This window comes from Homo sapiens, chromosome 17, assembly GCF_000001405.40.
Source record: "Homo sapiens chromosome 17, GRCh38.p14 Primary Assembly".
NCBI classification, from domain to species: Eukaryota; Metazoa; Chordata; class Mammalia; order Primates; family Hominidae; genus Homo; species Homo sapiens.
The window spans coordinates 62,231,211-62,303,299 of record NC_000017.11 but is presented as its reverse complement, the minus strand read 5'-3'; the positions used below and the strand labels follow the sequence as shown (position 1 = coordinate 62,303,299).

The 72,089-nt window shown below is 43.5% G+C and overlaps 1 long non-coding RNA gene and 3 pseudogenes across 3 annotated transcripts, besides 1 other annotated feature; 3 read left to right on the top strand and 1 right to left on the bottom strand.

The window, feature by feature from the left end:
• Window positions 14,511–20,603, top strand: USP32P4 (ubiquitin specific peptidase 32 pseudogene 4; annotated as a pseudogene).
• LOC105371853 (uncharacterized) lies at window positions 26,710–27,625 on the bottom strand. The gene is made up of 2 exons (XR_934896.4): window positions 27,488–27,625; window positions 26,710–27,040 (listed from the first exon to the last, which is right to left on the bottom strand). It is a non-coding gene; the product is annotated as an uncharacterized LOC105371853 (long non-coding RNA).
• Window positions 27,626–27,644: 19 nt separating this feature from the next.
• Window positions 27,645–38,598, top strand: TBC1D3P2 (TBC1 domain family member 3 pseudogene 2; annotated as a pseudogene). Of its 2 annotated transcripts, none has more exons than NR_027486.2 (14): window positions 27,645–27,755; window positions 29,184–29,256; window positions 29,419–29,504; window positions 30,790–30,829; window positions 31,312–31,392; window positions 31,836–31,943; window positions 32,274–32,330; window positions 33,635–33,683; window positions 34,227–34,347; window positions 35,061–35,155; window positions 35,540–35,605; window positions 36,069–36,167; window positions 36,538–36,690; window positions 37,672–38,598. The product of NR_027486.2 is annotated as a TBC1 domain family member 3 pseudogene 2, transcript variant 1 (transcript). The 2 variants fall into 2 exon arrangements; NR_174974.1 differs by having other exon boundaries at window positions 32,274–32,383.
• Window positions 39,275–39,774: an enhancer, noted in NCBI's record as "H3K4me1 hESC enhancer chr17:60340887-60341386 (GRCh37/hg19 assembly coordinates)". NCBI's record gives its function as "activates a minimal SCP1, AML or CMV promoter by ChIP-STARR-seq in primed H9 embryonic stem cells {active_cell/tissue: H9 hESC(primed)}" and the evidence as "EXISTENCE:reporter gene assay evidence [ECO:0000049][PMID:30033119]".
• LOC100996361 (ribosomal protein S6 kinase B1 pseudogene) lies at window positions 56,145–71,876 on the top strand (annotated as a pseudogene).

Sequence of the window (72,089 nt, the reverse complement as noted above, 5' to 3'; positions counted from 1 at the left end):
CCAGCCCCTTGATCTTGGACTTCCTATCTCCAGAACTGTGGGAAAATAAATTTCTGTTGCTTAAGCCACTCAGTCTATAGTATTTTGTTATAGAAGCCCAAGCATACTAATATAGGTCCCAATTACATAAAATTCTTAAACTGTGAAGTAAAGTGCTAAGGATTTGGCAGTTGCCTAGAATTTCTTCTAATTGTATATATATTTAGAAAAAAGTGTGTGTGTATATACATATATATAATATATAAGTATATATATACACACTTTTTATGTATAAAAAGAATATATATACATATACTTTTATACATATAAAACTACATATATACACATATATATACTCTGTGTGTGTGTGTGTATATATATATATGTATATGCATATATATATATATATATATATATATATATACACTTCCTTTTTAGAAACAAGGTCTTGCTCTCTTGTCCAGGCTGAAGTACAGTGGCATGATCATGCCTCACTGCAGCCTCAACCTTCAGGGTTCAAGTGATCTTCCCATCTCAGTCTCCTGAGTGACTTGGACTACAGGCATGTACCATCACGCCTGGCTAATGTTTTACAATTTTTTTTTTTTTTTTTTTTTTTACAGATAGGGTCTCCCTATGCTGTCCAGGCTGGTCTTGAACTCCTGGGCTCGAGTGATCCTCCTGCCTTGGCCTCCCAAAGTGCTGAGGTTACAGGTACAAGTCACCCCATTTAGCTCTAATTAGTTTATTTTTACTTTATATAAGTATAAATTGAGAAAGGAAAAATAATCTAAATATGATAAACACATTTATTCTGTTCAATTTGTCCTGTTTTTGTTACTTCCTCACTAGTGTGAAAGAGGAAAAAAAAGAAAAAATATTTTCATTGTTAAATTCATCAAATATTTGATGGTCTAGAAAAAAAAATTCTAAAATTCACATGGAACCAAAAAGAAGTCAAAGCAATCCTAAGCAAAATAAAACAAAAAATCAAGAAACAAAGAAAAACCAAAACTGGAGGCATTGTATTGCCTGACTTCAAAGTATGCTACAAGGCTACAGTAACTAAAACTGCATGGTACTGGTACAAAAACAGACACATAGACCAATGGGACAGAATAGAGAATCCAGAAATAAAGCCACACACCTGCAACCATTTGATCTTCAACAAAATTGACAAAAATAAGCAATGGGAAAAAAAACTTCCTATTCAAAAAATGGTGCTGGGATAACTGGCTATCCATATGCAGAAGAATGAAACAGGACCCCCTACCTATCACCATATATAAAAGTTAACTCAAAAGATGGATGAGAGACTTAAATGTAAGACCTCAAACTATAAAAATCTTACAAGAAAACTTAGGAACACCCTTTCCGATATCGGCATTGGCAGGGAATTTATGGTTAAGTTCTTAAAAGCAATTGCAACAAAAACAAAAATTGACAAATGGGACCTAATTAAACTAAAGAGCACACAGAAGCACCACAAGAGAAACTATCAAGAGAGTAAACAGATAACCTACAGAATGGAAGAAAATATTCACAAACTTTATATCTGACAAAGGTCTAATATCTAGAATCTATTAAGGAAGTTAAAGAGCAAAAAATTATTACTCCACTTAAAAGTGGGCAAAGGACATGAACAGACACTTGTCAAAAGAAGACCTACAAGTGGCCAACAGACATGAAAAAAATGCTCATCATCACTAATCATTAGAGAACTGCTAATCAAAACCATAATAAGATATCATCTCACACCAGTCAGAATGGCTTTTCTTTTTTTTTCTTTTTTTGAGACGGAGTCTCACTCTGTCGCCAAGGCTGGAGTGCAGTGGCGCAATCTGGGCTCACTGCAAGCTTTGCCTCTTGGGTTCACGCCATTCTCCTGCCTCAGCCTCCTGAGTAGCTGGGGACTACAGGCGCCTGCCACCACGCCCAGCTAATTTTTTGTATTTGTAGTAGAGACGGGGTTTCACTATGTTAGCCAGGATGGTCTCGATCTCCTGACCTCGTGATCTGCCCGCCTCAGCCTCCCAAAGTGCTGGGATTACAGGCATGAGCCACCACGCCCGGCCCAGAATGGCTTTTCTTAAAAAGACAAAATATAACAGATGGTGGGAGAAAAGGGAACACTTACATGCTGCTGCTACTGCTGGTGAGAATGTAAATTAGTTCAGCCACTGTGGAGAGCAGTTAAGAGATTTCTCAGAGAACTGAGAGTTGAACTACCATCTGACCCAGCAATCCCACTACTGGGCATATACCCAAAGGAAAATAAGTCATTCTACCAAAATGACACATGCAATTGTATGTTCATTGCAGCACTATTCACAACAGCAAAGACATGGAATCAACCTAGATGCCCATCAGTCGTGGACTTGATAAAGAAAATATGGTACATATACACAATGGAATACTATGCAGCCATGTAAAAGAACAAAATCACAGCCTTTGCAGCAACACAGGTGCAGCTGGAAAGCATTATCCTAAGCAAACTAATACAGAAACAGAAAACCAAATACCATATGTTCTCACTTATAAGCGGAAGCTAAACCTTGGGTACTCGTGATCATAAAAATGGTAACAATAGATACTGAGGAATACAAGAGCGGGGAGGGTGGAAGTAGGGTAAGGATTGAAAAAAACCCTACCTATTGGGTACTATGATCACCACCTGGGGGACAGATTCATTCATACTCCAAACCTCAGTATCATATAATATACCTGTGTAATAAGCCTGCACATGTACCCCCTGATTCTAAAATGAAAGTTGGGGAAAAAAAGAGAAATCCAACAGGTAATATTTTGTAAGCACTGTAAAATGACAGTAAAAATGTCAGCGAAAGTGAAATCAACAAGGAATATCTAGCCACATACAAATTTTACTTAAAATCAATTTGAATAACAGTTCAAATTAAGAATATTTTACAAAAATCAGTGAAGTACTTAAGAGAAAGCCTTGTGATTGGAGTCAAAGGATTTGAATTTATCGAACCGCTACCAATACTAACCTAAGGTTATAGAAAAACATCATATCTGGCCTTGTCCACTACTATTCACTAAAGTAAAATATTTGAACATATTCAAAAATATGTTCAAAACATAAAAATGTTTTTAAATATTAATAAAATAATTACATTCTAAAAAAATATATTTGTTGGGTGCATACTACATGCCAGGCTCTGTTTCAGTACTGGGGATACAATAGCAAACAACAGGAAGTCTCTGCTTCTGTGACAGCAATCACTAATGTCAAAGCAACCACTGCGTTATGAACTATTTCAGATCCAACAATAGAGCAGTACATTAAAACATTGACACTTACTTGCTCCTACTTATTTCAAATATTTTAAATGGCTCTCTAGCTGTTTTTTATATCTCTTTGGTTTATTGCTGTACTTTTGTTTCTTTGGTTGTATTTTTGAAACCCAGCCTTCATAGAACAGAGGCAAACTCTAGTAATATTTATTTCAAAACATCAGCTGGTCTCTCTGGAAATTTAGAGTGGGGCCATATCCCCATTTTAACAGGAGCTTTACACACTCTTGGTTGGCTCATGTGTTACACAGTTTTATGAAAAAAGGATTAGAGGTTGGGCAAGAAATAGAAGACCATGTTTTTGGCAAGCAGAAAGTCTTATGGTTTCAAGCATGATCAGATCATGTTAGATAAGCTTTGGTAAATCAGTACTTCTGGGATGCTTGTCAAACTATTACATTATCGCAAGATGCTAAAGATGTTAAGATGCTCAAGATGCTAAGAGTTAAACAGAGCGCTTTGACGAGATCGTGTTGCTAAAGATCATGCAAAAAGGTAATAATACCAAATAAATATATCAACATATATTTTCTTTTATTGTAAAGGCTATTTCAACAAAATTAACTGTAGTGGGATTGCTTATATAAAATGAAGATTCATGGGCTCCATCCTAGACCTACTTGATCACAATCTCAAGGGAGCGGGTGATTTCTATGCAATCTAAAGTTTAAGACCTATGAATTTATTAAATGTGATTGTTAGAAATGTTTTGTACATTTTACAATAGTACACATAACTTTTAACAATTTCCACCACTTTCTTTTCTCTCTCTTTTTTCTGTTTATTTCTCTCTGAATTATTTCATAATTTTCTCCACCTTCTCCTCAAATATTCTTTTTCTGTTTACTTATATACTTGATCCCAACACTGGCCATGATCTTATTTTGGTGTTTTTTGGTATAGAAACTCTGGTAGCAGCAATATAAGGAAATATATATATATATATATATATACACACACACACACACACACACACACACACACACAATTGTGTGTATATATATAAATATTTATATTTATATTTGAGAGAGGGTCTCACTCTGTCTCAAAGAGTCATCCAGGCTGGAGCGCAGTGGCACCATCATGGCTCACTGCAGCCTTGACCTCCCCAGGCTCAGGTGATCCTCCCACCTCAGCTCCCCTAGTACCTGAGACTACAGGCATTCACCACCACACCTGGCTATTATTATTATTATTTTTTTGTAGTATATTTTTTGGTAGAGATGGTGTTTCGCCATGTTGCCCAGGCTGGTCTTGAGCTCCTGGGCTTAAGAAATCCGCCCACCTCCGCCTCCCAAAGTGCTGGGATAACAGGTGTGAGGCACTGTACTGGGCCCAATTATTGATATTTTATCTCAGGTTAATAATAAGGGACACTATTTCTTCACTCTTTAGGATTGGGTCTCTATATGCTCTATATGCTTCTGACTTTTTGCATGAAATTAATAAATATACTTGAGATGTTCTCATAGAAAAACAAAATTTTTCTTACAGGGCCCTGTATTTTTGAAATGCTCACCATCAATTGGTAAGTGTTCACACAGAATCTTGCTGTGTTGCCCAGGCTGGTCTCGAACTCCTGGTCTCAAGCAGTCCTTCTGCCTTGGCCTCCCAAAGTGCTGGTATTACAGGCATGAGCCACTGCACCTGGCTTGTAGTGTTGTTTTTATTTGATTTTTATTGCTCCCTCTTGATACTAAAAAAAAAGTTCTGTTGCAGAAGATATTGGTTATGAGAGTAAAGGAAAATAAAGCCTGGTCACCTGAGACTTAAAAGACTCTGTACAGAGTTTCTGTTTTCAAGAATTTCAGTGTTGGCTGGGCGCGGTGGCTCACGCCTGTAATCCCAGCACTTTGGGAGGCTGAGGCGGGCGGATCACGAAGTCAGGAGATCGAGACCATCTTGGCTAACAACGGTGAAACCCTGTCTCTACTAAAAATACAAAAACAAAATTAGCCAGGCGTGGTGGCGGGCGCCTGTATTCCCAGCTACTTGGGAGGCTGAGGCAGGAGAATGACAAGAACCCGGGAGGCAGAGCTTGCGGTGAGCCGAGATCGGGCCACTGCACTCCAGCCTGGGTGACAGAGTGAGACTGTGTCTCAAAAAAAAAAAAAAAAGGAGTTTCAGTGTTAACCCTGCTATCCTTTTAGAATATGAAATTGATCATGTACTACTCTTACAACAATATTTTGATAATTAAATGTTTTCCTGTGTCTGTGGGCTTATAAGCAGGTTACAACTACTTAAAAATCCTGTTCCAACAATGTGAAATCTGAGGTTTTTTTACATCCAAATTTTTTGTTTAAGTCATAGACAAAACATATGTGAACAGACTGGTTACGCAAGTAGAACGTAGTAAATTTTTATATGGGAACAGTTGCATCCTCACTACTAGTACAAAAAATAAAAATTTAAGCAATTTATAATAGTCTTCATATTAACGAAATGTGGATGTTTTTAAATGATGTCCAGTGATAAGGTTTTATGAGAGTAGTATACTTACACATTACTGGCAATAGTGTAAATTGCTAAACTTTAGATGGCAGCATGACTATATAGCTAATGAATACTTCCATAGTTTTTGACTTGTAACTCAATTTTTATGAATTTGTCCTTAAAATGTCAGTCATTTATATACATGAAATATGTAAAAATGAAAAGACTTATGGTGTGAGGGTAGTAGAATTATAGATAATACTTAGGGTTTTTTTTTTCCTCAGTGTTGTTACTTGCTTTTAAATAAAAGGGGAGAAGATATCTACAAGGAGTTATAATCTTAGGAAATGGGTTTCGGAGCAGGAATTTTAACAGTAATCAGATCCATGTAACTTAAATGTGTGAGTTTCAGTAATTACTGAAATGTAGCTAGTGAACTTGTTGGACATTTTGGTTTAGAAATAAATCTCAGAAGTTAGATTAAAATGGCAAGTTTTGTTTCTTTTTTTAGTGATCTCTTTTTATCTTTTAAAATAATAGGTTATCAAGAACAGCAAGACAGACATCCCAGAGCTGGAATTATTTCCCCGCTATCTTCTCTTCCTGAGACAGCAGCCTGCCACTCGGACACAGCAGTCTAACATCTGGTTGAATATGGGTATGATGAGCCTGAGAATGTTTCCTCAGCATTTACCGAGAGGTAACTTAAGAATGCAGCAAGAATACCATGCATTTCCTTAAAAAAAAAAAAAAAGGTGAAAACTACGTTGCTCGAAGTCTGGTGCCACTGTATTGATACACATTCCCATCAGCTTTCCTACAGACTCAGTAATTAATTTTTACAGGGCTTAGATCTGTGGTCATGCACAAGACTAGATGAGGGGTTGAAGCAAACATTCCAACAGCAAACTGAGATGGGATGTTTCCTTTTCTACTTACAAAGAAAATAAATAGAAATAGATTTTACATGCTTTATTTCTTTGAGACAAGCCATTGTAAATTGTTACTAGACTAAGTAGTAGTATACCAGTCATTGACTGGTCTTTTCAACTCCACTCAAATTTGTAAAAAGCAATTCCTTTTATACTATCATCTTTTTTGTTTTTTAAGGTTTTTGTTGTTGTTTGGTTTTTTGGCAAAACATGATACATTTCTCATGCTTGATCTAAAGAGGCTTTATATAAGAGACAGAGAGTACAGAGCAAAAGGCATATTTTTGAAGATTAAAGTGATATATTTGCTTTGAAAAAACATCAAGCCAATCAAAATGACATATAAAGTAGTTCCCATTTTAATGTATAACATGCAAAAAGTTCCCCTTTCATTTCTCCATAAGGTTAAACTTTATTGATGGGCAAGACTTGCTCTATGCTTTTGCTTTGCAAATGTTTGAAATTATTCTTCAGCAGTAAATAAATAATAAGCTGAGCACAGTGGCTCATGCCTGTAATCCCACAATTTGGGAGGCTGAGGTGGGCAGATTACTTGAGGTCAGGAGTTCAAGACCAGCCTGGCCAACATGAACCCTGTCTCTACTGAAAATACAAAAATTAGCTGGGCGTGGTGGTACTGTAATTTCAGCTACTTGGGAGGCTGGGGCAAGAGAATCGCTTGAACCCAGGAGGTGGAGGTTGCAGTGAGCCAAGATCACACCGTTGCACTCCAGCCTGGGTGACGGAGTGAGACTCTGTCTCAAAAAATAATATTAATAATCATGAGCAACCATTTACACAAATTCTCAGACTATGTTAACAATACCAGCATGTTATTATAATTTAAATAACTTAGTATGCAAGAACTACCTCTAAACCCTGACCAAAAGAAGTACTTGCTCTCCTTTGAAATTGAACAAAGTTAGTTTTGTATCTTCATTAAAGGTTATATTCATATAATATATGAAGATTCTTTTATTTTTTATTTTTTATTTTTTTCGAGATGGAGTCTTGCTCTGTCGCCTAGGCTGGAGTGGAGTGGCACGATCTCGGCTCACTGCAAGCTCCGCCTCCCGGGTTCACACCATTCTCCTGCCTCAGCCTCCCAAGTAGCTGGGACTACAAGCGCCCACCACCACACCTGGCTCATTTTTTGCATTTTTAATAGAGATGGGGTTTCACCGTGTTAGCCAGGATGGTCTCGATCTCCTGACCTCGTGATCCATCCACCTCGGCCTGTTTGGTAAGAATTCTTTCAATAGTGTTTCGTAATAATTATAGCAAAGCATTGGCCCCTGTCTACCAAACTTTGTCTTTGGGGAAAACAGCAAAACCAAAGAACAGTGAGGCTGGGCATGGTGGCTGATGCCTGTAATCCCAACAGTTTGGGAGACTGGGGAGGAAGATCATTTGAAGCCAGGAGTTTGAGACCAGCCTGGGCAACATAGTAAGATCCTGTCTCTACAAAAAATTGTTTAAATTAGCTGGGCAAAGTGGTGTGCCCTGTAGTCTCAGCTACTCAAGAGGCTGAGGTGGGAAGATCTCTTAAGCCCAGGAGTTCAAGGCTGTGGTGAGCTATGATTGTGCCACCATACTCCAGCCTGGGTAACAGAGCAAGAGCTTGTCTCTTAAAAAAAAATAAAAAGTGAAGGAAACCATTTTTTAAAAAAGGAACAGTGAGATAGAACCTTTATGAAACATTCTTGATTTAATTTTCCATTAGAAGGATTAGCCTTGCTTCCATGGCACCCATTACAACTTTTTCAATTCTCTTTGAAAGATAACATGAGGCCAGGTGCAGTGACTCATGCCTGTAATCCCAGCACTTTGGGAGGCCGAGGCTGCTGAATCACCAGAGGTCAGGAGTTCGAGACCAACCTGGTCAACATGGCGAAACCCCATCTTTATTAAAAATACAAAAATTAGCCATGTGTGGTGGCAGGTGTCTGTAATCCCAGCTACTCGGGAGGGTGAGGCATGAGAACTGCTTGAACTCAGGAGGCAGAGGTTGCAGTGAGCCGAGATTGCGCCATGCACTCTAGCCTGGGCAACAGAGCGAGACTCTGTCTCAAAAAAATATATAAAAGAAAGATAACATGAGAGGCAAGATGTGTTGTTGCACTTTTAGTAGGTATTCTTTGTAACTCTTGTGCTGATCCTAGATTTTTGCTGCTTCTATAAATTCCACTAGATTTGTTGGTGCTATTCAAAAGCACAAGAGTATGTATAGTAAGTGGCTACCTGCTTAATGAGCTATGCTATAAAAACTTTCTGAAACTCAAATTTTCATATTGTGGCTTAGGACAATAGAGATTGACTTGAATACTATACTTATATGCTTCTGAATCCTAGAACTGCATATTTCAGATGCTCCAAATTTGGTTTTAATTTGAAATTTTATTCCTTGCTAATTAGTTGTGAAATCAATCATTAATCATTTTAAAATTTATAAAAATATGCTTTCTTGCTGTAATCTTACAACTAATCCTAAAATGTATAATTGGAGAAATTTGCTCTTTTGTTTTCTTTTAGAGATTATCCTTTGCTTGCTGATTGTAAAAGATTTGCTTGCTATGTGTTTAAAAACTGATCACGGGTTGGGTTTTGTTCTGCCATAACATGATGTTCATCTTTCTCAAATACTCAATTTATTACAGCTGTTTACTAGGCTCTTTTATTCCTTTTGAAGTGACAAGTATTCAAACCTTCTTACAGTTACAATTACTTAAATGTAGGCTTTTCTACAGACAAGGCTATAGAAGTCATTGTTTTTTAGGTGATTTTTAGCCTGCCTTAGGTGAGGGAATTCCTTTTCTGAAGTTCTAAAAAAGTAGATGATGCACATATTTTCTCAGCTTTATTTAGTGGGGAAGACTCATTAAAAGCATGTTTCAGGAAGAAAGAAGCTAACTCATGATTGAATGGGTAGAAAATTATTTGGAATGTACATTATATTGATAAGTTTATATTTTTAAGTTGGGTTGCTCAATAAAATACAGCCTCAGCAGAGAAGACTATTTTAAGCCACAGTTTTGTCTAGATTTTTGGCGGAATAGTTAACCAGGGTTTAATGATGTTTTTTTTTTTTTGCCACCTCTCTTTGATTTCCATAATCTCTTGTCATTTCATACCCCTCCTCTTTTGAAGTATGTAGTGAGACTTGATATATTCTTCCTTCACTCTTTACTCTTTTCCCCTGTATTACCACTCTTCTTGTTTCTACCTTTAGCCCTTCAGGAATTCAAGGTCATGTCTGTCGTCAACTTACTGGGTGGACAGGCTAATACGATTTTTTTTTTTTCCTTATTGGGCACTTGTTTATTTGGCCATGGGAAACTTCTTGGCTTCAATTTGAAACTCTGTTTTGACCAGATGTGGTAGCTCACACACTTGTAATCTCAGTTTGTAATCCCAGAACTTTGGGGGGCCAAGGTGGGAGGATTCCCTGAGCCCTGGAGTTCAAAACCAGCCTGGGCAACATAGAGAGACCCTGTCTCTACTTGGGAAGCTAAAGTGCGAGGATCACTTGAATGAGGGAGGTTGAGGCTGCAGTGAGCCATGATTGCCGCACCGCACTACAGCCTGAGCAACAGAATGAGACCTTATCTCAAATAATGATAATAAAAAACTCTGTTTGGCTATGTAGAGTCTATACCTATTTAGAATTTTATGTCAAATTCTCTTTTTTTTTAATTGATATGTAATAGATATACATATGTTTTCTGGTGCAGTTGTACCACTGTGTCAGATAATTGAGCTACTTAATGACTGAAAGTGATGGGATTAGTGATTCAAAGAAAGTTTAGGAAAGTGGACCAGGTGAATCCAATTATCTATCTGTGGGATTCAAATCCCATCTCATTTTATCTCCTCCACTGAGTTTTGTTTTTTTTTTTTAACTCTGTCTTAATTTTTTTTCCACTGAGTTTTATTTCATTTTGCTATTGACTGTGACTCAGCTGAGTGCAGCCAGATATCAATGCCAATTGTTTTCTGGCATGTTCCTACTCTTCTTGGTATCCAAATATTGCCAATAATTTGGACCTTGGGCCTTGGGCCTTTGCTCATCTTTTCAAAGTTGAGGCTTTGGACTCACTTTAAAACACCTGGAAGGCTGGGCTTGGTGGCTCACACCTGTAATCCCAGCACTTTGGGAAGCCGAGGCAGGTGGATCGCTTGAGCCCGGGAGTTAGAGACCAGCCAGGGCAACATGGCCAAGACCCTGTCTCTACCCAAAAATGTACAAAAATTAGCCAGATGTGGTGGCGTGCGCCTGTAGTACCAGCTACTCAGGAGGCTGAGGTGGGAGGATTGCTTGAGCCCTGGAGGTGGAGGCTGCAGTGAGCCAAAATCACAGCACCGCACTCTAGCCTGGCAACATAACAAGACTCCATGTATTAAAAACAAACAAACCAACAAAAAGAACTTGGGTCTCCTGCCTGCATTTTAAAGCTTTTTGGTACTCTTCATTTATAAAATTATTACACCTGTAATTCTCATTTCTCATTATTATTTCCTAAAATAGTATGGTCCCCATTGCTGAGAGGGGTGCTTCTTTTTCACATCTGCCTTTTTTCCTACTGTGATTACTGTAACCATAGGAAATGTACCTTCTCCGAATGCACCTTTAAAGCGGGTATTAGCCTATACAGGCTGTTTTAGTCGAATGCAGACCATCAAGGAAATTCACGAATATCTATCTCAAAGGCTGCGCATTAAAGAGGAAGATATGCGCCTGTGGCTATACAACAGTGAGGTAAGAGGCATCTCAGAGTCATGGAGAGTCTGATTGTTGGTATTTGTTTAATTTTAAATAGTAAAAGAAATTTGCTAAACTTCTTTGTATTGTTCCAATTTTAGTACATATGTTGCCAAAGAGCACAAGGCTAATTAAGTGTTAAATCATATTTCATGAGTATGGGATTTTACCTATAGTAATTATGCTAAAAGCCATGTCTAGGATATCAGTGAAAAGTTCATCTTTTAAGTTACTATATGTATACTTGTAATATTTGTCTCTGAGATCCATAATAGCAATTGATCACCATGGACAGTACTATCTTTCAAAGATTATTGTTACATATAAAGATTACAGTTACAAAGATTATATGTTACATTATAAACTAATGGTGTGGCCGAGCACAGTGGCTCACGCCTGTAATCCCATCACTTTGGGAGGCTGAGGTGGCTGGAGCACCAGAGGTCAGGAGTTTGAGACCAGCCTGGCCAACGTGGTGAAACCCTGTCTCTACTAAAAATACAAAAATTAGCTGGGTGTGGCGGTGTGAGCCTGTAGTCCCAGCTACTCAGAAGGCTGAGGCAGGAGAATTGCTTGAACCCAGAGGCGGAGGTTGCAGTGAGCCGAGATAGTGCCACTATACTCCAGCCTGGGCAACAGAGCCAGACTCCATCTTTAAAAAAAAAAAAAAAAATTTATTCATGTAACCAAACACCACCTGTTCCCCAAAAACCTATTGAAATTTTAAAAAAGAGAAAGATAACGCTTATGAAGCACACATTGTCTTTCTCTCATACTGCCACCTAAGTTATAAATATTTATGAACAACTATAGTAGGCCAGATATTTGTGATATGTTATATAACTACAAAGAAGTTTTTTTTTAATTGTTACTCATTTTTATCTCTGTATTTGTTTCAAGTTTACTAACCAAATAACAAAAACATTTCCTCCTCCTTACACAGAACTACCTTACTCTTCTGGATGATGAGGATCATAAATTGGAATATTTGAAAATCCAGGATGAACAACACCTGGTAATTGAAGGTACAAGATGGAAGCATGCATCTATATTAAATTTTCAAGGGGAAGAATTTAAAGAGTTACTAATAACCCATTTTATAATTTTCTCCAAAACAACTATTATTTGATTATTATGTTTTTATGATAAAGAAACCCTTTGGAAAAAAAAGAAAAAGAAAACCCTTTGAACTCTTATGTAATCCTACCATACAATTTAGATTGCTTTAAAGGGAAAATATTCTGTTTTTAGTCATTGACTGACAAAGGATGGGAATGGTAGATAAAAAACAAGTGAATTCAGTTTACACATTTATAGTTCCTTAAAATTTTCAAGTTGCTGCTTTGAGTTTGAGTAAAAAGAACAACTTTCTTGCATAGTTAGTAGCACAGGCTTTCATTAGTCACCAACATTGGCTACTCACTGACAGAGCTACCTGTATATTCATAGATTTACACACTGGCATGCACATTCCATTAAAAACTTTTTAAGTGTATCTTTTCCCATCAAGTTTTGTGGCAACGTTGTTAGCTGCCTTTGTATTAAAATGAATAGGCCGGGCGCAGTGGCTCACGCCTGTAATCCCAGCACTTTGGGAGGCTGAGATGGGTGGATCACTTGAGGTCAGGAGTTCCAGACCAGCCTGGCCAACATGGTGAAATCTGTCTCTGCTAAAAATACAAAAATTAGCTGGGTGTGGTGGCACGTGCCTGTAGTCCCAGCTACTCAGGAAGCTGAGGCACCAGAATCAGTCAAGCCCAGGAGGCGGAGGTTGCAGCGACTCAAGATCACATCACTGCACTCCAACCTGGGGGACAAAGCCAGACTGTCTCAAAAAAAAAAAAAAAAGGAATAAATTACTCTGACAGTTGTTACAATTTAAGAAAGAATTGTAATTTCTAATGTTTTAAGTATAAGAAATTCCATTGTTTCTGAACTTTAATTACTTCTGTAGATGGTTGAGTATAATTTTACTTCAAGTAGGTAATTGAGGGATAAGATTATTCAAACCAAGTGACTTTAAAGTCCTCAATATGAAGAGTAGGAATGGTTTTAGAGCCAATTACAGGCATGTGCTGCAAAAAGATGTTTGTCAACAAAAGACCTGTATACAGCAGTGGTCCCATAAGATTATAATACTGTATTTTTAGTTGTGCCTTTTCTATGTTCTGACATGTTTAGATACACAAATACTTACCATTGTGTTACACTTGCCTACAGTATTCAATACAGTAACATACTGTACAGGTTTGTAGCCAAGGAGAGACAGCCTATACCATACATAGCCTAGGTTTGTGTAGGTACACTCTGTGATGTTCACACAAAGACAAAATCACCTAATGATGCATTTCTCAGAATATAACCTCGTCGTTAAGCGGTGCATATACTAAAATTAACTAGATTTTAAAACTTCTGATTTAGGAATAAGATGTCTTTAAAAAAAAAAAAAGCAATCGAATGGGTGTAAATTAGATAGATAAGAAATTAACACATTCGTATCTGTCCTTCCAGTTCGCAACAAAGATATGAGTTGGCCTGAGGAGATGTCTTTTATATCAAATAGTAGTAAAATAGATAGACACAAGGGTAAGTCTGCAGTATTATTTTTTAAAGAGATTATTTTAAATGTATTCTTTTTTTTTTCTTCTCTCAACTATTAAAGTGCTAACAACTTTTGGTTTTCTAGTTCAAAAGTAATTAGGGCCTTCTTCTTTTTCTTTTTTCCTGAAGCAGCATTTGATGTTGGCAAACCCACCATCAAATTATTTTCTAAATTTCTTTCTAACTCTGCAATTAAATAATTTATATGTTTTAAAAGACATACTAGAAGAAGAATTGTTTGAATTATTTTGAAAAATCATAGCAATTAAAAAGAATAATTGCTGCTTCTGGGTTACAAATGAGCATGGATCATCACTGTTGCCAGACACTCCATGAAAAGCCTTCTCTAGCATTTCAAAGACCTGCTAGAGAATTATTAGCACCATTTAGCTGATTATGAGAGTTATAAAAAACCTTTTCATTGAATATAAGTAACTGTTTGTGCCATGGCATATTACTACAGCTAAGCTTTGGTTCTCATACCAGTTCTCACAGAAAAGGGAGCCACAGGTCTAAGCAACCTGGGAAACACATGCTTCATGAACTCAAGCATCCAGTGTGTTAGTAACACACAGCCACTGACACAGTATTTTATCTCAGGGAGACATCTTTATGAACTCAACAGGTAATCTTTCTGGAGTCAGTGGCCTCTTAACCTGTGACTTTGATATAAACCCAATATCACCTAAATTTCCTCTTTTTTTACCCTGTGGGAGAAAGATTTTATCTTATTTGCCCTATTTAATATGAAATAGGCCAAGGAATACATCTCTTGTTTCAAAAAGAAAAGATATTTTGATGTGAGATGCTAGGCATTTTTGCACCCACATGATTGTGATTTATGAGAATCTTTGGCAACAAATTTTCCTCTCAGACTTCTAGGACAAATCCCATTGGTATGAAGGGGCATATGGCTAAATGCTATGGTGATTTAGTGCAGGAACTTTGGAGTGGAACTCAGAAGAATGTTGCCCCATTAAAGCTTCGGGTAAGCAGGTTAAAATAATATAAAAGTATTTAATTCCTAATAGTTGTTTAATCATTTTTCTCTACTTGTTTTTTGTGTTTAGCCTTTTAGCTTAATAAATGTTTTTGGATCCTTCACTTGGTATAAACAAAAGGTCAAATTCTTTTGCTTGTTTAAATATATGCAAAATACTACTGTATATGTAGTGGGTAGGATAAAGACCAAAGGTACACTCTAAAAGACCAAAGGTACACTCGGGATGTCATTCATTTTACTAATTTGTCAAACATCTTATATGAAGAGTAAACCTTTTTTGGTAATACTCCACTATTAGCAGTATTCTAACTGCAAGGTGGACCTCAGAGTCTTATTAATTACATCCAATCCAATCCATTTTCAACATAACTAAGATAGTTCTATCTGTAGAATACAAAGAAGTAGGCTGGGCGCAGGGGCTCACGCCTGTAATCTCAGCACTTTGGGAGGCTGAGGTGGGTGGATCACTTGAGGCCAGGAGTTCAAGACCAGCCTGGACAACATGGCGAAACCCTGTCTCTACTAAAAAAAATTAGCCGGGCATAGTGGTGCATGCTTGTAATCCCAGCTACTTGGGAGGCTGAGGCATGAGAAATGCTTGAACCTGGGAGGTGGTGTTTGCAATGAGCCAAGATCGCACCACTGTACTCCAGCCTGGGCAACAGAGTGAGACTCTGTCTCCAAAAAGAAAAAAAAAAGTAGAAGGATGAATGAATGAAACTAATGAATATAAGTTTTATATTAATATTAGATGTAGTAGATTTTAGTGAAGTTAGGATTATTCATTATTTTTATTTAAATACAAAGCAAAAGCTTTTTATATTACAAATTATTAACTATAACAGCTACACATTTGACTACTTACCTCTTGCCAGGCACTATTCTAATTAATTTATATCCTCAAAATAATTCTATAATATAATGCAGTTAATAAAAGTTAGGATGCAACAAGACCAGAAAATGTAATTGTTGAAGACAACATTATATTATATAAAATACTATATACACATATTATTTTATACATGTTATGTATTATTATATACACATTATTTTATGCATATGTTATGTATATACTATGTACCTATAAAATATACATATTTTATATGCATATAAAAATGTAAAACGTTATAGAACAGGATGTCTTTCAATGTGAGCAAATGCTGTTTTAATATTTCTGTCTTAAATAACATCTGTGTGCCTGAAGAACAGTTTGCTTACATGATACTGAACTGAGGACACAGTATTGCACAGTATTGGCCAAAATACTTCTCTTTTTTGGAGGGGGCGGTCATTTGACATTAAGATTCAAAAGATTTCATGATTATCCAAAATATATTTGTTGAAATAGAGGCAGACTAAGTACTATACTATTTATTTTCTTACAATGGCTCTGATTGGATTATAGGACATGTTCATTCCAAATTTTATGGGTAGGAAATAATGACTGTGACTTCTCTTATATTTATAGTGGACCATAGCAAAATATGCTCCCAGGTTTAACGGGTTTCAGCAACAAGACGCCCAAGAACTTCTGGCTTTTCTCTTGGATGGTCTTCATGAAGATCTTAATCGAGTCCATGAAAAGCCATATGTGGAACTGAAGGACAGTGATGGGCGACCAGACTGGGAAGTAGCTGCAGAGGTTTGTCAGTTTTGAGTTTCTAATGTAAGCAATAGACAAAATGTTCTGGCCACAAATACATGTAGCACAACTTAAATGCAAACTCAACTATTCTGAGATCAGAACTTTACTGCAAAAATGAATGAATTTCTATTTCTGTGCTTAATTCTTATGCAGTAATGCCAAAACAAAAATACGTTTAATGAAAATAGAAAACTGTTGCCATTTCATATTGTAAACTTTATGGGACTGGATGTAGGAATAATTATCCAGTGGAATTTAAAGAGTCCCCATAATTGCTAAAGTAATGGATACAGTGACCTATAGGCATGCTTTATACTTGTTAATGGACAAATAACTTTAATATTTACCATTGTTACCTTAATAAGAACAAATGAAAAATAGGATTTTCCATCTCAATTTAATATTTTATGTTAAATGAAGAGTAAGGATTATATTCTTTACATTTAAATCCAATATATTTAACTAGTTTCTTTGAATTTATATAGAAATGCCTCTCTTTTGGATTTTGAGAGAAAATTCTCATCTTTTTTATTGCTAGGCCTGAGACAACCATCTAAGAAGAAATAGATCAATTGTTGTGGATTTGTTCCATGGGCAGCTAAGATCTCAAGTAAAATGCAAGACATGTGGGCATATAAGTGTCCGATTTGACCCTTTCAATTTTTTGTCTTTGCCACTACCAATGGACAGTTATATGCACTTAGAAATAACAGGTAGGTCAGAAAGTTCTGAAAAATTACTTGACTCCATTAAATTTACTTTATTTAAATAGCCTGAGTTTGTAAGCGTAGTTATTTGCTTACAAATAAAGACCGGTAGTCAGCATATTATAATCGAGCAACCTAATTTTAGGCATGACTTGAGGTTTGAAAGATGTAGATTGGGGCATGTTTTTTTGGTTTCAAATATGCCAGCAACTCTCTTTAAAATCCTGCAAAGCCACTGATACTTTTATGTCAGATGAACACCAAAAAAATACTGATTTCACTTAATATTATCCCTAAGTACCATCTGTTTTAGTGTTTACACATAAAATAAAAATTCTAGGCTGAAATATTTGCTATTATATTTACAGGTCAGATATATCTGTACACAGCATTTAAGACTTTCAATGAAACCTGCATTTTACCGATAAAAGATCTTTTCTCTTTACTAGTGATTAAGTTAGATGGTACTACCCCTGTACGGTATGGACTAAGACTGAATATGGATGAAAAGTACACAGGTTTAAAAAAACAGCTGAGTGATCTCTGTGGACTTAATTCAGAACAAATCCTTCTAGCAGAAGTACATGGTTCCAACATAAAGGTAATATTAACTACTCTAAGAAACTTTTGATTCTATCCTTCAAAGATGACATTTTTCTCAATTATTATGATCAATTGTTAGGTTCTGTGACCAAGAGAGATACTAAAACATAACGAAAACTGAACAACAACAACAACAAAAAACGCCAAGTTTTCCAACCCAGAAACCTAAGAGTTTTCTACCAGAATAAAGGGATAATACTGATGGTGGTATTTTTGAAGAAGGGAAATATGTAAGGCTGCCTATATGGAGTGTTCTAGCTGTGTCACTATAGTATAGGTTTCCACCAAAGACTGCTGCTGTTACCAAAGACTGCTGCTATTAACCCTTGACAACTCTTCTGTATTACCGCTGTTACTAGAATTCTTCCTAGGTTAAAGTATTTTATGTATTTATGAATGTGTGTTTTTAGTATTTATGAATATATATACTTGGTCTTTTAACACACTAAGAAATTAAGAGTAAAGACAAATTGACACCAATCATGTCTTTCTACATACCAGCTGGGGAAACAAATAATCTAATAAATATATTGCCTACTCTAAATTAAGCTCCTGCAACTGGTATTATTTATATTCATCTTTGGGATTTCTGAACACACTCTCACCTCATTGACAGTTTCTTAATATGAAATGCAAAAATGGAGTCTCTGAGGGTTGGAATTTAGATCCCTGAAACGGACAAAACTGAAGTCAGTCATATATAACACACTTCTTCCTGTGAAAAGAGATAATAGTTCGAAAATTGAGGTTAGTTTTCTGTTATTTTTATCAAGCATTCATCCTTTATGTAGTTGAAAAATTATTCAATCATCTCGTTGGTTTTAAGAATGAAAGCGCCTAAGACATTCTTTTGAAATATGTTAGAGAGAGAACTTTTCCATTTTATCTGAAACATCTCCCCCTTCTCATCTTGCTTCTGTTTCTGTAGAACTTTCCTCAGGACAACCAAAAAGTACGACTCTCAGTGAGTGGATTTTTGTGTGCATTTGAAATTCCTGTCCCTGCGTCTCCAATTTCAGCTTCTAGTCCAACACAGACAGGTAAGATAGAACTAGAACTCCTTCTCATGATTGCTCCTTTAAATATTTGTCTAAGAGTTGTCATCTTTTTTATATTTGTTCATGCTGAGGATATTATAGCGGAAGAATTTTGGAACCCAAGGGAAACCTTACTGATTATTCCATATTTTTTCGACGAGAAACCTAAAATTTAGAGAACCCAAGTGACTTCAGTTAGATAGGTAGTCGTTAGCTAATATACCCTTGGAATTCAGATCTCTTTGAACTTGTATCTAATACTAACATGGCAACAGCTAGTATGAGAGGAACATACTACCAGAAAATATAAACAATAGATATAGCTAGAAAGAAATCCAATATTATATGTAATTTAATGTGGTCACTCACTGAGTCCTTTTAGCCACTAGTATGCTTTGTCTATTCTTTATATTACTTACAATTAGGTTAATTAGGCTAATTCCCCAACTATAAAGGGCTTTATGAGGCTCCCCTCATTGATGTGTAGTAGGTAGATAGTCCTGACGGTGAGTTGGTGGATGTTCTAATTTTAGTTTTAGTTTAGAGCATCACTGTCCAATAGAATTCTGCAGTGGTGGAAACTTCTGTGATCTTTGCCATCCAATACAGTATCCACCAGTCACGTGGACTGTTAAGCGCTCGAGATGTGGTTAGTGTGAGTGAGAATAATGCATTTTTAATTTTTATTTAATTTAATTTATTTATTTTGAGAAACGGTCTCACTCTGTCACCCAGCCTGGAGTGCAGTGGCATCATCTTGGCTCACTGCAGCCTCTGCCTTATGGGCTGAAGCAATCCTCCCACCTCAGCTTCCCAAGTAGCTGGGACTACAAACGTGTACCACCATGCCCAGCTATGGTGTATCTTTTGTAGAGATGGGTTTTCACCATGTTGCCTAGGCTGGTCACTAGCTCCTGGGTTCAAGGGATCTGCTACCTCAGCCTCCCAAAGTGCTAGGATTACAAATGTGAGCTGCCTCATCCAGCCTAATTTAAATTTTAAATGCAACATCTGGGTAGAGGTTACTGTATTAAACAGTGTCTTCAAAGGCGAAGAGAAGGAAAAGAAAACAAGTGGTAGAACTGTTTGTGTGCTACAACATGGTGCCGATACAGGTTTCTGCAAAAATTCTGCTTAATAGTTTCCAGCAGTTACTCTTTCCTTTTCATTTGGTCAAAAGTGTGAGTTAGGGAAGTAAAACTGGAAAATTAAAATCTTCCAATAAATCTATAATTATTTATACTGTGATTTCTCCCTGCCCTGTGTTAAGAGACTACACTGTCTCTGGTCCTCAGGATACTTGAGAAAAGAGCAAAGATGAAAATACCACAAGCTTATGATGCTGTACTTATCTTTGAATTTGTAGATTGCTCCTCTTCACCATCTACAAATGGAATGTTCATCCTTACTACCAATGGGGACCTACCCCGACCAATATTCATCCCCAATGGAATGCCAAACACTGTTGTGCCATGTGGAACTGAGAAGAACTTCACAAATGGAATGGTTAATGGTCACATGCCATCTCTTCCTGACAGCCCCTTTACAGGTTACATCATTGCAGTCCACCGAAAAATGGTTAGTTAAATGTTAGGCAACTCACTGCCAGTCTTGCTAGTGTCATTTGTGAAATAGTCATTTGCTGTCTTTGCAACATCATTGAATGCATTTTCTTCTCTTCTTTTCTTTAATTTTTTAAAATTTAATAATTTTACAAATTTTATTTTTTTACTTTTTTACCCTGTCCTCAAAATCTGTTGCTGTGAATGCATTTTCAATGTATTATATATGCTAATATAAGTGATCAGAGCCAGGATTTAGTATTACTCATGGTGGCTAATGTATGAAATGACATTCCTTATCCGTATATTAAGAGGCAACAGGATAGACAGTGCATCTGAGTACTACTTTCTTTAAAAATTTGTGTCTCCTGGCCGGGTGCAGTGGCTCACACCTGTAATCCCAACACTTTGGGAGGCTGAAGCAGGAGGATCACCTTAGCTCAGGAGTTCAAGGCTAGCCTGGGCAACATAGTGAGACCTCGTCTATTCCAAAAAAAAAAAAAGACTTTTTTTTTTTTTTAACTAAGCAGCCATGATGGTGTGTGCCTATAGTCTCAACTACTCTGGAGGCTGAGGCAGGAGGATCACTTGAGACTAGGAGGTCAAAGCTGCAGTGAGCCATGCTTGCTTGCTCCATGCATTCCAGCCTGGGCAAGACCCTGTCTCAAAAAGAAAAGAAAAAGAAAAAAAAGAAAGAAAATGGTCAGGTGCGGTGGCTCACACCTGTACTCCCAGCACTTTGGGAGGCTGAAGCAGGGGGATCACCTGAAGTCAGGAGTTTGAGAACAGCCTGGCCAACGTGATGAAACCCCATCTCTACTAAAAATAAAAAAATTAGCTGGGCATGGTGGCATGCACCTGCAGTTTCAGCTACTTGAGATGCTGAGGCAGGAGAATTGCTTGAACCCAGGAGGCAGAGGTTGCAGTGAGTGAAGATTGCGCCACAGCACTCCAGCCTGGGTGATAAAGTGAGACTTTGTCTCAAAAAAAAAAAAAAAAAAGTATCTCCTAAGCCAGGCATGTTTAGGAAGATCCCTTGAGGACAGGATTTTGAAGCTATAATATGCTATGATGCTCACACCTGTAAATAACCACTCCACTCCAACCTGGGCAATAAGTGAGACCTTGTCTCTAAAAAAATTAGAAAAAAACAAAAACCAACACACACAAAATTTATGTTTCCTGTGTGTTTGTGTAGGTATGTATATCTTCACTGCCACATAAATGCGGATGGCTTCGGAAAAGTTTTTTGTTTTGGGGTTGGTTTTTTTGTTTTGTTTTGTTTTTTTTCTTAGAGGATACAAGAATGTTCTTGAGGAAAATCAAGTTGTGCGTAATTCCTCTCTTGATAGTCTAATATATAACTATTGCATTAAAGGTTGACTCTTTGGTAAAAAAGAAAAAGGAAGGTTTGAAAACTGTGGTCAGTGGATAATTGTTAAAGAGGTAGTCTTCGGGTATAGTGGCAACTTGGTAGAGTAGAAAGGGCACTGAACTAGGAATTTAGCAACCTATGTTTTAGTTCTAATTCTGCCACTAGATAGCTGATTGAGCTCTTTGGACTTTAGTGTCCTAATTTTATAAAGTAAAGGAAAGGCCGGGCACAGTGGCTCACGCCTGTAATCCCAGCACTTTGGGAGGCCGAGGCGGGTGGATCATGAGGTCAGAAGTTCGAGACCAGCCTGGCCAAGATGGTGAAACCCCGTCTCTATTAAAAATACAACAATCAGCCAGGCATGGTGGCACACGCCGGTAGTCCTAGCTACTCAGGAGGCTGAGGCAGGAGAATCACTTGAACCTGGGAGGCGGAGGTTGCCATGAGGCAAGATCGTGCCATTGCACTCCAGCCTGGGCGACGAGCAAAACTCCGTCTTAAATAAATAAATAAATAAAATAAAGGAAAGCAGGGCTTCTAGATCAAGTAAATTGATTGTATAGCAGCAACAAGAGAAAATGAAATTGTAAAAAAGGTACTGTATTGGTTTCCTAGGACTGTTATAACAAATTACCATAAATTTGGTGGCTTTAAACAACAGAAATATATTCTTTTTTTTTTTTTTTTTTTTTTTGACGGTCTCGGTCTGTCGCCCAGGCTGGAGTGCAGTGGCGCGATCTCCACTCACTGCAGCCTCCGCCTCCTGGGTTCAAGCAATTCTCCTGCCTCAGCCTCCCAAGTAGCTGATACTACAGGTGCACGCCGCCATGCCTGGCTAATTTTTGTATTTTTAGTAGAGATGGGGTTTCACCATGTTGGCCAGGATGGTCTTGATCTGACCTCGTGATCTGCCTGCCTCGGCCTCCCAAAGTGCTGGGTTTACAGGTATGAGCCACTGCACCCGGCCCAGAAATTTATTCTTTCACCTTCTGGAGGCCAGAAGTCTGAAACTAAGGTTTCTGTAGGGTGGGGGCTTCCTCCAAAGGTTCTAGGAGAGAATGCTTTCTTGTCTCTTCTAACCTCTGGTGGCTCCAGGCATTCTTTGGCTTGTGACTGCATAACTGCAATCCCTGCCTCTTCATATAGCCTTCTCTTTCTCTCTGTCTTTCTCTGATAAGGATACTTATTGAATTTAGGGCCCACCCAGATAATCCAGGATGATCTCATCTTGACATCCTCAACTTAATTACATCTACAAACATCCTTTTACCAAATTAGGTCACATTTACTGGTTCCAGGGGTTAGAACATGGATATATGGATATACTGTTTTAGAGGCCACCATTCAACTCAACTACAGATATTATTTATCTTAGTATCAAAAAAATTAAATGCTGAGAAAAAATTAAGTACCTAGGAATAAACTTTAAAAATGACACATAAGACATCTATATAGAAAATAAAATATTGATAGAAATTAAAGAAGACTTAAATATTGGAAGGAATAAACCATGTTCATGGATTAGAAGACTCAATATTTTAAGATATCGGTTCTCTACAAACTAATTTACAGATGACTTAATGCACAATCCCAATAAAAATGCAAAGTCTGCATGTGTGTGTGTGTGTGTGTGTGTGTGTGTGTGTGTGTGTGTGTTTGTGTGTGGTGTGTGATTTGATAAGCTGATTCTCATATGTGGAAATACAAAGCACCAGGAATAACCAAGATACTCTTGAAGAAGAATAAGATATGAGGATATCATCAAGATTGGATATCATCCAGATATCAAGATTTATTTCACAAAGATATGATATTTAAAATAATGTCATATTGGTACAAGAAAAGACAAGTAGACCATTGGGATAGAAGAGAGAGCCCAGAAACCAGTTCACAAATGTATGAACACCTGATTTATAACAAAGATAACATTGCAGAGAGGTGAGAGAAAGATAGTTTTCTCAGCAAGTGGTGCTGGGACAATTAGATATCCATATGAAACTTGGCACCTACCTTTCACCACAATTCCAGGTGTTCTATAGAGCTAAATTTGAAAGCAAAACAATGAAACAGCCCTTGGAAGATAATACTGGTAAATACATTCCTGAGGCTACTCATATAAAAGAAAAGATTAAATTGGACTTCATTAAAATTGATAACTTGGCTGGGTGCGGTGGCTCACGCCTATAATCCCAGCACTTTGAGAGGCCGAGACGGATGGATCACAAGGTCAGGAGTTCAAGACCAGCCTGGCCAATATGGTGAAACTCCGTCTCTACTAAAAATACAAAAATTAACTGGGCGTGATGGTGGGCACATGTAGTCCCAGCTACTCGGGAGGCTGAGGCAGGAGAATCACTTGAATCCCAGAGGCAGAGGTTGCAGTGGGCCGAGATTATGCCATTGCATTTCCAGCCTGGGCAACAGAGCGAGACTCCGTCTCAAAAAAAAAAAAAAGTGATTAACGACACTAGTAATCAGTGAAATGTAAATTAAAACAATATTAGGATATCAGTGCACTCACCTGAACAGGTAAAATTAAACAGACTGACAGGGTTGCTAAGTAGAGCAACAGGAACTCTCATACCATGCTGATGAGAAAATAAATTAATACAACTACTTTGGAATACAATTTTCTAGTTAAGGATAAGCAGTTCTACCTGTAGGTATCCACCCAAGAGATATGTGTACTAGGAGATATGTACAAGAATATTTGTAGCACCATTATCTATAGTAGCCCCAAAATGAAAACATTACATGTCCATTAGTTGTAGAAGGGATTGGGAAGTTGAGATATATTAAGATAATGGAACATTATACAGGAATGAAAATGAATGGATTTGTAGTTATATCGAGTATAAATGAATCTCGTAAACCTAATGTTGATGGAAAGAAGCCAGACACAAAAGAATTAGGCTAGGCACGGTGGCTCACACCTGTAATCTCAGCATTTTGGGAGGCTGAGGTGGGCCGATTGCTTGAGCCCAGCAGTTTAAGACCAGCCTGGGCAACATGGTGAAACCCCATCTCTACAGAAAATACAGAAATTAGCCAGCGTGGTGCCACACACCTGTAGTCCCAGCTACTCGGGAGGCTGAGGCAAGAGAATCTCTCAAGCCCAGAAGGTGGAGGTTGCAGTGAGCTGAGATCACACCACTACGCTCCAGCCTGGATGACAGAGCTAGACCCTGTTTCAAAAAACAAAAAACAAACAAAAATGAATTAAGTAATTCTATTTATAAATATAAAAACTTTTAAAACAGGGAAAATGAAATCTAGTGTTTATTTACTTGTGCATAGGATATAAAACTGTAAAGAAAAGCAAGAAAGTGATTACTGTAACATTTAGAATAATAGTTACCTTTGTGAAGAAGGGAGAATTTGTGATTTGGAGGAAGCAAATGGGAGGCTTTTGAGTGCTCGCTATATTCTGTTTCTTAAACTCAGTGATAATGGAAAGCTAGTTGCTTTGTGATAATTATTTGAAATGTACTTTTTTTTTTTTTGCAATGGAGTTTCACTCTTGTTGCCCAGGCTGGAGTGCAGTGGTTTACAGGTGTGAGCCACCACACCTGGTGGGCAGGCCAAGATTTCTATGTTAACTTTGTCTATCACTAAGCTCAAAAAAAAAAAGAGAATTCAGGGCAGGGAAGGTGGGAAGCCCTGGGGGAAGGGGCGGCTGGGAGGAGGCCTCAGCCCCAGGGGAGCTGCAACATAGACTGAGACCCTCACATGTTTGGCTCTGTGTCCCCACCCAAAACTCATCTGGGATTGTAATCCTCCTGTGTCAAGGGAGGAATCTGGTGGGAGGGGATTGGATTTGGGGACAGTTTCCCCCGTGCTGCTCCCCGGATAGTGAGGTAGTTCTCAGGAGAGCTGATAGTTTCAAAGTGTGGCACTTACTGGTTCTCCACTCACTCCCTCCTGCCGTCTTGTGAAGAAGGTGCCTGCTTCCCCTTCCCCTTCTGCCATGATTGTAAGTTTCCAGAACTGCAAGTCAATTAAGCCTGTTTCCTTTATAAATTACCCAATCTCAGGTATTTCTTTACATCAGTGTGAAAACAAATGAATACAGTCCCCTTCCCTGAGGTGCCTTCCCCTTAGGCAACCAGCTGCCCCCATGCTCCTCTTCTGCCCCCTGGTATTTCCTTTCCCCTCATGAGGCCCAAGTGATCCACATGGCCAGCACCAGCCCCATCCTACTGCAGGCCTGTGTGGCTGCTGGAGAGGCCAGGCTCCTTTCCGCACCCCGAGGCTGCCCGATATGCTTTCTGGATCCTGTAGAAAACTGACCCACTATTCTCATACCGGTGCAACTTCTTCTAATACCTCAAAAATGGACAATGTGAACTTATCTTGTTTCTTGTCTCTTCTTGCTAGGGCTGTCATTGGGACAGTCCGAGATGGGGGAGTGGGGGGAGACAATGGATGAATGGATGGATGAATGGACAGTAGTCCAGGGAGATGTCCCTGTGTGTCCTGAACTGGGCCCTTCCTCCAATGAGAAGCCTTCCTGAGTGAGTTTCTACAGTCATCCCTTGGTATCCATGGATTAGTTCTAGGGTCCCCGGGGATGCCAAAATCCATGGATCCTCAAGTCTCTGACATAACATGGCCTAGTATTTACATATCAGCTATGCACATCCTCCTGTAGACATTAGACCATCTCTAGATTATTCAGGATGTGTAATACAATGCAGATGCTACATAAATGGTCGTGATACTGTATTCTTTAGGGAATAATGACAAGAGCAATTCAATAGAAACATAACCGTCCAATTTATTTTCTGAATATTTTCCATCTGCTGTTGCTGAATCCACAGATGCAGAGCTCCTGGATATGAGAGCCAAGTGTGCTTTGAGAGTAGGGTGGGTGAGGTTGCTAATGAGTACAGGGGAGCAGGTGTTGATCAGGAGGACCCTGCACTGGGGCATCTGGACGTACTGCCTCAGGACTTGAGACTCCAGTTGGATGGCACAGGCAGACTCGGCACAGGCAGACTCAGCCCAGGTCAAAGCCGTCCCCTTGAAGTTTCATTTTATCCCAAGCTCTTTCTGGACCCTGGAATTTGGCATCCCCTAGGCCCTGCGTGGAAGGACAGATGAACCAGGTTTTAGATAACATGTCTAGAAGAGTGAGCCCCTACTGTGTGCCCGGCACTTTCCTCACAAGATCCTCTAGCTAGAATATCCAAGGGTCATGGAGAGAAATACCCAGTTAAAATATCAGAAATGAAAAAGCGATACCATTAGAGACACTAAAAAGACCATTAGGTAATAGTATTAGCTTTTGTATTCTGAGATCCAGCAGCAGCAGTCACTTCCCTCCACCCCTATGTGTATCCCAGGACCACCCTGGGCAGGGAGGGCTGAGGTTAGGGAGCAGCCATGGATGCTCTGATGCTGGCCCTGGGCCTCGGGGGTGACAGTGATGAGGAACTGGGTGCACACATGAGTGGGGCAGCCGGGCCTGGCCAGAGAAGCAACACACACGTGCACAGATGTGTTTACCCACATACACATGTGCACGCACATGCACAAACACATTGCAGGCAGGCATGTTGACGCCTCAGGCAGCGGAGGACCCTGACTCTGGGCACTGCTGACCCGGGCAAGGCCCCATTGTGATGCGTGCCATGACCTCAGAATGTCACTGGTGCTTAGCACCTATCCGCTCTCTGGCCTGCCTCAGTGTTCTACAGCAGTTACACACAGGCAGTGGTATCTGTGAGCAGCTCTGTGGACTCAAAGGTTTTCTCCCTGAGAGGCATGACCCAGGCCAGCTGATTCATCAGAATCAGGTGAGCGTGACCTGCTCTCTTCCCTCCAGGCGGACCTGGGGACAGTGGCCACGGTGCGGGCGGTGTTGGCCTCTGTGGGGCAGCTACTGAGGAGGGTCATCCCTGAGCACTCACCAGGCGCCCGTTCTACACTGCCCGTGTAGACGATTGGCTCTTTCGTCTCCATGGTGGCTTCGTAGAGTGGGTGCTGTTCCCAAATGTCCCCATTCGACAGATGAGACATCTGGGGTCAGAGAGGCAGTAACCGGCCTGGGAATCCGGACATGACCCTGAGTTTTGCTCTCAGCCCTGCTGTGTGCTGTGCTGGAATTCAGGCCTGAACCCTGTGACCTCCCTGCCCTAGATCCCAAATCTGCCCAGGTTTCCGATCCCGATGGGGCAGAGCCTGGTCCTGGCAGAGCCACTGGTATAGATCCACTGGTATAGATCCACTGACGGTCCTCAGAACACCTCTGTGCCCTAAGCTGGGTCCCGATGGTCGCTGTGGGCCCCACTGAACACACATGGTCCCTTGTCCGGGGGAGCCTGCTGCCCTTGGGCAGCCGTGGAAAATGAAGGAGCCCTGGAGGGCTGGCTGAGGGGAGACTATCTTCCCTTCTGTTCAAAGGGGTCCGGGCACTAGGGTTCTCCCCAGGCATTTCTTGCTCTGTGTGGTCCTCTTGAGGCCTCGCCCTCCTTTTGCCTCGAGTATTCCCAGGAGGGACAGTCCATCCAGGTGTTCTCCAGGACCAAGGACCCACTGTTCTTCCTCAGTGACCCAAGAAAATGAAGCCTCCTCCTGTTGGGACGGCTCAGAATGGTGGACTCCACAGTCCCTCCGCGAGAGACATGGTTTCCATGCGTACAATAGATCTTTCTCATCCCCCAAACCGAACACCCTCCTGCTCAACAGGCGTTATTCCTAAAGTGGCTTCACTGTTCAGACTGAAGAGCCACGGTAGCCAAAGTGATCAGCGGAGTAGAACCGAGCAGTCAGGAGAGATCTTGTTCCCTGTAGGAAACTGGGCATCTCTGAGGCCCTGAGCATCCCAGGAGGCCGATTGTACAGAGACCTCTGGTCGCTGACCCCAGTCTGCCTCCACATCCCTGGAATAGCCCATCATGGGCCCTTCACCCTTGGCAGGTGGAAACCATTCAACCTGCTGGGGCCGGTGTGTCCCCATTTCATGGCACTGGGGGACAACAGGATTCTCTGTCTAGGTCCCACTGTACTCAAGTCCTTGGGAAGATGCCCACCCCTGCTTGGGACTTGAGACTCCAGAGACTCGAGCAGCTGTGGGCCACTGGGTCTGGCCCCTTTTTCCCTGGGGGCGGCGGTGGAATGGGGGTTACGCAGCCAGCCAGCATCTGGGAGCCCGGCGAGAGCGGTTCAGGTGTTCTCCAAAGCCGCCGCGTACAGTGTAACCTTTAGACAATTTTGTCTCATAGGATGGACGTGGTAGAGGTCGCGGGTAGTTGGTGGGCACAAGAGCGAGAGGACATCATTATGAAATACGAAAAGGTACAAGTCGGTCTGCTTCTTGGAGGGAGGCCTCTTCCAGTGTGCCCTGGTCAAAGGGTCCTGGGCTCGCTAGGAGCACAGGGCAGGGACGGGTGACCAATGCCCCCAGGCCCTTGCACCCTTTACCTTGGACCCCTCACCAAGGCTCCCTCTGGGCTACAGGGACACCGAGCTGGGCTGCCAGAGGACAAGGGGCCTAAGCCTTTTGGAAGCTACAACAACAACATCGATCACTTTGGGATGCAGCAGTGAGTCCTCTGCACTCCCCTCACCCCTAAAGCACCTGTCTCAGCTCAGGGATGGGTTTGCTTTTAGAAAGGCCTTTCTGATGCAGGACATGTCTCACCAGGTCGGGTCAACCTCCTTTCCAGGGACAGAACTCCTCCCTGACTCCCCTGCAGGTCCAGCCCGAGGTTGTTGTTAGGCCAGAGGTGTGGGGCCCATCTAGGGAGCCGGTGGGAATGGAGACTGGGCTAGGTCAGGCCCCTGGGCGCTCAGCAGTTCTGTCGGCAAGTGAGCACAAGAGGAGCGGGGCAGCCTGAGGGTCTGGCCCTGTCTACTTGGAGACAACCCCGGTGAGATCCAAGGGTTATGGCCACAGGGTGAGGGGACGCCTGGCCCAGCCTCAGGGCTGTTGTCCAGCAGGTCTCTGAGGGCCCACCTGCCCCTGTTCTCCCCCATGCCCCTAGAGCTACAGCCCTCACTGTCCCGTGAGGGGAAAAGGCATGGTGACAATGGGGGCTGTAGCCCTAGGAGAACGGGGGGAAGATGGGCAGGGCCCCGCTCTGGGCATCTCACGGTGAGGCCGGGGAGGCAGCAGGGCTCGCGGCTAAAGACCTGGGTCTGGTGCTGGGAAGGGATCTGGGGCCTGGTAAGAGGAGCCCAGCCAGGAGCCCATCCCTCAGGGATCACAGGATGGAGAGACAGAGGATCCCGGGGGAGGTAGGGTGGGAGGGAGCTGATGAGCCGTGCCACTTCTGAAACGCAGGGTGTGTGGCTCGGGAGCAGGGAGAGGCAGGTGGATGCTGGGAGGTCAGAACCTGCAAGGGCCTTGGGGCTGTCAAGTGGGATGGGCCCCTGGTGCACCCAGAGTACACGGGGCAGGTCTCAGGGCAGGCTCCCTTGACCCTGGCGGGGTGATGTGGTCACTCCCTGAGGGACTCCTGTCAGGGCCCGGTCACCCACCCTGGGCGGCCCCCATCCCATCTCAGGGCTAACCTTTCTCAGCTCCAGCAGAAAGCACCACCTCGAGTCCAGGACGGGCAGCCCCACTGGGCAGCCTGACCGCCCCCCACGCCAGGGGCCCCAGTAACCCCGGCCAGGCTGTCCCTACACTCCTTCTTCGCCCAGGTCCTGCCCCTCCTGGGAGTCAGCCCCACAGGAAGGCCCTTGTCCTCCCTTCCCTGTGCCTTCTCCTGGGCTGAGCCCTGAGCTGGAAAGGGACAGAGCCAGTCCTTTCTGGGGGTCGGCACCCAGGCTGGGGCCGCTCCAGGCCCCGTGCAGTTCCTCAGCTCTGCCTGGGTTGCCTTACAGTGAGACGGAGCTGCCTCCTCTGACTGCGCGGGAGGTGAAGGTAAGAGCCTGATGCATGGAGGGGCTGGTCCAGGGACGTAGGGACTGGGCGGGTGGTCAGTGAGGCAGAGGAAGCAGCTGGCCTGAGCGGTGGCGGGAGAGGGCAACGCGCTGTCACTGGGAGGGGCAGCAGTCCCTGCTGGACCTGACCCCAGGTTGCTGTTAACTTTGGCAGTTTGATAAAATTCCAAAAGGAGAACCACAGTCCTGGCTTGGGGGTGGCTGCGCGCTTGTGTCAGGACCCCACCTAGAGGCTGGGACCTAAGACTGGTGTGGCTGTGGCCTGAGGATGGTACATCCCGGGGTCCCAAAGCCAGCCCACTGGTGCTCATTTGCTCAAAGGCTCTCAGCCCTTGAGGTCTGCCCTTCCCTGGCTCCTTCCAGCTGGCTCCCACCAGGGCTCCAGAGCCCAAGACCCAGCATCCGCGGGCGGCTCTGGGAAGCCTGGCAGCTCTGCTAACTCCAACATGCCTCATTTGACAGCAAATTCGGCGGGAGATCAGCCGAAAGAGCAAGTGGGTGAAAATGCTGGGAGAATGGGACACCTACAAAAACAGCAGAAAGGTAATGTGTGGAGGGAGGAAGCACTCTCTGCAGAGACAGGGGACAGGCACCCATGGCTGTGGCCTGGCGCCGTCAGCCTCTCAGAGGGTGGGTGGCACGCTGTCCTCGCCCAGAGGACTGCAGGCCTGGTCGCCAGATTTCCTGCCTACTCGTGCAAGCGTCACCTTGCTGGGAGGGAATCTGAATCTAGGGCTGGGACTACCCGGAGCTCAAGGCTAGGGATGCCCTGGTGACCTGAAGGAAGGAAAAGGTTCAGATCAGAGTTTCGACTCTGAGTGTCCATCCACTCTTTCAGTCCTGGGAAGGGAGACCCTGTCCCAGCTTGATCTCACCTCTACTGAGGAATCACGGGGCCAAAACCAACAATTTCCAGAATCCCCGGGCTCTGGTCCTCACTGGGGTCACCCCGTGGCCTGCGACACCAGATTGTTTTCTGCCCACAGCTCATAGATCGAGCGTACCAGGGAATTCCCATGAACATCCGGGGCCCGATGTGGTCAGTCCTCCTGAACATTGAGGAAATCAAGTTGAAAAACCCCGGAAGATACCAGGTACACTCAGCCAGAGCACAACCAACAGGACAGGCCGTGTCAGGGGCCCAGGTCTCCAGCTGGAGGGAACGTCAAGACCACCCTGGGGAGCTGGGGGTGAAGGTCAGTTGAACACCCTGGGCACAGATGGTGACACAGTCACCACAGACAAACTCAGCTCTGGTGACCCTCCCTGGCTTCAGTAACAAGCCAAAATGCAGCTTTCTGCAGAAGGAAACCTTCCTTCTGTCCTTCCTTCCCGAAGTGCTGACTGTGGGCTGACTGCCACTGGGGGCAGGGAGTCTTCCATCTGTTCTGAGACTGCTTCCTCCTCTTGGCCCTGCCCTACAGATCATGAAGGAGAAGGGCAAGAGGTCATCTGAACACATCCAGCAGATGGACCTGGACGTAAGCGGGACATTAAGGAGGCATATATTCTTCAGGGATCGATACGGAACCAAGTAAGCCTACGGGAGCCACAGGGTCCCAGCAGAGATGGGGTGAATGAGAGGGATGGGGGCTTCCCCGGAACAGAAGCCAGGGTCACCCAGGAGGGATGACACAGCTGCCAAGAGCTCTCCTGGCCCAGGGAGCAGCCGGCACCATGAACCGAGCACCTCCCTGGTTCCAAACCCTGGGCCAGACTGGAACATGTGGGGCCAGAACCCAGGAGGATCCTGAGGAGATGGAAGGCAGCAAACAAAATCATGCACAATGGTGAAAGGTGCTCTCCCTGACCCATGGGGACCCATGGTAGGAGCCACGGGAGAGTGGCAGGATAGAGGGCCCATGAGCCCCCCCAGGCAACAGTGACAGCACCAAATGCTGGGAGAATTAGGGGTCCTGGAAACTCTCATCCAGGTCTGCTGGGAACATGACATGGCACAGCCACGTTGGCAGCCAGTTGGGCAGTGGCTCACAAAGCTCGATGGACTTGAACCACGCATCCCCAAAGTGTCACAGAGATTGAACCCACTGATTTGGAAACTGACATCCACATGAAACCTGCATGCCAGGTTCACTGCTTGACTCCTCGTCACTCACACACGGAGCCTTCGGGGACGGCCTTCAACACGGGAATGGGTAGAGCAAGGCTGGTCCTCCCTTCAAACGGAAGACCCAGTGAGAAAAGGGAACGAGCCAGTGATGCCCGCACGAACGTGGGTGGATCCTAGATGCATTTTGCTGAGGGACAGAAGCCAGACCCAATAAGCTACCACAGTAGGATTCCCATTCCTAGGCCATTCTGGAAAAGGCCAAACCACAGGGACTGGGAAGCAGTCTGGGTGGCCAGGGGCTGACGGATCGGGGAGAGGCTGGGTGCATAGGGGCCACCCTGGAGACTTGGAGGATGAAGGAGTCGCCCCAGGAGGGGCTGGAGCGGTGGCCGGGAGACTCTGCACATTGGTTTGGAACCGTGGAGGAACTGTACACCCACAGACCGAATTGGTGTGTGTGCAAACTGAAAAAAAAAAAAAATCATTCAGAGTGAAAAGGATCAGGCAAGTCACTGTACAACTGGGCTATTTGCATGTCACAGATGTGGATTTTACTGAAACATTTCTTCAAGAGTCTCAGGCCCTGAAGAGCTCACTGCTTATCTGGTGAATCATCTGAACCTGAAATGGGATTTGCTGTTAGGCTTTGTAGACAAAGTGAAATTAACAACATCTGCACAAAACAAACCAAAGCCCCCTTTCTCTGTTTCCTAGGCAGCGGGAACTACTTTACATCCTCCTGGCGTATGAGGAGTATAACCCGGTGAGTATTCCCGGCAGTGAGGTTCCCGGGCCATATTTCCATATTCACAGGAGTGGGTGTCTGGTGGGGGTGTCGTTGCTTCTTTTAAAATTAGTATTTGTGACCCACCAGGATATAGGAGGTAGGATGTGAGCTCACCGCTGGCATAAACCTCCAAGGAAGGGGGTGGTCTCAAGGGGTCAAGCTGATACACAAAGGAGTCAGGGCCTGGACTCCTGGTGTCACCTGGGCCTGACCACCACTTCTCAGAACAAGAAATGACGCCCTCCTCCTGGGGCTGCCCCAAAGCCCAGGAGCTTGGCAGCATCGCACACAGGATGGTGCTATCAGCAGACATTTTGGACAAGGTGCTGAAGTGCCTGATGGACTTGGCTCTTGTCATGAAATGAATGTGCATCCTGAGGAAGCCTCTTTTTCAGAGGAAGCCTCTCCTTCAGAGGAAGCCTCTCCAGTCACCTCTGCCCTCTCCAATGACATGAGTCCTCCCAGGTGACCTCAGCCCTCCCAGCTGATGTCCTTCCATGGTGACTCTGGCTCTTGCAGGAGGTGGGCTACTGCAGGGACCTGAGCCACATCGCCGCCTTGTTCCTCCTTTATCTTCCTGAGGAGGATGCATTCTGGGCACTGGTGCAGCTGCTGGCCAGTGAGAGGCACTCCCTGCAGGGTAAGTGAACAGCTGCCCCGGGGACCTCCTGCAGCCAGACCTGGGGATGGCCACCCTGGCCAGGTGATCACAGCTTTTAGCCAAGGCACCCTCCTTGTGTCGCCAGCTTGTTGGGAGACTTTAGGATGTCTCTGCTGAGGGTCCCACAGGAGTCCACGGCTGACCCCCAAAGCCCAAATCAGACGCCTCTCATCCCCATCAGCAGAGGGCATCTCATCCTCCCCGTGGCCACCCTCTGTGTCCTGGAGCCACGCCCTCCGGCTCTGATTCTGTGCAGCTGACTCTCCCCTCCCTGAGAGTCCTCCTGCCCTCCAGCTGCCCGGGCTCCTGCCGCCATCGGTGCCCACGAATGGGCCGACCAAGCCCAGGTGGCAGCATCTCCCCATCCCCTGTTCCCTGGCCCGACCCCACTACCAGGAGATGACCAGGAAGCCCAGCACCCACCCAGTTCCGGCTGCCCTGTGGTGGCCTGAAAGTCAGGCTTGCCCTTTTTGCACCCTGGCCCAGGAGGCCTCCAGGGGAACCTCCAGCCAGGCTCCAGGGAATGTTCCCGCCCCACCTCCCCAGGGTAAAGGCCGCATGTTGGGGTCACCAGATGGGAGGGTGGGAGGCCTTGGGGTTTGGGGGCCTCTCCAGCTGCCCAGCTCTTGCAGCTGATGGCTCCACATCTTGAGGGAAGGCTCTGATTTCACGATGGGCTGGGGGCTTCTCAGGATTTCACAGCCCAAATGGCGGGACCGTCCAGGGGCTCCAAGACCAACAGGAGCATGTGGTAGCCACGTCACTACCCAAGACCATGTGGCATTAGGTGAGTTTATGGTCCCCTCAGCTCTTCCCAGAGGCCCTGCCTCCCGTGGGGCTGTAGGAGCAGGGGGGCTGGAGCCCCTCGTGGGGCTGGTGACTGGCTGAGTCCCAGCCAGGGCCTGACCTGGGACGTCGGGTTCTCCATGGGCTGGGAGTTGGTTTCCTTTCCTGCCCTGGAGGAGACAGAGGCACAGGGATGGGGGCCCAGCTCCCGCAGAGCAGCGCAAAGGGCAGCGTGTCCACCGGGAGTGTGGGAAGGTGACAGTGTTGTGGGGAGCTCTGGACACCGCCCAGTGTTCTGCATTAGGGGAAGGGTCTTCAGAGGCCCTGGAAGAGGGAGGTTTTTAGGGCAGCCCAGTGGCCTGAGCACCTCTGTTGCTTCCATCAGGACAAGAAAGATCTATGTGGGCAGTGTTCGTCCTTAGGCTGCCTCATCCGGATATTGATTGATGGGGTAAGGAGGCATAGGGAGACCCTGGCTCAGGGACCCTCCTTGCCCTGCAGTGCCCTGCTTCCCCAGCCCGGGGGTCTGGCTCACTCCCAGCCCACAGGAGGCTCAGGCGGGTCCCCAAAGGACACACAAGCAAAACCCTCTGCCCAAGAGGGGTCATCCCAGGGCAATGGCTGGGGCTCAGGCCCAGCCTCATGGGCAGACTGGGCCAGGACCCGACTTGAGAGGGCTCAGGGAAGCCTCAAGCCCTGGGCAAGCCCCTCTCTCCAGGAGCCACATCCCCACTCAAATGAGTGCCCCCCATGAGGAGCTTCAAGACCTTGTCTGACCCAGCGTCCTGGAGGGCTCAGGCGACCCTCATGGGGAAGGTCACTGACTCTGGAGACTGAAGCCCCAGTGTGCGCAGCTCGAGCCACCAGCCCCAGCCTGGAAGGACCAGGTTCTTTCACACCTGCTGTCCCCACAGATCTCTCTCGGGCTCACCCTGCGCCTCTGGGACGTGTATCTGGTAGAAGGCGAACAGGCGTTCATGCCGATAACAAAATCGCCTTTAAGGTTCAGCAGAGTAAGTCTACGTGTGCCCAGCGGGGCCTGGGGAGCCCTGGGGTCAGACCCCGACTGGCCCGAGGGCAGCTTCCTCACACTGTCCTCATGATCCTCTGTTCTGGCCCAGAGGGAGGTCTGGCCAGGTGGGCTGGGCAGGACACTGTGACACTGAGCCCATCCCCCACATGACCCAGATGAAAGTCGAGAGTGTGGTGAGCACTTCCCTGTCCAGATCGCCCCCCAGCCACAGTCTCCTGTGTATATCTGGACGCCTGGGGTGGCCACAAAAGGATCCGGCACCGCCCAGTGGGAGACTGAAGTGGCCACGGGGTATGAGCTGTGACCATTCCCAGGTAACTCCCCTGGCCTGATATCCACCCTGTCCCTAGAGCGCCTCACGAAGACGTCCAGGTGTGGCCCGTGGGCACGTTTTTGGAACCGGTTCGTTGATGCCTGGGCCAGGGATGATGACACTGTGCTCAAGCATCTTAGGGCCTCTATGAAGAAACTAACAAGAAAGCAGGGGGACCTGCCACCCCCAGGTGGGCTCCAGTGCCATGTCCCCTCCCATGTCACCCTCTGGGGTAGTCAATAGTAGGGGAGTGCCCGGGACCCGCAACCCTACTACCTGGGCCTTCCTCTTCACCTTTTCTTCCTCCTCTTCCTCCTGGACTCTAAGAAAGTACAGGAGGCCCACCGGTCCTCAGGGCAGGCGCTCAGTGCGTGTATACTGGACATGCTGTGCACGCAGGAGGGGGATGTGGGCGAGACCCTCCAACAAGCCCCCTCCCACTTTCTGCGGTGTCTCCCTCTCCCCCTCGCAGGGCCCTCCAAGTTACTAGCCGAGCCCAGACCCATTTGTGGGAGACCCCGCCCCTCCCTGCAAGCACCCACAGCCTCAGAGAGCAGCAGAGGCCCCTCACTCCTGCACGCTCCTCCAAGCTTGCCAGGACAACGAGCCTGGAGCCAGGGAGACAAGGGAATCGGTGTCCCTGACCCACGGAGCTTTCAGGGAGAGGGCGCAGGCGGGACCCCGGGCCCAGGGCCAGAGCCAAGCGTTCAGCCAGAAGTGGGAACGGTCAGTCCTGGCATGGACTGGGCAGCCCAGGAGGGCAGAGGGTGACCCACGTCCGGGCCCAATCACCCACTGCGGAGAGGGGTCCCCACCTGAGGTGGCAAGGGGCTGGGTGACATCCAAGGCCCCTCCCACCTGAGTTCTGACTGGGGGCCGTATCCCAGGCCCAACAGCCCTGGGACGAAGGTGTGTGGCAGGAAGCCGCCAGCCAGTCTGAACCCTGGGGGCAGTCCCAGGAGCCACCCGCCATGCCACGACAGCTTCCCCACGCCAGGCAGCACGCACTCCTCCCTCTGGGATCAGCAGACTACAGGCGTGTCCTCAGTGTCAGGCCACGGGGGCCACACAGAGACCCCGAGGACTCCAGAGACGCAGGCAGGTGGGGCCCAGCCCGGAAAGGCCTGCGTGGGCTCACTGGAGATGCTGACCGCGTCTGTTTTCCTTTCAGCCAAACCCGAGCAAGGGTCGTCGGCATCCAGGCCTGTGCCGGCTTCACGGGGCGGGAAGACCCTCTGCAAGGGGGACAGGCAGGCCCCTCCAGGCCCACCAGCCCGGTTCCCATGGCCCATTTGGTCAGCTTCCCCGCCACGGGCACCTCGTTCTTCCACACCCTGTCCTGGTGGGGCTGTCCGGGAAGACACCTACCCTGTGGGCACTCAGGGTGTGCCCAGCCCGGCCCTGGCTCAGGGAGGACCTCAGGGTTCCTGGAGATTCCTGCAGTGGAACTCCATGCCCCGCCTCCCAACGGACCTGGACGTAGGGGACCCTTGGTTCCGCCGTTATGATTTCAGACAGAGCTGCTGGGTCCGTGCCATATCCCAGGAGGACCAGCCGGCCACCTGCTGGCAGGCTGAACACCCTGCGGAGCGGGTGAGATCGGCTTTCACTGCACTGAGCCACAACGTGGGCATGGACTTCCCGGCCCTGCAGTGCACCCAGCACTGATTCCGACCAGGGCACCCCCTTCAGAGCTAGGGACGAACAGCAGTGTGCTCCCACCTCAGGACCTTGCCTCTGCGGCCTCCACTTGGAAAGTTCTCAGTTCCCTCCAGGCTTCTAGAAGCATCTGGGCCAGGGCTCATGGCTGGATAATTTCCCTAGGCTTAACAACCCAAGCAAGCTTCGCCTCCTCGTTTTATTTTTTGTTAAACTTATGAGAATGTATTAAGAAAGAGTGCAGCTCGAGAGACATTCAGAGATGGAGCACACCAGACCCCAGATCACAAAGCCAACCATGCCCAGCCCCTCCCAACACCCCCAGCCCCACGACCATCGTTCTGAATTCTGACGACACCGTGAGCCTGCCTTTGTACTTTAAACTCATGGAAGGATAACCACCTTCACGTTTTGAAATAAATGTTTCCTGTTGAAATGATTTTAGATTTTAGACAGAAATATTGAAAAGGCACTATAGTGTCCTATACCTTCCATCCAGCTGCCCCTAATAATGATGTTTTGCAGTCCCATGGCACATAAGAAATTTAGGCCGGGTGTGGTGGCTCACACCTGTAATCCCAGCAATTTGAGAGGTCAAGGCGGGAGGTTCAGGTTCACTTGAGTCTAGAAGTCTGAGACCAGCCTGGGAAACCTAGGTGGACCCGGTCTCTAGAGAAAAGTCAAAGAAATTAGCCAGGCATGGTGGCGCGTGCCTATAGTCCCACCTAGTCAGGAGGCTGAGGCAGGAGGATTGCTGGAGCCCACGAGTTCCAGGAAGCAGTGAGCCATGATTGCACCACTGCACTCCAGCCTGGGTGACAGAGTGAGACTTTATCTCTTAAAAAAATTTAAGAAATTTAATGTGGGTACAATTCTATTAACTAAATAATAATGTGAACTATTATCTAAGGTTATGAAGGCTAGAATTATCCCATTTTTGCCTAACTTCTCGTACCTGTCCCAAGATCCCACCTTGGACTCACCCTCTGCCTTCTGCTCATGTCTCTTCAGCTTCCTCCACATGGTCCAGCAAACACACACCTGGGCTGAATGGTAGAGCTGATTGCTCATACACAAAGGTAGACCGGTGGGCAGGGATTTTCAGACTTATACAGTCAATGAGTTTTCCTTGGTGTTCTGGAGAGCACCGTTGAGAAACACTTTGACAGTGAATCTAGGCCTCAGGATCCATCAGCTGCTCTAGCTTGAATTTTGCTCAAGCTCAGTGAACACCTGCTCTGCCGGGTGCACGTGAAAGGGGCAAGGATGAGTAAGCTGTAGATAAAGAAGACAGGACGCAGGGGGTCTGTCTAAGCTCTATCCCCTGCCTTCAGCACTGAGGGATGAAATCCAACTCTTAGGGAACGGTGGCCACGTGCTGGGCCAGCCCCAGGCTCTCAGGATCTGACAGTGAGTGACGCAGAACCAGGCCTTGCCCCTGGGGAGCTCTCCAGCATACACCTCCCTCTCCCCTCCCAGCGTCCCGCAAAGCAGACGTCAACGCCATTGTTAATGCACAGAGGAGGAACCTGACTGTTAGACCTGGGTTTTCCAGGGTTGCACGGCTTCTGGGAGACGGATGTGACCCTGAGGACAGGGCACAGGCCAGTGTAATGCCAGGATGGAATGAGCTGTGATCTGTGCTGCACAGAGGCCTAGGCCAAGGTGGGACTGACGGATGACCAGGTCAGCCGGGTCACTGAAAACACTCTTGGGTCCTCACCTGCCGGTTCCCAGGAGTCCGGAACTGCCAGGAGAGTGGTGGCAGGTCCCCCATCCTCAGCTGGGTGGGCCTGGATAGAACAGCAAGGCGAGGGCACATTTCCCTGGCCGTTCCCTCCAGGCACAGCTGTGACCTGCTCATTCCAATTTTGGGGAAATATTTCCACACACACAGAACTGCAAAGAGCAGTGGACATGGTGAGAGGCGTTTGGACATGGGATAGGCAGGATTTTGGAGGCAGAGCCCCCAGGGCTTGCCGATGGGTTAGCTGCAGGGCTTGAGCGGGGAAGGAGAATCCAGGATGATGTGTTCACATCGGTCCATTCACCCCTTCCATTCCACGCCTGTGCTGGGCACTGGGAGAGACAGATGCGCACAGGAGCCCCGGCCGAGGGGAGGTGTGGGGGGAAGCCCAGAGTGTCTGGGCAGGGTAGGAAGCCCAGAGTGTCTACTGGGAGCTGAAGGCTTAGGTCCACCTGGGTGCCGTCCAGGTTCTCTGCATGTAGAAGTATAGGCTGAGCTGCCTGGAGGAGGAGCAGCTGCTGTTGCTGGTGACCAGCACGTTCAGGAACGGAGACTACTCTGTCAACAGACAGGGGGATGACCTGAGGTCTGGATGGTCTAGGGGGTGGTAGGGCCCAGGAGCACCCAGGAAAGGGTCTCGGGGATGCAGAACATCCTATGGAGGGCATTTGGGAGTCAGTGCTCAGGTCAGTCCGGGTCACTCAGGTCATTTGCCGGCCCCTGTCATAATTATTGCCATATGAGAGTGCCACCCATCCTATGACATATTTTATATATTTCTGTGAATGGCCTACTTGTTTGTATTTATGAATTTATGTTTAAAGGATGGGCAGGGGTGCTCGAGAGTTCCCCAGGAGTTTCCCTCTGGGGAGAGAGGGGCCCACCCCTTCCCAGCAGCCCTCTGAGCCCCCTGATCGCTTGGCCACAGCCTCTGCCTGGAGAAAGCATCTCCCTCGGAGATATATGGACATCAGAAGAAACCTTTCTCTGTCACCAGGACAAATCCTGTTCTTATTTGAACCAAGGCCAGTTTTCCTAATGAATGCAGGGAGGACAGCGCAGATCAATTAAACCAGCAGATAATCCACAAGACTGTTTCCCAGAGCTGGGAAATTTCCTTCCCTGCCAACACTTTTCCTGAAAGTTCTTAAGAATGAGGCAAACAGTTTAAGTCTCTCTTGCACTGTTCTTTTAGTGAAAGAGTTCAATGAGGAAGGAGAGGAAGTGGAGCATATGCTTAGTTTCCAAGCTGGAAAAGTGGCCCATGGTTAACCAAGACTAGATGTAAAAGCACAGGTGGCCGCGGGTCCAGGTGAGCTGGTCCTACGATGGCATGGCTGCTAATGCCAGCAGATGCTCCTGTCCTCTCCTTTCAAAGACTGACTTCTTCTGGTCTTTCATTCGTTAAAATAAAATTGACAGGGCATCATCCGAGAAGCTCTACACTTTCCCTTACTTGGATTTCAGACTCTAGATTCTGCTGAGATTTGAGCTTCATGGTGAACACATTCTTGGTGTGCTTGCTGCTGAGGGGTGTGGAGGACAGAGAGATGGTGAAATGGCAAAGTGGCTCTTGAGCATGGGTGGGGGAAGCCCCCACATGTCTGAGTCAGTGCCACCTGGACACTACCCTTGGAGCATCCTGCTGAGGTGGCCATTCGGGTTTTCTTTCCTTTCCTTTTATTCCACTGTTTCTGAATCACAAATAAAGATCCAAGGCAAACAGCACATTCAGATCCCCAAGCTCTCCACCTCCAATGTGACCAGGGACGTGCACCACTTCAGGCTCATGCAGGACCCACAGCCTTTGGACCTCAGCTAAGGGACCTGCTTCTCTTCAGCACACGGGGCTTGTTTGTGTTAGGGTCTGAGCCCTGAGCGCATGGTCAAGGAGACCCCCAGGTCTTTCTGAACAGAGACAGCTGGCCTGGCGGCCTCCCTCTCACTGCATGCAAGAGTCTGTTAGGGCAGCTGTCTTGCTTCTATGTGTTGGGAAATTCAATTTAGGTACCTAAAAATGAAAAGTCCCAGGACATCTCCATGGCTTGGGATCCACAGGAGAGCATCATTGATGCTGGGGATAACTTAAACATATAGAAACCCGCAGGGCTACCTTAGACAGGGCACAGGGCACAGCACCCGGGGATGCAGAGTGGAAAGTTCACCACTACAGCCTGGAATTGCCTCTGTGATGCCTTCTTCATGACACTTGGCTGCCTTCGTGGCTGGAAGGCTGAGGCCCAGATCCCAACATGGCCACAGGCTAGCAGCTTGCTTTACCTTCCTGAACTGCAATTTCTCCATCTGAGCCTTTCTCCTAAGAGGAGTGTGCAGGGTCACTTAGCCCATATGGGCCAGAAACCCCACACGGTGCCAGGCACACAGTAGGCCCTCGGCAGATGCTGCCCCCTTCTGTCTCCACCACCCTCCTGGGGCTCCCTCCTGAAACAGCCTCCCTCAGTGCCTTGAGTCTTGCACCCTAACAGCCTCTTGCATGCAGTGAGAGGGAGGCCCCCAGGCCAGCTGTCTCTGTTCAGAAAGACCTGGGGGTCTCCTTGACCATGGCTCAGGGCTCAGACCCCAACACAAACAAGCCCCGTGTGCTGAAGAGAAGCAAGTCCTTTAGCTGAGGTCCAAAGGCTGTGAGTCCTGCATGAGCCTGAAGTGGTGCAGGTGCCTGGTCACACTGGAGGTGTAGAGCTTGGGGATCTGAATGTGCTGTTTGCCTCGGACATCAAACATCTCACAGACTGCCTGGAAGAAGGTGGAGCAGACTGGGGTTAACGGTCAGCAGCAGCAGCATCCCCATCACTGGGGCTATCACTTTTTAGGCCCTTACCATGGGCCAAACACTGAGCCGTGTGCTTCGTGTAACTTCTAAGCACGCTTACCTGATAGGGTGACAGCAAAGACTCGAAGAGGTGCCTGGGCTTGGCACATAGTAGCTATTGCTACTATTATGAATGTTGTTTTGTCTTTGTTTTTGTTTTGAGACAGGGCCTCACTCTGTTGCCCAGGTTGGAGTACAGCAGTGCCATCATAGCTCACTGAAGCCTCAACCTCCCTGGGTTTGAGCAATCCTCCCACCTCAGCCTCCCAAGTAGCTGAGACTACAGGTGTGCGCCACCAAGCCCAGACAATTTTTTGTATTTTCTGTAGAGACTGGTCTTGCCAAGTCGCCCAGGCTGGTTTCGAACTCTGGGGTTCAAGCAATCTGCCCACCTCAGCCTCCCAAAGTGCTGGGATTACAGGCGTGTGCCACTGCGCCCGGCCATTATGAATGTCAATATTGACATGATCTTGTATCCTTATGCCCACACTGGGAGAGGTCTGATTGTCCCCATGTTCCTGGTGTGGAACCACATGGAAGAGGCCTATGTTATCCCAACAGTGCAGAAGCACAGCCTGAGTCTCTTCTTTGGCTGAGCCAAGGGCGTGCTGGAGAGGCCTGAGAGAAGAAGGAGCGGCCCTTGTGACCAGTGCCCTTTTGGTTCACAAGGAACGTCTCCTCTTGTTGAAGTGACTTGGCTGAGCTTGCTACTTCTGCTTTGAGAGTCAAATATCAGGATCAAGACTTTAATTATCCCCAATTTACAGGTGATGAAACCATATTGGGCAGGAAAGAAAGTCACCCCAGGAGAGCAAGTTGGACCTGAGCACTGACTGAGGACAAAGGGGAATGATAATTTGGGATGTAGCTTGTTAAGGGGTCTCACAAGTGTTCTTGTGATCCAGGTGTCGAGAGGATACAGCAGAAAGGTTGCCAGGGAGATGAGGGTAGGGTACACCGCAAGAGTGGGAGAAATTAAAGAGAACACGCAACAAAGCCTTGGGACACTGGGAGCCTGGGATGGACCACCCTGTTTTGTGCTATGGGAGAAGACAGCAAGAAGAGGAATCTGTGAATCTGTGTTAAATCCCGAGAGCCTGCAGGAGAAGCAAATGCCCTTCATTTTCTTCATCAGCGGCGAGACTGGCATCCCTGCAGCTTTGGGAAACCATGCTAGTGTAGATGCCAGCTCACGCCAGCGGGCCTGACTGGGAGACCTTGGGCTGGCGTTCTGGTCTGGGGCTCCTAGGCCTGATGGGAGGAGAGTTCAGCCCCAGGTTTCCTGTACTTCAGCTCATATCCAGACAATGGTAATTATTGAAATGAGAGACTCAAAAGAAGATGGAACGTGAACTTTTTTGTTGTCCCATGTGGACACCTGTGTTCAGTTTCCAGTTCTACCTCTTGCTGTCTGTGTGTTCTTAAGTAACTCACTTAAACCTTTCTGAGTCTCATTTTCTTCATTTATAAAATAAAAGACATAACATTTATGTCAGATATTGTCCTGAGGATTAAATGGGAGAATGAACAAGCCTCTTCTGCATTCCCCTGGCATCCAGTGGGTGGAGGCCAGAGAAGGTGCTAAACATCCTGCCAGGTGCAGGACAGCCCCCATCACAAAGAATTGACTGGATCCTGATGTCAGTAAGGCAGAATTGAGGATCCTTGGTGTGGGGGAAAAAGAATAAACTCAGAAGCCTGGCAGATCTCAGTTCAAACCCTGGTTGTATCACCTCTAGCTGAGTGACCTTAGGCAGGTCTGTGAACTCTCTGAGACTCGGCCTCCTCATCGGTAGAATGAGGTAGATAAAAATGCCAAGCTCACCCAGAAATAACCCCGTGCATATATGGTCAACAGATCTTTGACAAGGCCATCAAGGATATACAATGTAGATTCTTTTATTCCTTTACTTTCTTAATAGACTTGCTTTCACTGTACTGTAAAAAAAAAAAAAAAAGCACAATGTAGAAAGGAAACTCTCTTCAATGAATGGTGTTGGGGAAAGTGCATGAAAAAGAATGAAATTGCACACTTGTTTTACATCATATACAGAAAATTAGCTCAAAATGGATTAAAGATTTAAATGTAATATCAGATATTAATTCAGATATTAATGTAATTCAGATATTAAATGTAATTCAGATATTAAATGTAATATCTGAAACCATGTAAATCCTGGAAGTAAACATAGGGAAAAATCTCCTCGACATTGGTCATAATTGGCAATTTTTTTTTGATATAACACCAAAGCACAGGCAACAAAAGTGAAAATAAATAAATGGGACTACATCAATCTTAAAAGGTTTTACACAGCAAAGGAAACCATGACAAAATGAAAAGGCAACCTATGGAATGGAAGAAAATATTTGCAACCCATATATTTGATAAGGGGTTATTTGAAAAAATATAAGGAATTCACACAACTCAATAGCAAAAATTAATAAATACATGAATAACCCAATTAAAAATAGGCAAAGGACCCCAATGGACTTTTTTCCCCAAGGAAGATATACAAATGGCCAGCCAGCATATGAAAAGGTGTTCAACACCACTAATCATCAGAGAAATGCAAATCAAAACCACAATGAGATATTGCCTCATAGGATAGGACGGCTCTTATAAAAAAAACGACAAGAGATAACAAGTGTTGGCGAAAGCATAGAGGAAAGAGAACCCTTGTACACTGTTGGTTGGAATGTAAAGTGGTATAACCTTTACAGAAAACAGTATGGATGTTCCTCAAAAAATTAGAAGCAGAACTACCATACGATTCAGCAATCAGGTTAGAACCTTGAAGAGAGATCTGTGCCCCATGTTTATTACAACACTATTCACAATACCCAAGATATAGAAACAGCCTAAGTGTCCAGCAACAGATGAATGGATAAACAAAATATATATAAACAATGGACTATTAGCCATTAAAAAGAAGAAACTCCTGTCCTGGATAAACCTGGAGGACATTACGCTAAGTGAAATAAGCCAGACACAGAAAGACAAGTTTTGTATGATCTCACTTATATGTGGGATCTAAGAGAGTCAAACTCATAAAAACAGATAGTAGAATGGTGGTTGCCAAGGGCTGGGGTTGGGGAAAATGGGAAGCTATTAATCAAAGGGTATAAACTTTCAGTTATAAGATGAACAAATTCTGGAGATTTCGTGTACAGCATAGGTGGTAATGGATGTAATAAATTTGATTGTGATAATTAGTACACAATATATACATATATGAAATCATCACATTGTATGCATTAAATATACACAATCCTTGTCAACTAAATATTTTTTTAAAAATTTTTAAAATGCCTAGGTCATAAGAATTCTGAGAATGAAATACAACAACATACATGAATGGACCTGCTACAGAGAAGGTGCTAAATAGGTTTGTTTTGTTTTATTTTATTTCAACTCTGGCAGATGTGGACTTATTGGGAAAGAATATAGAATGCACTTGTGCACAAGGATTATCTATACGATGGTTAAATATCCTGCATACATGCCATGTCATTTCTATTCCTCAGTCAATGGATAATAAAAGCAGAACCAGCCTTCTGGTGGTCACAAAACATTTTGACATGAGAAAGGCTGATCATGAGCAATCTGGCAATGTACATCCCAGAGCGTGCATGCCCTTTGACCCACAGCTACCATGATGTCATGTCTAGCAATTAGTCCTAAGGAGATGATCAGAGATGTGTAAAGAGATTTCATTCTAACAGCATCCTCTGTAGTGGTATATGTCAGGGGCTGGTAAGCCATGTCCAGAGGAGCAGGCTGCATCTAGTCCACCACCTGTTTTTGTAAAGTTTATCAGAACACAGTCATGCCCATTCATTTACAAATTGTGTATGGCTTCTTTCCCTGCAACAGCAGAGTTGAGTGTTGCAACAGAAACCTATGGCCTGCAGAGTTTAAAATATCTACCCTTTGGCCTTTTATAAAAAAAGTTTACAGATTCCTGGTGAGTATATTAAAAAGTTAGGAAAACCTAAATCTTCAAGAGTGGAGAATTAGAAAGTAAGACGTGTTGTATATAAGACAGACAGTTTGTGTGTGTGTTTATTTATAAATATATTATTTTGAAATAATGTTGTCGACATATGTTGCAGGTCTTAAAAATTGTTCAATATATAGTGTTAATCAAAAAATGGCAAATTGTAAAATGTAGACAGAATGTGATTGTGTATTTTGTGCATACACCAACAGAAAAGGGTGCTAGGAAACCTGTGGACCAACATACTAAGTGCGGCTCTTTTGATGGTGGTATCATGGATTTTTAAAAATCTTCTTGGTTTTCTGTAGATTCTGACTTTCCTGTAATGAGTATGAATAAGTATGTATTTCTTGAGAAATGTGAAAATAACTTTATCTTCCCAGATTTCTCATAATTGAAAATGTTGGAATAAATGGTCCTGGGACAGATCTTTCCATTGAGAAGGGCAGAAGGGAAACCCTGGGGATTCAGCTGGGTTTCTGTTGCATTTCTAGTAACACACAGTTGTGAAAGGCCAGTGTTGGCCATTCCCCAGGACAGTATGCGGTAGGGGAGGTCAGGATTTAACTACTTGAGGGTCCGGGGAACAGATGTGGCCACAGTCCTTCGTGACTCACTGTTTTCCCTTCCACAGTCCCCGTCTTCTCTTCACTGATGCACATAGATGCCTGACCAGAGGAGAGATTTAGTTTTCATCCGAGGATTATCTGTTATGTTGCAGTTCTGAAATTCCCACAACGTTTAAGCTAGAACACAAGTGATTTCATTATCTCCAATGTGTATGGCTTGATAGAAATATATTCCATTATGTAGCACCTTAAATCCAGATAAAACATAAGGAATTTCTATTCCATGTTGGTATGATCAATGTTAAGAATATAAGAAAATCTAAAAAGAAGCTATTTCCTATATTACAGTATGAAATAAATATGCTGAATGATTTGTTTTGGGGGGTGGAAAGGTGTAAGACTGAGGAGGGTGCCTGTGGGGAACAGTGATAGGAATCCTTTCTTAAGGGTTGGGTTTTACATATGTCTTTTAAAATAGATGATATCATTAATAAATTATCTGTGGGCATCATGAAAAAAGTGTATAATGTACAACTTTATGAGCTTGACAGTTGGTGAAAACTCTTCTGTTTAAAATTTTATTTGGCCCTCCCCAAAAGAAATGTTTATTTATGAGTATTAGGATAGTTCCAGCAGTAATGCCTCAAAAGAACCAGGAGGTATAGTGTTGTCTAAAATGTGGACTCAGGAGCCAGACTGCCTGGCTGTGCAACTAGCCTTGTCACTTCCTAGATATGTGGCAAGTTAATTAACTCCTCAGTGTTCTTATCTGTAGAATGGGGATAATCCTAATATACATCCCAGGGTTATATTAAAAATTGAAAAAGTTAATTTTGTAAAGCATTTAGAATGATATCTGGCAAATAAAAGTGTTTATAAAAGTAAACCCTATAAAAGTGTTTACTCATTAAATACAATAATCTGAAACCATTAGTAATTTAAACATTTGTGGCTGACTTGGTAATATTTATGAAAATAAATACTGTATTTATAATCTTTGACCTTATTTTACTCCTAGGAATTTATTGTCCAGCAAACATTTTCACAGGCAGACAAAAATATTACTATAAAATCATGTTTATTACATCAATCTGTGCAAAAGGAAAAAATAGACAATTAAAATGGCCATCAAAAGGAGTATTGATTAAATGAATGATAGTAAATCCATTCAATAGTAATCATATTATCCAAAAACAATGAGGCATATTCATGTGATGTGGGAAGATCCACGACTAATGTTAAACGGTAAATGATATAAAATGTTATGCCCAATAAAATACTTTCTGTGAGAGAATATATGTTACTTTATGTGAGTGGCGCCAATGTGGAGGGTTTATGCTAATTTCATTATACCTCACAGACAGACCTGGGCTCTCCCACTCATTATCTATGTGGCCTGGGGTAAGTCATTTAACTGCTGTAAGCCTCAGCTTCTGCATCTGTCAGGCAGTGATACCCTGACTACTCTGCAGGGTAACTCTGAGATTTAAACGTGATCATCTCAGAATATGCCTGGCAAACAGTAGGAGCTCAGAACTTGATGTTTTTTTCCTACAGCAAGTGCTGTAGGGGATAGCAGCTAATGCAAGAGGTTGGTAAATCCTTATATATATCAAATATTGTAGAAACATAACTACATGCTACTATTTTTTCAAACCCTCCCCCCACCCCTTTTTTTTCCCTGAGACAGAGTCTCACTCTGTTGCCCAGGCTGGAGTGCAGTGGCGCCATCTCGGCTTGGCTCACTGCAACCTCTGACTCCTGGGTTCAAGCTATTCTTGTGCCTCAGTCTCCCAAGTAGCTGGGATTACAGGCATGTGCCACCATGCCCAGGTAATTTTTTTGGTATTTTTAATAGAGATGGGGTTTCTCCATGTTGGCCAGGCGGGTCTCCAGCTCCTGGCCTCAAGTGATCTGCCTGTCTCGGCCCCCCAAAATGCTGGGTCAAACCTCTTACATCCAGTAAAACAGCCTCACTGGGTCAATGGATATCATGTGGCTGCCTAACATTTTTACTTTATAAAAGGTCTTCCTGAGGCCATTTGAAAGTATGGATCAAAACACTTTATGAACAGGGCCACAGGTTTGCATGAGGCTTGTCAGTGGACCTCCAGGATGAAGACCAAAGTAACTGCGCAATTTCTAGTGGAATAATTTACACTTAAGATCTTATTTATTTATCAAAAGACCGCTGTGAGGTAGGAATTCTTAACCCCAATTTGCAGAAACAGACTTTGCCTGACACCACAGAGCTAGGAAAAAGTGGGCATAAGATCCTCACCAAGTCTGACTTCCAAAAGAAGATTCAAAAAGAAACCTCCTTGCTACCTGCCAAATCTCTGTAGAGCCAGCCATGTTCACACATGAAACAGGACAATGACAATAGCACCAGGAATAGCTACTCCTGGTCAGATGCCCTCATGAGCTCAACTCCGCGGGATGGGGACACTGGGCCCTGCTTAGGGGAAAGGAAGGAGGTTTGTAGAGGAAGCCCAGCCAGCCAAGCAACCAGAGATGGGAAAAACCTATTGGGAAGAACTTGCTTGCTCTAGCTGGGCTTTGCAAAGAACAAGAAAAGATGAGTCTGCACAGACAGAAATGGTCTAGAATGGCTGAATGTTTCATGTAGAAATTTTATTTTATGATTAATACACTCGTGCCATTTCTTGGAACCACTTGCTTGTTTAATTCTAGTCTATCAAGTGATAATTTTGTTGATATTTAGAGGCTCCTCAGTTAATTTCTGTGGGATTTTTGGTTATATTTAATAAGGAAAATAATATGAAATGTCTAAGAAAAAAAGAAACAAAGTCAATTATTCCTGAGAATGTTTAAATTTATTGAAGTACACTTGTTAATTGTTAGTATAGAACCTACATTTCATAATAGAAAACCTTGGACTTGCCAGTTGTAGCTGCTGGAATGAGTGAGGTGTTTGTCCAGTACATCCAGAACGTCGCCACAGATTAACTTTAGCTCAGTCTCAACCTGAAAAAATAAAAATAAATTAAAAAAATCAGATCGTTGAAGTCTAGAAATTCTGTAAATTATTACACATTCTATCTACCTCTGTTTTTGTGGAAGAGAGCTTAGTGTTACAGAGAATTCATTTCCCTCTCCAAACTCCCTTCCTCCCTTTTGACACAAAAGCAGAGAAAAGCTGCCTGTCGGTTATCAAAAGTATCTTTTCCTTCCTGCCTGCAATTAAGTGCTACACACACACACCACCCCCCACCCCAATACCCCCTCACAGTCCAACTGCAGAATCACCAATGACTGAAACTAAACACTGATGCTACTTGGTAAATGCTGGTCAATTACATGAATCTTTCACAAAGTAGCAACTATTGTGTCCATTTACTTGGGAAAACAGAAGCTAAGACATTTGCTCAAAGGTCATCCCTTAAAAGAACTTAATAAGCAGAGCTAGGATTTGAAACCAGGCAGGGTGCAAGGGACAGAACAAAATTCAAACCCAGGCAGTTTGCCTTCAGTACTTACATTCCTAACAAGGTTCAACAGGCAATGCCTTTAGTGGAAGAGACCAAAAACTAGTTAAGATACCAAAAATCTGTGGACCAAAGTAACAATTGCCACTCATTTATATTCATTTATAATGCTAAAAATGTGCACCACCTCTAAAGGCACATACCCAGTTTACTTCTTTTTTTTTTTTTTTTTGAGAGGGAGTCTGGCTTTGTCACCCAGGCTGGAGTGCAGTGGCGTAATCTCAGCTCACTGCAACCTCCACCTCCCGGGTTCATGTCATTCTCCTGCCTCAGCCTCCGGAGGAGCTGGGACCACAGGCGCCTGCCACCAAGCCCAGCTAATTTTTTGTATTTTTAGTAGAGACAGGGTTTCACCGTGTTAGCCAGGATGGTCTCGATCTCCTGACCTTGTGATCTGCCTGCCTCGGCCTCCCAAAGTGCTGTGATTACAGGCATGAGCCACCACACCAGGCCTATTTTTTGTTTTTTAGACAGAGTCTTCCCCTGTCACCCAGGCTGAAGTGCAGTGGCCCTATCTCAGCTCACTGCAGCCTCTGCCTTCCAGGTTCAAGCAGTTCTCATGCCTCGGGCCCCTGAGTAGCTGGGATTACAGGGGTGCGCCACTGTCTCGGGTTAATTTTTGTATTTTTAGTAGAGATGGGGTTTCACCATGTTGGCTAGGCTGGTCTTGAATTCCTGGCCTCAAGAGGTCCACCTACCTCGGCCTCCCAAACTGCTGGATTATAGCCGTGGGCCACACGTGGCCCAGCTCTACTATTTCAATGCAGCTCCTGTACCCTAGGTCATCACTGACTTCCCAGTTGCTGAATCCAGTTGTCTTTACTGAGTTGGTCCTTAATTTAACTTTCTTTTGCATTGAAGCTACTGACTGACCACAGCATTTTGAAACTCTGTTCCTCTTATTACTGTGACTCTACTTTCCTTATTTTTCATCTTATCTCTTAAGTCTGTGGCTTCTCAGACTTCCTCACAATTGATTGCTTATTTTAAAAATTCAAAAATTTAAACCTCCTGAGCAGTTCAAAAACAATATACCTTTGAAATTTTTTAAACTTTTCAGAGTTGCAAGAATAGTTCAGTGATCACCAGTTGTTACCATTTTGCCATATTTTCTTTGTCTGTGTGTCCCTCCCTTTCTACCTGCCCCCACATATATGTGTATCTATGAATATTGACATTTTTTAACATTAATAAATTTTCTTCCTGTACAGTTTGAGAGTTAACTGCAGATTTCATAGCACTTCACCCCTAATTTCTTCTATACATCTCCTAAGAATAAGGGCATTTTTTTTTTTTTTGAGAAGGAGTCTCACTCTGTCATCCAGGCTGGAGTGCAGTGGCGCAATCTTGGCTGACTGCAACCTCCACCTCCTGGGTTCAAGCGATTCTCCTGCCTCAGCCCCCCAAGTAGCTGAGATTACAGGTGCCTGCTATCATGTCTGCCTAATTTTTGTAATTATAGTAGAGATGGGGTTTTGCCATGTTGGCCAGTCTGGTCTCAAACTCCTGACCTAAGGTGATCCGCCCTCCTTGGCCTCCCAAAGTGCTGGGATCACAGACGTGAGACTCCATTCTCAGCCTCTTTTTCCTTTTGTAATTAACAAGTGATCTACGGCATGATAGAAACAGTGTGAATATTCTGTCCCATAATAATCTTTACTTAATGGTTTCATCTGGATTGCTTCTTGCCCAAATCAAATATTACTATAGTGATTAGAAAATGGAGACTTTTCTATTTTTTCTGTATTTTTTCTATATTGTCATTCTTCTGTAAAGATATTTTTATACTCCTTTTTTTTTTTTTTTTTTTTTGAGACGAAGTCTTGCTTTGTCACCAGGCCGGAGTGCAGTGGTATGGTCTCAGCTCACTGCAACTTCCGCCTCCCAGGTTCAGGCGATCCTCCTGTCTCAGCCTCCAGAGTAGCTGGGACTACAGTCATTTGCCACTGTGTCCAGCTAATTTTTTGTATTTTTAGTAGAGATGGGGTCTCACCATGTTGGCCAGGATGGTCTTGATCTCTTGACCCCGTGATCCAGCCACCTCGGCCTCCCAAAGTGATGGGATTACAGGCGTGAGCCACCGCGCCTGGCCCTATACTCCCTTTTTAATTTTTTTTTTTTTTTTGAGATGGAGGTTCACTCTGTTGCCCAGGCTGGAGTGCAATGATGTGGTCTTGGCTCACTGCAACCTCCGCCTCCCAGGTTCAAGCAATTCTTCTGCCTCAAACTCCTGAGTAGCTGGGATTACAGGTACATGCCACCACACTCGGCTGATTTTTGTATTTTTAGTAGGGATGGGGTTTCACTATGATGGCCAGGCTGGTCTTGAACTCCTGACCTCATGATCTGCCCGCCTCAGCCTCCTAAAATGCTGGGATTAAAGGTGTGAGCCACTGCACCTGGCCCTTTTTTTTTTTTTGAGACAGGGACTTCCTCTGTTGCCCAGACTTGAGTGCAGTGGTATGATCATGGCTCACCACAGCTTGGACGCCAGGCTGCCTCAGCTCACTGCAACCTCTGCTTCCCGGGTTCCAGTGATTCTCGTGCCTCAGCCTCTGGAGTAACTGGGAGTACAGGTGCCCACCACCATACCTGGCTAATTCTTGTATTTTTAGTAAAGATGAGGTTTCACCATGTTGGCCAGGCTGGTCTCAAACTCCTGGCCAACATGGTGATCCACCTGCCTTGGCTTCCCAAAGTGCTTCATATTGTTAGCCCTAATTCTAGTCAAATTCCATAGCGTTCTTCTTCTTTATTTTTATTTTTTTATTTTTGAGATGGAGTCTTGATCTGTCCCCCAGGCTGGAGTGCAGTGGTGTGATCTCGGATCACTGCAGCCTCCACCTCCCGGGTTCAAGCAAATCTCTGCCTCCACCTCCTGAGTAGCTGGGATTACAGATACCTGCCACCATGCCCAGCAAATTTTTGTATTTTTAGTAGACACAGGATTTCATCATCTTGGCCAGGCTGGTCTTGAACTCCTGACCTTGTGATCCACCCACCTCGGCCTCCCAAAGTGCTGGGATTACAAGCGTGAGCCACCGCTCCCGGCCACATTCTTCTTTCAGTTCATATTTGGATATCCTTTTTTTCTACAGTGAGAACTCTGGTAACATAAATAAATGCAGTCATTTGTTCAGTTGTACAATATATGCATAATGAAAATTATGATACCAATAGTATTTCCAGCTACAAACCTACTAAGTTTAACGTTTCTTTGCAATTTTTTGTGTGCTTACATATGGGCCCCTACGGGTGTGCAGTCTAAAATTACTTAAGTAGCTTTTTCTCACCGCGCACAGTGGCTCACGCCTGTAATCCCAGCACTTTGGGAGGCCAAGGTGGGCAGATCATGAGGTCAGGAGTTCAAAACCAGCCTGGCCAACATGGTGAAACCCCATCTCTACTAAAAATACAAAAATTAGCCGGGCATGGTGGCAGGCGCCTGTAGTCCCAGCTACCTGGGAGGCTGAGGCAGGAGAATCACTTGAACCTGGGAGGCGGAGGTTGCAGTGAGCCAAGACCACGCCACTGCACTGCAGCCTGGGTGACAGAGTGAGACTCCGTCTGAAAAAAAAAAAATCTTTTTCTCTTATATCTTTTTTCTCTTTCTCTTTCTGTGGTAAAGTTATTGGTGTAATAGTCAATTAAATTTATGTATTCCTATTGTATTCAGTTGTACTTCCCAGCCCTCATCCTTGTTGATTTTATTTTTGGAATATATTAAACATTAATATGGTTCAAAAGGAAAAATCTACATTTTATAATTGCAGGAATATTTGATTTAGGAAAGAAAAAAATGGATGATAAAACCATTGAGGTTTTACTCAGAAGGTATACTGAAAAGTCTTATTTCTTGTCCTTCCCTTCCATTATCATTAGCTTTTAGTTTATCTTAGTTGTCTTCATTTTTGCAGGTATAAGCAGATACATATTATATATATATTCTCATTTCCCCTTTCTTGTACAAAAGATAGCATTGTATCCATGCTGTTGTACTTTTTAAATACTCTTTTGTATCTTGTTTTTATAGAGATTTTTCTCATTTTTATAGCTTTGTTACATGTTGTGTAGATTCCATAGGTTTTGGGCCAATATCCTATGTCCCAGCATTTAGGCTGTTTCCAGTGTTTCACTTTCACAGATAATGTTGCAACCAATAACCTGTGTATTTGCTTTCCATATTACTTACGGAGATGTACCACAGGGTAACTTCCTGGAACTTATACCTGGCATGTCTAAAACGGCATCATTTTCCCAAAACTTTTTCACTTTCATTTGCCATTATTGAATGGCACCATTATCTGTCCTATTACTTATGCAGAAATAAAGGTATCATCATTTCCTCTCATACCTAGTTTGTCAGCAAATGCAAATTATGTATTCTTAGCCTTTCATTTTTTTCTACCTTCATTTCTTATAGATCTTCTTAGTTGGTTTATTATACTAGCCTCCTAACTAGTCTCATTTCTTTCCTAATACTCCCTACTGCTACTAGAAGTATCTGTCGTAAAGCCAAATATTTGTTCATTTCACCCAGACCTTCCTTTGTCCAGACTTTCCATTTCCTGGCCTCTACCTACTTCTCTAGCCTAATCTCTAACCACTTCTAACCATACTGAACTACTTGTAGATTCCCCAGACATATCCTGTCCTATCAAGCCTCTTTTGCACTGGAATGCCTTTTTTTTACCTTCTACATTTCTTTCTTTCTTTCTTTTTTTTACCATTTTTGTGGAGAATGGGGTCATGCTTGTTACCAGGCAGATCTCGAACTCCTAGGCTCAAGCGATCCTCCTGCCTCTGCCTACCTAAGTGCTGGGATTACAGACATGAACCACCGCGTCCAGGCCACCTTTCATTTTAATACCTTTCAAGCAAGACTTTCTGCTAGGTTAGATGTAGTTCCCCTGTTTACCCTTACCATCCTGAGCTTGCCTACATTGACTTGTCTTTTTTTCCCTGAGACTTTGGGATCCTGTGGACTTTTGGGCTCCTATGGACAGGGCATTCCTTCTATTCTGCTTTCTTGGCACAGCCTGGAGCATGGTAGACACTCAATAGTTTGTGAATATATGAATAAACTTGATCTGATTACAGATCTCTTTTTTAAAAAGTCTCTTCAGGTATTGATTTACATGTTCACTGCAAAAAATCCAAACTGCACAGAGGCATATATAAAGTGAATGTTTTCCATCACCCCATCTCAGTTTCTAGTGGGAACTATGGTTAATAGTTCAATATTGGCAAGAAAAGCACAAAATAGATTTTCCAGTTACTATAGAATAAAAATGTTCACTATTTTGTTCTTATAGATCATCTCTTTTCCTTTAGGCAATGATAGTAAGAAATGCTAAAGATACAGCTCATACAAAAGCAGAATGGAATATTCTGGAGGAAGTAAGGCATCCCTTCATTGTGGATTTAACTTATGCCTTTCAGACTGGTGGAAAACTCTACCTCATCCTTGAGTATCTCAGTGGTCAGTACACAGAGTTTGGTGTAATTATTTGCCTTTGCTCCAAAAACTGGTTCAAAATGTTATTTTTCAATGGAAAAATACTTTTTCCCATTATGATCAAATAGTGCTTAAAATTGATGAGTACACTGAAGTACAAAATTCAGATGTGACCAAATGTTTCTACTGGCAGACAAATACGGTGGAAACTAAAGATTTGCTTCCCTCATCTATAAAATTGTATTTTAATTCTTTTATAATCAGTCACTTAACAGAAAAACAAATACCTAAGTGATGCGGAGCCATCAAATTGTACTGGGGTAAGATACTGTAATTTAAATAATTGGGAGGATTATTTAACATACTGACTATTTTTGGAATTGAGTCTTTAAACAAGAGTTTTTAGTTTAATGTAGCCTTAGTGATGGAGTATGTAGCTTATAATGGAAATCATCCACATTTGCCAGGGCCTACCACCTCGTAGGAACTTGTTGATTCCATATCATTTCTAGATCACAGGTATCTATTTCTTTTTTTTTTTTTTAGATGGAGTTTTGCTCTTGTCGCACAGGCTGGAGTGCAATGGTGTGATCTTGGGTCACTGCAACCTCTGCCTCCTGGGGTTCAAGCGATTCTCCTGCCTCAGCCTCCTGAGTAGCTGGGATTACAGGCATACCCGGCTGATTTTTGTATTTTTAGTAAAGATGGGGTTTCGCCATGTTGGTCAGGCTGATCTCGAACTCCTGATCTCAAGTGATCTACCTGACTCAGACTCCCAAGGTGCTGGGATTACAGGTGTAAGCCACTGCGCCCGGCCACAGGTATCTATTTCTAGCAAACACAGTTCAGTTCTCTGAGAAAGATTTTGCAGTAACATGTAACATGGAACAGAAAGGTGCAGAATGTAGCAACTTTTTTGTGAGTATTGCCATTGGAAAAACTTTTTTTTTTTTTTTTTTTGAAGATGGAGTTTCACTCTTCTTGCCCAGGCTGGAGCAAAGAGGAGTGATCTCAGCTCATCACAACCTCCGCCTCCCAGGTTCAAGCGATTCTCCTGCCTGGGCGTCCCATTTAGCTGGGATTACTGGCATGCACCACCACACCGGGCTATGTTTTTGTATTTTTAGTAGAGCCGGGCTTTCACCATGTTGGCCAGGCTGGTCTTGAACTCCTGACCTCAGGTGATCTGCCCGCCTTGGCCTTCCAGAGTGCTGGGATTACAGGTGTGAGCCACCGTGCCCGCCCAGAAAAACTTTATTTTGACATAATTTCATACTTAAAAAGTTTTAAGAGTAGTATAAAGAATTCCTATGCCAGGCTCGGTGGCTCATGCCTGTAATCCTAGCACTTTGAGAGGCCAAGGCAGGTGGATCATGAGGTCAGGAGTTTGAGACCAGTCTGGCCAACATAGTGAAACTCTGTCTGTGCTAAAAATAGAAAAGTTAGCCGGGCATGTTGGTGTGCTCCTGTAATCCCAGCTACTCGGGAGGCTGAGGCAGGAGAATCGCTTGAACCTGGGAGGTGGAGGTTGTGGCGAGCAAAGATCGCACCACTACACTCCAACCTGGGCAACAGAGCGAGACTCAGTCACGAAAAAAAAAAAAGAATTCCTATATATCTCTCACCTGGATTCCCCAAATGTTACCATTTCACCACATTTATTTTGTTTTATCCTTCTATGTATATGTATATATGTGTATACATATATACACACATGCATACATAATTTTTTTGAACTGTTTAAGAGAGTGTTACAGACATGATTTCCCTTTACCCCTAAAATTTCAGTGTATGTTTTCTTTATTTTCTTTTTTTTTGAGATGGAGTATCACTCTGTCGCCCAGACTGGAGGGCAGTGGCGCAATCGCGGGCTCACTACAGCCTCTGCCTGCCGAGTAGTTGAGATTACACGCATCCACCACCACGCCCGGCTAATTTTTGTGTTTTTAGTAGAGATGGGGTTTCACCACGTTGACCAGGCTGGTCTCGAACTCCTGACCTTAGGTGATCTGCCCACCTCGGCCTCCCAAAGTGCTGGGATCACAGGAGCGAGCCACTGCGCCCAGCCTATTCAGTGTATATTTTCCAAAATCAAGGACAGTGTCTTACATAACTATACTAAAATGATCAGAAATAGGAAATTGACATTGATGCAATTATAACTCTCCTTAGTTTCCTTTAATCTGGAACATTTCCTCAATCTTTCTTTGACTTTCATGATGTTGACATTTTTGATTAGCACAGGCCAGTTAGTTTGTAGAATGCTTTGGGTTTAGCTGATGTTTCCTTAGTATTAGATTCAGGTTATGCAATTTTGGCAGGACCATTGAAGTGACATTGTGTCCTCCTTAATGCATCAGATCAAGAGGTACATGATATTTATATCTTTGTCCTATTACTTGTGATGTTAACTTCGGTCACATGTATAAGGTGGTGTCTGCCGATTTTTTCCCTGGTGACATTTTTGCCTTTGTAATTAATAAGTATCTTTTGAGGAGATACTTTGAGATTATTTAAGTCTCTTCCATCAAACTTTCATGTTCAGTTTTGTTGTTGTTGTTGTTGTTGTTGTTATTTTTTGAGACCGAGTCTCACTCTGTCACCCAGGCTGGAGTGCGGTGGCGGGATCTCAGCTCACTGCAACCTCTACCTCCCAGGTTCAAGTGATTCTCCTGCCTCAGCCTCCCGGGTAGCTGGAATTACAGGCAGGCACCACCACACCCAGCTAACTTTTTTAGTTTTAGTAGAGACGGGGTTTTGCCATTTTGGCCAGGCTGGTCTTGAACCCCTGACCTCAGGTGATCTGCCCACCTCGGCCTCCCAAAGTGCTGGGATTACAGGCATGAGCCACTGCACCCGGCCCACATTCAGTTTTGACATCCATTGATTCTTGTCTGCAACAATTAGTTGTGATGTTTGCCAAGTAATTTTTCTTACTCTGTCATGCCTTCTTCATTTACTACTTGGCATTCTACTGTAATAAGGAACTTTCTCTTCTTCCCCATTTAAAAAATTTATCTATTCATTTATTTATGTCATTGTGGACTTAGGGATTCTAATATCATTCAATGTGATATAACCCTTTATTATCATTATTTATTTTGATACTCAAATTGTGCCATGTTTTTTACTAGGACACTGCCAGGTTCATTCTGTTTATTTAAGGGTTCTGAAAATACGAAATACGAACATTCACTAAAATTAGTGAGGGTGATTTAATTGTAGACTATCATTTTTCTACCTATGGGTAAAATGTTAAAGAGTCTTTAATCAAGTTTTTTTTTTAACCTCACGTCTGGAATCTACAAATATTTCAAAGTTTATAGATATAAAACCTGGAATTCCAAGCCAGTTCTAGTTTTTAAACATATGTGTGTTACAGAAGAATAAGAATGCTACTAAAAATAGAATCCTGAGGACTTAGTTTTAAAACCTATAATTTTTAGGATTTGTTTTTCATTTTTAAGGGGCCGATGTCTTTTAATTATGGTTAGAAGGAAAGCACAAACTCTCTCATTAGAAGTGGGTTGGAAATAAATATTGTTTTATTGCTTTTTTTTCTTTTTCTTTTCTTTTTTTTTTTTTTTTTTTTTTGAGACGGAGTCTCGCTCTGTCACCCAGGCTGGAGTGCAGTGGCGGGATCTCGGCTCACTGCAAGCTCCGCCTCCCGGGTTCACCCCATTCTCCTGCCTCAGCCTCCCCAGTAGCTGGGACTACAGGCGCCCGCCACCATGCCCGGCTAATTTTTTGTATTTTTAGTAGAGACGGGGATTCACCGTGGTCTCGATCTCCTGACCTCGTGATCTGCCAGCCTCGGCCTCCCAAAATGCTGGGATTACAGGCGTGAGCCACTGCGCCTGGCCATACTGTTTTATTTCTAACATTTTTTCTTTTTCTTTACAGGAGGAGAACTATTTATGCAGTTAGAAAGAGAGGGAATATTTATGGAAGACACTGCCTGGTAAGTGAACTTTTTGCATAGATTCAGGTAATTACAAGCAAAGCCCCATTCCCACTGCGGGCAGCCACATGATTCAGTAAATTGATCTGGAGCCTGTCACTGACTCAGGACCTCAAGGGGGAGAAGCAGTTTTGGGACTGGGCAGCTATGGAGGTCACATCATTCCTTTGCCTTAGGCTTGAGTGGAACGCTCTTCACACCAGTTGTTCCTAACAGAAGCATTCTCATTGCGGCTTTCTTTCCTTGAATTGGTAAGCTGCCTGCCTTGGCTGTGGGTGAGTGTGGTTTCCCAGTGAACCTTTATGTGTGGAACAATGGAAATGATCAGAAATCATCCCTTTTTTTTTAGGCTATTTCTCAAGGTGCAGTCTTAGGGAGGTGATAAGCCTGGTCATATCATCTGTGGATTGATTATATAGTCAGGATGGGATTTACCCTCCTATTTCTAAACATGTTATCTGCTTCAGATTAAAAATATGCACATCCTTTTGTGAAGCAACAATATTGGGTCACAATAAATCAGTTTATCCTACACATTAATTTAATAGAAAACAACACTTAAATTTTTTTTTACCTTAATTACCAAAACTGTATTCCATTGTTTAATTTCAGGCCTTTTCTAACACAGAAGCTGCATTTAAGAGCCTTAGGGATGAAGTGCCCTTTTTTGGAGGAGGCTCACTGAGCCGTGTTGGAGGCTGTGTTTGTGGTCGTGCCGGCTGTGAAACTGCCTCAGTCCTCTAGGACACACCCTCTCCATCCTGGAGTAATCTGCAGGATTGCAACGTTGTTATGCAGCCAGTATTGCAGTGCCTTGTGCTTTTCGAATCCAGACGGTTGATTCAGCCCTTTATTCTTTTGAGGTAGATAAATTTGAGTGTCACACAGTTTATAGTTGTGGGCTGGCTGGCAGGAGGGAGGGCAGATACTGTGGGCCTGAGCTGTCTATAAATCCGTAGCTGTATTAAGTAAAGGATGAGTGGGCTTCTAAGGGTCAGGTTATAAGATACCTTTTGAAATCAAGACGTGATCTCTGAGAATAACAAAGTTCCTATTTCCTATGGGATTTTAAAGTTGGGTGTGGATGGGAGAAATTTGCTTGAAATGAATGGCTATTAGCTTAATTCCTACACAGACAGAACAAAACATGACCAATGGCAGTTTAGCATATTCTGGACATCTTTGCAATTTTAGCAGTATATTCTAATGGCAAAATAAAGCACTTTATAGTTTCACTAAAATGAGTGAAACATAAATGTCCCCATGCCTTTTGGCAGCATCCTATGCCATCTCTTTTTCCCATACATCCCCCTACCCCACTAATTTGGTGTTTGGTGCATGTCTGTTTCTTTCCAGGAATTTTGCTCCATACATAAACTGCTTTGGATAGATTACACTCTTTTTAATTTTATTAAATCACTTTTGTTTACAGCTTTTACTTGGCAGAAATCTCCATGGCTTTGGGACATTTACATCAAAAGGGGATCATATACAGAGACCTGAAGCCGGAGAATATCATTCTTAATCACCAAGGTGGAGACATACCGTAAACAATTCTATAGTAAATAATCATCTTAAAATCCTCCCACATAGGTCATGGCCATTTTCAAAGCCCCATACTCATCTCTCTATTTTGTATATTTCCTCCCTCAGAATTCATGGCATCATAGTACTTGCTGATATTTTAAGTCTTTAGGTAATTACGCTTGGTGAGAGTAAAAGAAGTTGAGGATAATAGTCACTCAACTGCCTTTTTTAGTTTAATCCTTACTCTTTATAGTTTTTCATGTTTTTGGAATCCTTACATCAAATGTTGTATAATGTTTTAGACTGTAAAAGCCAGTCTAAACATTAATTTTGGCTTGTTACTTAAATTGAAAAGTGAATCTCAATTATATAAGTTGAGTTTTAATAATGAAAATATGTAAATATTGGCTGGGCGCAGTGGCTGACACCTGTAATCCCAGCACTTGGGAGGCTAAGGTGGGTGGATCACCTGAGGTCAGGAGTTGAAGACGCCTGGCCAACATGGTGAAACCCCATCTCTACAAAAATACAAAAAAAAAAAATTAGCTGGGCATGATGGTGGGTGCCTGTAATCCCAGCTACTCAGGAGGCTGAGGTGGGAGAATCGCCTGAACCCAGGAGGCGAAAGTTGCAGTGAGCCAAGATCGCGACATTGTACTCCAGCCTGTGCGACACAGCGAGACTCCGTCTCAAAAAAAAAAAAAAAAAAGAAAAAGAAAAAGAAAAAGAAAATATGTATATTTTAGAAGCTATGCTTCTTACAGTAGGTTTTATTAATGCTGGAAAAAGGATTGAAATTGAACCAAAGTATTTGATAAAACTTTGGGAATATGATGTTTAGTACGCGTCGGGTTACTCTTTTTTTTTTTTTGAAATGGGGGTCTCACTCTGTCATCAGGCTGGAATACAGTGGCATGATTGCAGCTCACTGCAACCTCCGCCTCTCAGGCTCAAGTGATCCTCCCACCCCAGCCCCTCAAGTAGCTGGGGCCACTGTGGCACACCACCACGCCTGGCTAATTTTTGGTATTTTTTGTAGAAATGGGGTTTCATCATGTTGCCCAGGGTGGTCTCAAACTCCTGAGCTCAGTTGATCTACCTGACTTGGCTTCCCAAATTGCTGGTATTATAGGCATAACCCACCTCCCCCACTGCCAGAATCAGTTTATTCTTGCTGTTTGTTTGCAACAACAAACATAAACATCAGAGAGACTGATAATCTATACAACTATAGATATAGCTCAGTGAGCCTTGACTACAACTGCATGCTGCTACAGACAGCTCAATTTATGCTAATCTGGGCTGTGGGTAGACTTGGCAATTCGCTCATACCCCAAAGGAGCAACCAGCTGACCCAGGGTATCTAGAAGGTGGTAGCAGCTGTTAATCATTAGATGCCTACAGAGTAATCCATGAGGTAGTTAATTGTTTCAAACTCTTAAAAAATGATGTATGAACAACCGAAGCTCATATAAACATTCCAGATTATACTCCTCCACCTACCTTTTTTTTTTTTAAGGAGAAATGATATACTTAACTGAATATATCATGGGAATCAGTGTCTCTTCCTTCCTCTCATCAACACCTCCTCACTCCACAAAATCTGGATTCTGATCTAAATTCTAAGTCACAGGATAGAATAGGGGAGCGATAGAATAGTTAACTTCTTCTTTGATTTATAAGGTTGAGTGTATCAGATGGTTCTGTGAAAATAAAGGCCATTCTTCTTCTGTATCAGAGTGTAGCATATGTTTACATTTGAATCAATAGGTCATTGTGCCTTTTCTGTGAAATGAACCTCAAATACTAGAGTCCCTGAGGTTGTTGAACCACTTGTTATGACAGTCCAGTAAAGGAAGCTAAACTTGAACTGAAATGATCTTTGTATAAGGTGGTAAGTTTTTTACTTTCTGGATCAGCGATGATTGATTCATACTATCTAGCAATTTTATTTCTTTCCCCGAATTAGTAGCATTGGGTAGAATGAGCTACCTTATTACAGTGACTTTCTGAGACCATTTTAAGAACTCTTCACAGTTCACTGTGATAAAAGCTATATATTTGAAGTGCTGTCTCACACCTTTGTTTAAAAGGTACAGAATATGTTTATTAGGATCTGTGTACTTAAACTAGACTTCATAAAACAGTTTTATGAAAATCCTGTCTTCATAAAACAGGATTTTTCTTTTTCAGGATGGTCAAGGATTCTGTGTATACTTAAAGCTAGAGCCTTAAACAGGTTATTTCACTTTTTTCTCTATCTTTATTTTCTCTTTACTAGAGAGATTATGTTTGAGGCAAGAAAAGTTAAATGGAAGGATAGACTAAGGTGTTATATGACATGTTCAAACACTGCACATACTTGGAATTCTGAGAATAATCATGCTGTAATCTTTCATTGTAGGTCATATGAAACTAACAGACTTTGGACTACGCAAAGAATCTATTCATGATGGAACAGTCACACACACATTTTGTGGAACAATAGAATACATGTGAGCTGCATGTTAAACATAACTGGTTTGGGGGTAATAGCTAATTTTACCTGTTTTAAGGAATAGTATCTGTTTTCTGTAGCCTAATTGACTCTGTATTTTTTTTAATTCTAATTCAGATGATATGCAAATGGGTGCATTTTTAAGCATATTACTTTCCTTATTGTAGGGCCCCTGAAATCTTGATGAGAAGTGGCCACAATCGTGCTGTGGATTGATGGAGTTTGGGAGCATTAATGTATGACATGCTGACTGGAGCAGTAGGTGCACGGTTAAAAGCTGCATGTATTATGGTCTGTGCTGAGTCACTGTAGCGAGAGACCTGTCCTGTGCTTTGTGAAAATGTTGCCAATGGAGTTTTCAAAGCCCAAAGATTCGTTATTAGCAGTTTAACACTAATAATGCTGTATGATTATATGGGATCCCATACTTTCCGAAACATTTTCATTTAAATGATCTATGTCATGGCAGTCCTGTGAAATAGATGTTGAACAGATAATGCCCTTATTTTATAAATGGAGAAATTGAAGCATAAAATCACATAGCTCACTTATTATCACACAGCAAGTTAATGGTGGAAAACACAGGCTTCCTTCCAGAACACTGCTACTTCCCCTGTCCTGCTGCTTAAAAACTGCACATCTGCCAGGCACCAGGGTGCATGCATGTAGCCCAAGCTACTCAGGAGGCTGAGGTGGGAGGATCATTTGAGCTAAGGATTATTAGTAGAATCTAGCCTTGACAACATAGCGAGACCCTGTCTCTAAAACAAAATAAAGGTCTTTAGCAGTTAGCCCATTTCACAGCATACATTTCTGATCTCCATGCATAACTAATTCAGGAAATGGATATTGTTATTTAAAATTTGTTTCATATATACTAATATTTTTCACTCCCTGCTAATATTTTTCACTTGTCTTCTACTCTCAGCCCCCATTTACTGGGGAGAATAGAAAGAAAACAATTGACAACATCCTCAAATGTAAACTCAATTTGCCTCCCTACCTCACACAAGAAGCCAGAGATCTGCTTAAAAAGGTAAGGTTCTTAAATGGTCACTGACACTGTAAGATTCAATGTCTAGGATTTAACTAGATAGAATTTAATGTGTATTTTGAATAATATATATTGAACAAAAAAGTCTTTAAATTTTGAAGGCAAGGTACAGATTTGTTTAACGACTTTCTTTTCATATTCTTTTTTTTAATTCTTTTTTTTTTTTTTTTTTGAGACAGAGTCTCACTCTGTTGCCCAGGCTAGAGTGCAGTGGTGCAATCTTGGCTCACTGCAACCTCAGTCCTCCAGGTTCAAGCGATTCTCCTGCCTCAGCCTCTCGAGTAGCTGGGATTACAGGTGCATGCCACCATGCCCAGCTAATTTTTGTATTTTTAATAGAGACAGGATTTCACCATGTTGGTCAGGCTGGTCTGGAACACCTGACCTCAGGTGATCCACCTGCCTTGGCCTCTCAAAGTGCTGGGATTACAGACCCTTAAACAATTATTCAGCAGTAATTAGTAAACTATATTTTCTTTTCTTTTCTTTTTTTCTGAGATGGAGTCTTACTCTGTCGTCTAGGCTGGAGTGCAATGGCATGATCTTGGCTCACTGCAACCTCTGCCTCCCAGGTTCAAGTGATTCTCCTGCCTCAGTCTCCCTAGTATCTGGGATTACAGGCATGCCCTACCATGCCTGGCTAATTTTTGTATTTTTAGTAGAGAAGGGGTTTCACCATGTTGGCCAGGCTGGTCTCAAACTCCCAACCTCAGGTGATCCACCTGCCTCAGCCTCCCAAAGTGCTGGGATTACAGGCATGAGCCACCGTGCCCAGCCAATAAACTATATTTTCTCAAGGCAAAGTAGACAAGCAAAGTCTAAAAAGGAAAAAAATCAGTTTGACTAAGGTTCTTTATCCTCTTTAAAGCTGCTGAAAAGAAATGCTGCTTCTCTGTGAGCTGGTCCTGGGGACGCTGGAGAAGTTCAAGTAGAGATTGGCATCTTTGGTGTTTTGTGGGGAAGATAATGCTAGTTTTATGTATTTCTGAGGGTTATATGTAGTTGCTTATAAGTTTAGCTTATTTTTTGACTTGTAACTTCAAAAAGGTGATTAATTTATCAATCCAGCAAAGCCTATTCCCCTCAACTTTTCTTTCTGCTTTTTTTCCCTAGGCTCATCCATTCTTTAGACACATTAACTGGGAAGAACTTCTGGCTCAAAAGGTGGAGCCCCCTTTTAAACCTCTGTTGGTAAGTATACATGAAAGCGTATAATTGGGTGCAGTGGCTCACGCCTGTAATCCCCAAACTTTAAAGGGCCGAGGTGGGAGGATTGTTTGAAGCCAGGAGTTCAAGACCAGCATAGGCAACGTAACAAGACTCCATCTCTACAAAACATTTAAAAGTTAGTTGGGTGTGGTGGCTTGTGCCTGTAAGTCCCAGCTACTTGCGAGGCTGAGGCAGGAAGATCGCTTGAGATTTTTTTTAGAATAAGAAAAATCTCGGCCGGGCGCAGTGGCTCAGGCCTGTAATCCCAGCACTTTGGGAGGCCGAGGCGGGCGGATCACGAGGTCAGGAGATGGAGACCATCCTGGCTAACACGGTGAAACCCCGTCTCTACTAAAAATACAAAACATTAGCCGGGTGCGGTGGCGGGCGCCTGTAGTCCCAGCTACTCGGGAGGCTGAGGCAGGAGAATGGCGTGAACCCGGGAGGCGGAGCTTGCAGTGAGCCGAGATCACGCCACTGCACTCCAGCCTGGGCGACAGAGCAAGACTCCGTCTCAAAAAAAAAAAAAAAAAGAAAAGAAAAATCTCAGAGCAGACAGAAACATTATTTTTATTAGCGGTTCAAAGATCTCTGGTTTATCCTCTCTTCAGCATCTTTGTTTTTATTTTTTATTTATTTTATTTTTATTTTATTTATTTATTTTTTCCTGAGATGGAGTCTCGCTCTGTCGCCTAGGCTGGAGTGCAGTGGCGCCATCTCGGCTCACTGCAAGCTCTGCCTCCCGGGTTCGCGCCATTCTCCTGCCTCAGCCTCCCGAGTAGCTGGGACTACAGGCGCCCACCACCACGCCCGGCTAATTTTTTGTATTTTTAGTAGAGACGGGATTTCACCGTGTTAGCCAGGATGGTCTCGATCTCCTGACCTCGTGATCTGTCCGCCTCGGCCTCCCAAAGTGCTGGGATTACAGGCGTGAGCCACCGCGCCCGGCCTGTTCATTTTATTTTGAGACGAGGTCTCACTCTGTCACTCAGGAAGGAGTGCAGTAGCACGATCACAGTTCAGTGCAGCCTTGACCTCCCCAGATTCAGGTGATTCTCCCACCTCAGCTTCCCGAATAGCTGCGACTACAGACACGTGTCACCATGCCTGGCTAATTTTTTTGTATTTTTTGTAGAAACAGGGTTTTGCCATGTCGCCCAGGCTGGTCTCCAACTCCTGGGCTCCAGTGATCCACCCACCTCAGCCTCTCAAAGTGCCGGGATTACAGGTGTGAGCTTCTGCACCCAGCCAAGCATCTTTTATTTTTGTACTATCTTTTAAAGAACTAAAGCCAGTGGCAATTGACTGTATTAGATTTTTTTTTTTTTTTTTTTTGAGACAGAGTCTGGCTCTGTCGCCCAGGCTGGAGTGCAGTGGCGCAATCTCGGCAAACTGCAAGCTCCGCCTCCCGGGTTCACGCCATTCTCCTGCGTCAGCCTCCTGAGTAGCTGGGACTACAGGCGCCCGCCACCACGCCCGGCTAATGTTTTGTATTTTTAGTAGAGACAGGGTTTCACCGTGTTAGCCAGGATGGCCTCGATCTCCTGACCTCGTGATCCGCTCGCCTCGGCCTCCCAAAGTGCTGGGATTACAGGCGTGAGCCACCGCGCCCGGCCTGTATTAGATATTTTTAAGTCAGTTTCCTAAAACAATTAAATATTTCAGGTGGTTGGGACTTTTCTTTTTTTGGTTTGTTTTATTTTGCTTAATTTAACCATTTTAAATATGATTCTCTGGGAATTTTTTCTTCAAAATATAGAATATGTGTGCATTAGTTTGCTAGGCTTGCTGCAACAAAGTACCACAAACTGGGTGGCTTAGACAACAGAAATTTATTATCTCATAGATCTGGAGACTAGAAGTTCTAGATCACGTTGTTAGAGTTGGTTTCTTCGACAACTGTGAGAAACCTTATGTTCCATGCCTCTCCCCTGGCTTCTGGTGGTTTGCTGGTCATCTTTGGCATACTTTGGCTTGTAGGTGCATCACCTGGATCTCTGCCTTCATGTTCACATGGTGTTCTACCTGTGTGCATATCTGTGGACAAATTTCCCCTTTTTATAAGGATACCAGGCATATTGGATTAGGGTTCCTCTCTACTCCAGTAGGACCTCATCTTCACTAATTACATCTGCAATAACCCTTTCCAAATAAGGTCACATTCTGAGGAACTAGAGGTTAGAGTTTCAACATACGAAATTTTCTGGGGGGTGGGTAAGGGACACGATTCAATCCATAACAATATGTTTATGAGTAAATGAGTTAGTGTGCTATTGTCTTTCTGCCACCTCAGAATCTGAGAAAACACAGTTTCTTTTTCCATTCCTTGGGCTGTAGGTGGAGAAGGAGGAGGATGGTGATGATGATTATTTTTTGGTCATGGAGCATAATGTGACCCACTTTAAAAAACAACAAACAATTGTAAGGAGGAGAACTGTCATACACCTACTGCCCAGCTTAAAAATAATTAGATCATCTTCTTTAAACATAACTGTCATCCCATCATCACACCTAAGAAGTTGACAGTTTCCCCAGGTTTTTTTTTTTTTCTCTTTTTTTTTTTGAGATAGGGTCTTATCTCTGTTGCCCAGGCTGGAGTGCAGTGGCATGATAGTGGCTCATGGCAGCCTCAGCTTCCCAGGCTCAAGGGATCCTCCCATATAGCTGGGACCACAGGGGTGCATCACCACATCCAATTTTTTGAATTTTTCTAGAGATGAGGTCTCCCTGTGTTGCCCCACCTAATTTTTTTGTTGTTGTTGTTCCATTCTTTTTTTTTTCTCCTGTTTGTAAGGATTTAATCAAGGTCTGTATGTAGTTTGGTTACTATGTCTCTTAGGTCTCTTTTCATTTATAGATTCCCCTCGTGATTTATTGAAGAAACGGGGTCATTTGTCCTGTAGAATTCTCAAATTTTGATTTTGCTGATATTATCCCCAGAGTTTCATTGACCATGTTCATCTGTTCCCCAAATTTCCAAAAACTGGTATTTAAATTTAGGTGGTTGATCTGATTCAGATTACACTCTCAGTATCGCATATGCTTTGATCAGGAGGCATAATGTGTACTTGTGTGTGTGTATGTGTGTTTTTTTAGTTATGTTAGTGGTCACTGCCTGTGTCAGCATTTCACTACCAGGGTAATTTGGCAATGTCTGGAGACACACTGATTGTCACAGGTTGGGGGAGGGAATGCTATAGGTACCTTCAGGGGTAAGAGTCAGCACAGCACAGCCCCCTAACGCAAAGTATTAATAGGCCTAAAATGTCAGTAGCCCTGAGGTTGAGAAACTCTAGCCTACTTTTATAGTTTCATCAGGTGTTTGTGAAATGGTTTTATTCTAACTGTTACTTCTTCTTTCTTTGTTAGCTGGAATTCTTTCATAAAGAGAAACTCTTTGATCAGTTAGTTACCCAAGGTACAGTTCATACAGGAAAGGCAGGATGTATGTTTGATTCTTTCCTAGTTTTCAAAATAATGAATTAGTTCCCTAGCATCTTCCAGAATTGACCAATGAACTTTGTGTGTGTGTGTTTTTTTCTTTTTTAGTATATTATGAACTTACACGTTTTAACACATTTGTGTTTCATTTCATTGCAGTTATTTTTATTTTATTTTTATTTATTCATTTATTGTTTTGAGGCAGGGTCTTACTCTGTCACCCAAGCTGTAGTGCAGTGGTATAATCGCTGCCCACTGCAGGCTTGACGTCCCGACCTCCAGCAATCCTCCCACCTCACCCTCTTGAGTAGCTGGGACCACAGGTACACCACCATGCCCAGCTAATTTTTGTGTTTCTGGTAGAGATGGGGTTTTGCCGTGTTCACCAGGCTGGTCTTCAAATCCAGAGCTCAAAAGCAATCCACCTGCCTCTGCCTCCCAAAGTGTTGGGATGATAGGCATGAGCCACCGCACCTAGCAGTTATTTTTATTGGTGCTTATTTTTTCCCTTCGTTGAATGCTGGGTGCAGTGAATGCTGGGTGCATCTTCATGTTGGGTTCTGAGTCCTTTTGACATGAGCACATTGTCTGGTGTTGTACGAAAGAGCAAAATAAGGAAACTGGTGTTCTATGCTTATCTTGTACATTTTCCCCACACTTGGAATCAGCCATTCCTCCAGGGAGTGCAGGTTCACAGTCTGGGCTCTGAGAGAATTATAAGGTCAATGTGGTCATCATCTTTTAGTATTAAGTCAGATATTCTAAATTATTATTTACTTCTTACATTTGGCCCAAGAGTTTAACCAGATATTTTGGGAAAGAGAGAAGGAATTAAATAAATAAATCTCATGGTTAGAACTGAAGTGATAACTATACTTTCACAAGGAAATATAACTTATAACCCATGCAGAATAGAAAATTATTTTTGCTCCTTTAGTTTTCTGAAGGAATGAAATGAGCTGTGGGAAGAAACTTTAACTGGAGCATCTTGCCAGTATTATTCATGTTTTAACTCTGCTTCAGTAGTTTTTCAGGTTTATTACAAACCTGCAGTAGCCAACTGAACTAATTATCTCTAAACAGGGATTTAGCCAGTGGACTAGGCACACTGAAGCTTTGTGAGAGGGGAAATTGATATTCACATTTTTTCCAGCTTGTTTTGAGCTCGATATATATATATATATATATATTTTTTTTTTTTTTTTTAATTGAGACAGACTCTTGCACTGTCACCTGGGCTGGTGTGCAGTGGCACAATCTCTGCTTGCCGCAACCTCTGCCTCCCAGGTTCAAGCAATTCTCCTGCCTCAGCCTCCCGAGTAGCTAGGATTACAGGCGCCTGCCACCATGCCCGGCTAATGTTTTGTATTTTTAGTAGAGACGGGGTTTCGCTTTATTGGCCAGGCTGGTCTTGAACTCCTGACCTCATGATCTGCCCGCCTCAGCCTCCCAAAGTGCTGGGATTATAGGCGTGAGCCACCATGCCCAGTCAATATATTCACATTTTTAATAGGAATAACAGTATACTAAAATCTTTTTTAGCGCATGTTTAAGATTTGAAGATGTAATTTGACTCAGTACTTTCCACTTGCATTTTTTTCTTCCACTTGCATTTCTCCACTATTAGAATAGTGCCTGCTAAGACTATTCTAATACTTTATTATAGTTAACCCCTGCGAAAAGAGCTCCCAGAGCTTACAGTGCATTTGATTGATGTCATATGGACTATTCATTATTTTCTAAATTATTTTGTTTGTATAAAGCAATCTGAAGAGGATGTAAGTCAGTTTGATTCCAAGTTTACACGTCAGACACCTGTCGACAGCCCAGATGACGCAACTCTCAGTGAAACTGCCAATCAGGTCTTTCTGGTAAGTGAAAGAATTTCCATGTAGTCATGGGAAATTTTAAGTATGAGGATGGGCTCTTCGATAAGAAAATTCAGTTTGCTTGCTTTGCAGCTCATGTAGGTAACCTGGCCCACTTTTTTTTTTTTAAATAAGCCATGCTCTTATAACTTATTGATACCTACAAAATTGATTTTCATAATCCAACATTTTATTTTAGCAATTAGAGTGGGAATGTACAATTCTTTGGAGAGTATGATTCCCTTTTTTGGTTGGGCCACAG